At 42.9% G+C, this 72,089-nt stretch overlaps 1 protein-coding gene across 6 annotated transcripts; it reads right to left on the reverse strand.

Annotated features, from left to right (window-relative positions):
- Positions 1–660: 660 nt before the first annotated feature.
- On the reverse strand, positions 661–45,754 carry LOC133457547 (protein NLRC3-like). 6 transcript variants are annotated; one of them, XR_009783865.1, is made up of 9 exons: positions 40,657–41,960; positions 39,931–40,050; positions 39,474–39,547; positions 36,838–38,626; positions 35,327–35,503; positions 19,466–19,642; positions 19,143–19,319; positions 17,323–18,251; positions 661–671 (listed from the first exon to the last, which is right to left on the reverse strand). XR_009783865.1 is itself a non-coding variant. In XM_061736918.1 (9 exons), the coding sequence occupies exons 2-9, from the start codon at positions 40,803–40,805 to the stop codon at positions 18,245–18,247; spliced, it is 2,670 nt and encodes an 889-aa protein (XP_061592902.1). In that variant the 5' UTR covers positions 40,806–40,840; positions 45,721–45,754; the 3' UTR covers positions 17,136–18,244. The 6 variants fall into 6 exon arrangements, 5 of the variants coding, with proteins under 5 accessions (XP_061592902.1, XP_061592903.1, XP_061592901.1 ...); XM_061736918.1 differs by lacking the exon at positions 661–671 and adding an exon at positions 45,721–45,754 and having other exon boundaries at positions 17,136–18,251; positions 40,657–40,840; XM_061736919.1 differs by lacking the exon at positions 661–671 and having other exon boundaries at positions 17,136–18,251; positions 40,657–40,840; positions 41,338–41,960.
- Between the last annotated feature and the right edge of the window lie 26,335 nt (positions 45,755–72,089).

Consider the following 72,089-nt stretch of genomic DNA (forward strand, 5'->3'; position numbering starts at 1 on the left):
TATATGTTCATTTTCAGTCCAGAATGTATTATCCACCGCCACTCCCCCCTCACCATCCTCAACAGCACCGTCCCCACCACAGACTCCTTCAGGTTCCTGTCCCCACCACAGACTCCTTCAGGTTCCTGGATCCACCACCTTCAGGTTCCTGGATCCACCACCTTCAGGTTCCTGGATCCTCTACTTCCCGGGACCTGGACTAGACCTGGACCTGGACTAGACCTGGACCTGGACTAGACCTGAACTAGACCTGAACTAGACCTGAACTAGACCTGGACTAGACCTGGACTAGACCTGGACCTGGACCTGGACTAGACCTGGACCTGGACTAGACCTGGACTAGACCTGGACCTGGACCTGGACCTGGACCTGGACCTGGACCTGGACCTGGACTAGACCTGGACCTGGACCTGGACTAGACCTGGACCTGGACCTGGACTAGACCTGGACTAGACCTGGACTAGACCTAGACCTGGACCTGGACCTGGACCTGGACCTGGACTAGACCTGGACTAGACCTGGACCTGGACTAGACCTGGACTAGACCTGGACCTGGACTAGACCTGGACTAGACCTGGACTAGACCTGGACTAGACCTGGACCTGGACTAGACCTGGACCTGGACCTGGACTAGACCTGTACGCTAAAACCTCCAGACACAGAGACAGTTTCTTCCCACAAGCGGTTGCTCTGATGAACTCTCACAAATAAAAGTCTCAGAGTAACCAAACACGTGCAATATATATATAAATATATATATATATATATATATAAATATATATATATTTTTTTTTTTTTTTTTATTTTTATTTTTTTTTTACATGCCACATATTTATATGCCACAGCCAGGCTGGTGGAATTTGTTTCTCTGCATTTAACCCATCTCTAGAGACTAGAGAGCAGTGGTCTGCCATATGAACGGCCCCCGGGGAGCGGTTGGGGTTGAGGGCCTTGCTCAGGGGCCCAGGGTGGTTGACCTGGGTTGATCTGGGGGCTTGAACCTGGTCCTCCAGACTCCAGTCCACTTCTGCAACCACTAGGCTGCCACTCCCCAGCCTAGGGGATGATTTATATAAATAAATCATCAAAATATAAATAAATCATCCAGCACCCTCTTTAATATTCATGCTGCCTCACTCTGCTGCACCTCTCACTTTTTATTTCTTTGTACAATTTTAATTTTTGATCTAGTATTTTTGCATAATTCTTGTCTGTAGAAATTGTAAATAGGTCATACTTATTCTCACTACCTCAAACTGCTGCACCTTAAAATGTTTATACTGTACATAGAAATTCCACATTTGTCTATTGTTCATTGTTTATTGTTCACCTTTAATACCACAGAGCGAAACTACCGAGTCAAATTCCTTGTTGGACAATGTTCAAACCTGGAAACCAATAAAGATGATTCTGATTCTGATTCTGATTCTGATTCTGATTCTGATTCTACACTGGATTTGAAACACCAGAATGACTATTGGCTTAAATTGCAGACTTTGAGTTGCATGTAATAAAGTATTACATTATCGGTAAAAATGTTATTACAATATGCGTCAGGATATTTTATTACATTATTGGGTTTTATTACATTTTCAATTTTATTACATTATAGGAGTTACACTCCTTAACTGTAAATATTTAAAGAAATGGGACCATATTCATTTACAAGTTCCTCAAATGACATTAATTTGTTCTTGTGTCGGTCCAGGATTTTATAAATGTCCTTTGTTGTCCATATTTTAAAGCCTTGGTCTTTTTCACCAGGGAGAAGAATCATTCCCCATATTAGTGAATAAAACCTGAAGATTCACCCAAAAATGATTGTACATTATACACTAAAAAAACTCCGAATCTTACCAGGAATATTTGTCTTATTTCTAGTTAAAATGTCTCATTTTTAGTCAAAAAATCTCATTCCACTTAAAACAAGACTCATCACTGGAAAAAAACAAGGTAACACATTATTAATGCTTAACTGCCTCATAAGCATTACTTAACCATAATTAACCATTAGTAAATACTTTTCTGGACCCTTATTGTAAAGTGTAACACATTTATCCCTTAGGTAACACATTATTAATGCTTAACTGCCTCATAAGTATTACTTAACCATAATTAACCATTAGTAAATACTTTTCTGGACCTTTATTGTAAAGTGTAACACATTTATCCCTTAGATAACACATTATTAATGCTTAACCCTCCTGTTATGTTCCGGGTCAAATTGACCCGTTTTAAAGTTTGAAGATCTGGGAAAAATAGTTAAAAGTATTTTTTCAGTATGAAACTTCTTCTGCTTGCCTTAATTAGTGTAATCAACATATAATATGAAAATGGTTCATCTCACATATTTGCAACCCCCCCCTGCATTATTATATAACATAGATACTGTTCGGGTCAGTTTGACCCGGCAGTCAATCTGGAGGTAAAAGGGTGTCAGAAATGTCAGACTATTTCTTTATTTGCAACTGTGAGACATGTTTCACCTCAATCTCTCTCACTCACACACTCACACACACACACACACACACACACACACACACACACACACACACACACACACACACACACACACACACACACACACACACACACACACACACACACACACACACTCAACAGGGGAGGGGCAAAACATATAAAGGATTCTCTGCATGGGAATCCTACCAACATTACACCCTGTCAGGCAGACATTTACAAAATGAGCAGCAGAAGCAAAAGGTTGACAGTCCAGGAGGCTCTGGAAGTCATCATTGATCATGACAGTGAAATAGAGGAGGATGCTGAAGGTGAAGACTGTCTCGAGCTGAATTCTGATTCTAATGATTCTGATTTTGAACCAGATGAGGGAATTGCTGTTCCTATTCCTCCAAGCATGAAATTCATGTCAAAAAATGGTGAAATACAGTGGTCGTCATCCCCAAATGTGCGTCAGGCAAAACTGTCTGCAGAAAACATAATAAAGACAGTGCCAGGGCCCACTAGGATGGCAGTGACTCGTGTGACTGACATCAAGTGAGCTTTTGAGCTGGTCATGCCAGATTCAATAAAGAAAATAATTCTGGAAATGACCAATCTAAGAAGGGAGGCGTGTGTTGGGGGAGAAGTGGAAGGAGCTGGACAAAACACATTTCGATGCGTATTTGGGGGTCCTCATCCTGGTTGGGGTCTATAAGTCGAAGGATGAATCGACAGCCAGTCTTTGGGATGCTGAGACAGTCAGGGCTATATTTCGAGCGACAATGTCTCTGGAGACTTTTCACATTTTCTCCGGAGTAATCCGATTTGATAATCGAGAGACAAGGGCTGGTAGACGGGAGAGAGACAAGCTGGCAGCTATCAGGACAGTGTGGGACAAGTGGGTAGAGCAACTTCCACTACTCTATAACCCAGGCCCTAATATCACAGTGGATGAAAGGCTGGTGGCATTCAGAGGTCGCTGCCCATTTAGGCAATACATGCCTTCCAAACCAGCTAAATATGGCATCAAAATCTGGGCAGCATGTGATGCAAACTATTGTGTTTTATATGTTGGTCTTTCAAAAGTAATAAAGTGGTGAAACATTAAAAAAAAAGTTTAAACATGTATTTTTTATGAAAAACGAGTGAATCATATCATAATTGAACCATTACCTGTCAGAGGTAAGGAACACCATTGCACTAAATATTGATAGAATAGTTAGTAATGGAGTTAGTAATGACATTTTAACAATGTTTGTTTGGATTTTTTTGGTTTCTGACATCTTTTGGGTATTTAAACATGCACCGGGTCAAATTGACCCGGGAACAGCATTGATGTACCTGAGAAACGAACATAACAGGAGGGTTAACTGCCTCATAAGCATTACTTAACCATAATTAACCATTAGTAAATACTATTCTGGACCCTTATTGTAAAGTGTAACACATGTATCCCTTAGGTAACACATTATTAAAGGAGACCTATTATGGCATTTAATGTATATTTTAAACAGGCCTTGAATGTCTTAAAAACAATCTAAAGCTTGTTTTTTCTACATAAATCATAAATCCAGCCTGTGGGCCCTGTCACTATTTTTACCGCTTCTAACCTCTTTTTCTGCGCCTCATTTTTAGGGAAGGGGGGGGTATGATAATGAGGCTCTGTGCTGATTGGCTCCCTGAATGACGTGTAGCAGGGGAGGAGAATAAACCTGCTCCACCAGAGCAGCCCGAGCCTGTAAATTATCACAACACTGAATTTTCACAAATGGAAACTTTATTGTTAAAAAAATAAAATATGAGTTGTATATAAATAACATTTATGCACTATTTAAGCCGGATCTACCCGGCAGATGCTGAACGCTGGCCCTGGAGCCACGCCGGGCGCCCGGGAGCAGCGCTGCTAGAGCAGCGCGCATCACCGCGGCTTTAACGGGGGAATCTGACCGGTTCCCACCGGCCGGGACCGCAGGAACCGGCCTGGACTGGTAGCAGGGACTCCCGGGGACCGACCAGCGGAATCTCAGCCGGATCTGCCCGGCGGATTCTGCGCGACGGGCGCCGTAACCCCACGGCGGGCGCACAGATCGGCTCCGGAGCGCATCTGCGGCGCATCGCCCGTTACCGGGGATCAAACTGACAGATTTGACTGAAAATCTCGGAGGGTGAAGCTGGTCCAACCTGGGACAGACGCCCGAGGACCCAGCTCCCAAACCACCCGGGAACCTGGATGATTTAACCCGGATCCGCTCCGCCGCGGCGCCGCGTCCGACTGGCTGAAGGATGGACCGCTCCAGCAGCGTAGAGAGCTGGTTGTGGGCGTGGTTTCAGCAGCGGAGGCTGAACCTATGGAAATCTGCTCCCGTCGTGACGTAACGACGGGAGCAGATTCTAATCGGCTCAAAAAAAAACACGTGACACTGGGGGACTCTGTCCAGCGGGGGTCAGAGAGCTTGCAGAAATTCATGGTATTTTGTCTCCCCTATGCTGGCAGGGTGAGGGGAGACCACTTTATATATGTTAAAACAAGAAAAAACCTGTTTTTCATAATAGGTCCCCTTTAATGCTTAACTGCCTCATAAGCATTACTTAACCATAGTTAACCATTAGTAAATTAAGCAATCACATATAAAGAAGTTTACACTTTTTATTTAAAACAAAATAAAACAGATTTTAACAGATAACATTTGTTATATGTATACAACATACAAACAAACAAGATTATTAACCTTGTGTCAGATAAATTTATAATGTTAGCAGGAATAAAGTTGACAAATCTGATTAGACAAAGTAGAATGCAAGATTTCCATGGAATGGATGATTACTATAGCCAAATTTAAGAGTTTCTATAGGAATGATTCTGTCCCATTCTGTTTTTCATCACTATAAGCATGAACGTTATAAATGATGGGCTGCTGTTTCAACTTGGCTTTTGTCGATCGGCAATCCAATCGTTTCACTGCGATTGAGAAGACAATCAACAATGTTTTTTTTTCTTGCCGATGTTATAAAACATACACACATGCTGCTACAGCTGTGTAGCGCCACACCCATTGTGCTCTGGCTCAGCTGATCGACGCTCAGACAGCAGTTAGATCTTGCAGTTTTTAACTCTTTTTATACACACAAAGTACAGCCAAATACCAGGCTAAAAAATACAGTATAGGTCTCTACATGTGGATGGTGGACCAGAGCATGTGAGGGAAACAGAGCAGGTGAGAATTTTCTTGCTCCTTGCTCACAGACCTGTCCAAAAAAGCAGCGTTGTACACTTAAACCCAAACCTGGCATCGTCAGATTCCAGTATGAGTTCTGTGTCAGATGTCTTCCCTCCCACAGTTTGAATAATAATTTAATCAATTACATACTTTGCGATAACAAACAGATCCAGCTAGAAAACAAGCTGGTTGTGGGTCAGGTATGGGTGGCCCTGGAGCTAAATTGGAGCGGGATGGAGCAGGAGCGCTGGTACAACTTTTAAAATAAAAATCTGCACCCTGCTCCCTGCTGGAGGCCGCATATTTGCACTTCACCACCAACTTTTACTGTTGCGCTTGGTTTTGGTGCCTTTTTGCATCTTCAATTGGTAAATGTTTTTGACATAACATTTAAACTCTTCTTTCTAAACATATTTCTGATAATTGCACATGATTTTGTAATGTTTTACCTCAAAATTCTGATCAAATTTTACATATTGAATCTTTGAATATACTAATTAATTTTTCCACATTGGTGATGTGGTTATAACTAGTCTCGTTTCCAAACTCTAATATTTCAAAATGATTGTCTGGGGAAGTTCCACCTCAATTTTGTAAAAATAAGCGGGTGTCTGGGTGGAAACGTTTTGTGAGTTTTAAAAAAAACAGTGTTGCAAAACCAACCAACAGTGTTTTAGGGTGGGCCTTTTGTTGCTAACATTGCTGACGTTTCTGGTAAAGTGTGTGCAAAGCAGAGCTAACCAATCATTGGTTGAGGATGAAAGACTAACACAGATTTTCATTTAATTTCATTTACTTGTTCTGCCCATGGAAACATTCAAATTGTACCAAAGGAAATAGCAAACAGTTGCATCTTTATCCATGTTCAGAAAGGAGCAGGAAAAAGAAAACTCTTATTTAACCTGCCTATTTTACCTATTTTACCTTTTCAAGGAAGCTGGTTGCAACCAGCGGTAGCACTATTACAAAATCCTGCACTAACTTCCCCAGACATTCAAGTCTTGTCCAGTCTCGACCTGAACGTTGGGCATCACAAGACTAAGTCATAATTAGCAGCCTAACAATTTGTAGCAGTTAATATAAAAAGTTACCTTTCTTTTATGTCTGAAGTGACTCATCTATCACCACGAAATGCTCCTTCCCCCAATTCTCTGTCCTTCTCTATGACTACGTTTACATGCATCAATAACCCTTTTAAAACCCGAATATTGGCAATAACCCGAATTTGCACGGCCATGTAAACACTTTAAATAACCCGAATTTGCTCATATTCCGGTTTTTAAAAACCTGAATATTACCCCTGGGTTACTCCTTTTAAAACCCGAATATTCAGTCATATAAACGCCAAATGGAATATCCCGACCAAACGGAACAGGAATTTGTTTTCTGCGCATGCTCTGTTCGCAAGGAATCCTGGTCTTTTGAGTCCAGGACGTACTTCTAACCAGCCTTTCTCGACCGGGGTGTCGCGGCACCCTGGTGTGTCGTCAAAAAATTACCTATTCTGACATTTCATATATAAATACCGTATTTTCGCAACCATTCGGCGTGCTGTGTGGAAAGGCATACCCTCATTTTTGTGTGTCATTTGTATTTAAAACACACACACACACGGCGCGCCGTCTACACACTAACACACACGCTCCGCGGAACACACACACAAGCACGCAAGTGTGCGTTTTTAAAACTAGAGCCGGAGCAAAACTTAGTTTGATTTACTTTATTTCAGTTTTTACATTAATCAACCCCATCGAAGTCTCATCCTCTGTTTCGGCATTAAAGAGCTCTGCTCGCTGTCAGAGTGTCTTTCCGTGGCGGCGCCTCGAAATGCTGGCTTTTGCAAAAGCTCGCAAAATAGTCCCAGCAGACACGTTAGCCCACGCATCAACAATCTATCTGCAAACTGTGGCATAACTTGCCCCTGCACTGCTTTCCACTCCTGGAGAAACTGTTCCCCCTCAGTCATCCATCGCTCCCACGCCGCTGCAGCCTTAAGGCTGATTTATGGTCCCGCGTTAAACCGACGCAGAGCCTACGCCGGAGGTTACGTAACCTCCAGCGTAGGATCTGCGTCGATTTATCGCGGAACCATAAAGGCTTCACTTTGAACGGCCGGTTCACACCGACGTCCAGCGGTTGGAGTTCCTTTGTCAGACCTCCCGGAATAACAGCAAGCACAGCGTTCATATTTTTCACTTCTTTTTTTATACTGTCTGTGAGACGGGCGCATAGAGTCACAGATCAGCAGCGATGGTGATGTGTGGAAAAACCACCGGGTCCCCGCAAACATACACCTGCCTCAGCCACTCATCATCATCCCTTCATCCATCCAGCCCTTTTTGAACATTTCTGCATTTGTAGACGGTAGAAAGTCCCGGGATAGCGAGATTTACATGAAGTTGGGAGAAAAGTTGCGCGAAGCAGCATTTGTTTTGAATTTGGATACAGGAAGAAGAAGCAGAAATGACGGTAATTGCGTCATCACGTTCTCCGTGCGTCGCTGGTTTGATCGGGATATCCTGAATGATTAATTACCATGTATACAGGGATAACCCTGTTTGCTCACGCATGTAAACGGAATATTCCAAATGTTTCAGAAACCGGAATATTAGCAATAACCCGAATTTTGACTGCATGTAAACGTAGTGAATGATGCAGCCTCTCCATCGCTGTCACGCAGACCTCCCGTTGCTTTGCCATTCTTGAAAGGGTTCTTGAGGATGCAGCAATGTTGTCCATCATGAAATCAAGCTGGCGAATAATAATAATAATAATAATAATAATAATAATAATAATAATAATACTGACCAAAAAAGTTATCCCACAATGTTAGCCAAAGTTACCTACCATTCAAATCGGTCCACAGATCCACCATCTTTTTCTTCAGCTTCATTTTGTGATGACACCGGTTGCACTTGACTTTCCATCTCAGTATTTTTTTCTTTTGGAGCTATTCAATTAGTTTGAGGTGTTTGTGTTTTTTTTGCCTTCTGTCAGCTCACTCAACTTGTTTGCTAACTTTAACCCACGCATGCCGTGTGCTCCTAAAATGAAACGTGCAGCTTGGTAAATGGCTATCCTGTTAAAATTACTGTCCGTCCTGCCAGAACATTCTGCTCCTCCTACAAGGCAGTTCCACCCATAGACATATATACATGTATATATGTCTATGGTTACACCCAAGTTACACCGCGATAACTCCTGAGTTCTGGTGCGCGCTAATGCTGCGTTCATGACACCTCAGAACTCTGGGTTTCCCCATTGAAAACTCCCATTTCTGTCTTCAAAGCGTTCCAGACATTGACATTAGACATTGTTGTGTGATGTCAGAAAACTGATTCTCCAAGAAGACTCTGAATTTCCCGATTAGGAGCACCAATATTAGGCCTTAGTTAAAAGCCTTAGTTCCGAATTGGCCTGAACGCCGCACGCCGCACTTTTTTCTTTGCGCGCACTGACCGCGGCCCCAGCTACAGAAGAGTCTCCAGATGGATGAGCTCGGAGTCTCACCTGCAGGACCAGGATAACCACGCACAAGGAAAAAGCGGAAAAGGGAAATTCATCTGGAAAACATGGTAAGATTAATCTAACTACGTTAAACTGTTAGCTCTTAATGTTAACTTTATGACACTTTTTTTGAAAAGTTCACAATTCGAGTTGTCATAACAAATACATCATTCTGACAAAATGTAAACTTTTCAAAAAGATGCTGCATATTTGACTCAGTAACACTTGAATAATGGAGAAGAAGAAGTTTACGTCGGTAAATTTGAAAGACTGACTTCTCAGTCATGTAACTGAAAGGGTTAAGGGTTCTAAGAGGCTTAGATTTATTAGGAATTCGTCTGAAAAAAATTATAATAGGTAAGAATTACAGTACATAAAAAATATGTGGTTATAATGGGAGTCAATGGGGCAAATTTGGACATGAAGGTAAAGAGTGTAAGTTTTTTTAAATGAACAATCATTGTTCCAAAAATAATAATGCATCAAAATAAATGTTATCAATTATTGACATAGTCAATGCTGTAATATATTTCACTTTGAACCTAATTTTTGAAAATATTGCATATTTTGTGATTTTCCTAAAAAAATCACGCAAAAAAATCAGGAGTTGTAAAAATAATGTTTAAAGATTATAATTAACTTTATATCTATGGCTAGGTCTGAAGTTGTTGAAAAGATTTTATGTGGTGAAAGTGAAAATAAATATGTATTACATTTTTATTGCACTTTTATGAGATGGTAGTCAATGAGGCAAATTTGGACTATGGGTAAAAAGTGTATATTAATTTTAAGGGATGCTCGAGGTTAAAGAATGATGGGTGTGTACGCTGTGGGTGCGAAAGTTGTGTCATAGCTGTGTTTGTTGTTGTAGGTGTTTGTATACAATAAGCAATCAAACTGATGTAATCAACTATCAATCCTTGCATCCATAGCTTTGACATGTCTCAAGGAGGCTCAACAGTCCAGAAGAGAAGACAGTGATGATGAAGCGATGAGGGGATCTGAGATGCAGCATGACAGTGAAGACGACAGTGAGGATGACTCTGAATCCAGCTCTGAATCCAGCTCTGAATCCAGCTCTGACAGGATAAGGAGAAAAAGGCGAAGAAAAGCAAACATCGCTCTCGCCTGCGGGGTATGTGAAACGTATTTCTTGGCTGGCTTGAGCTGTATGTGTCTGTTGTCCCTACAAGTAGATCAATCTCTCATGACAAGCTGACAGGGCTTGAAATTAACTTTTTGACTTACTAGCCAAGTGGCTAGTAGATGAAAAAAGTTATTAGCCAACCAGATTTTTTACTAACCAAAACCAAAACGTTGCTTTACTTTTGTATTTCGACATCACTTGTATATAGCAGTCATCGTAGTACCATATTACATCAATCCTGTTTTTCTATACGCTACAATTATCATTCAGTGTACTACTATACTATTGGTGGAAAATGAGATTGCATGATGTGTTCTTGTATAATTTAATTTCAGTAGTTGACTACTTAATTGTAAATCTAACATTTATGGAGGAATATATAGCATTACACCTTCAAAGTAACACTTTGATCCTGTCCTGTCTGTATATTCTATAATGCAGCAGGTGTATTGTATAAATAATGTGTTTATTCTGGGCTGGATAAAAATGTCCAAATGAGAACGAACAAGTGAATTTAAAAACAAGCAGCCTTTTTATTATTAGCTCGAAAGTGTCTTATTAAGACTACAACAACCAACCTAGCCTGTCTTAAGACAACCACAAGACACCAGCTAAACCATTTAAGGAACTATACAGTGTGCCCCCTGCTGGTCAAAATGAGACATTGCATTGGTCCATTTTCTCCAGTTGTTCTTCAGATTGTTTACTATTCATTCTTCAGAGTCAGACTCAGACGGTTCACCCGGAGTTGACATCAAGAATAAAAAATAAAAAGGTGCAATGGTGTGCACAGTATTGGGAATCTCAATTTGATTTATAAATGGCACAAAAGTTGGGAATCTCGATTTTTCTAACTAGCCAAGAGGCAAGAAAATCTGTCTCGCCAGTTGAGGAATTTGGGTCGCAAATGGCAAGTGGCAAGTGCTAAATTCAAGCCCTGCACGCTGATAGAGGGATGTACCAGAAGGACCAGTACGGTCCAAATGAATGTTCATTTCCAAAAATGATTCACCCCAAATGTGTCCATTTTTATTTAGCATTTTCCCCTCTTTTTCTCCCAATTTAGCCTTGATAATTCCCTGTGTGTGTCATGGTGTTTCCATGTACCTTGGTGAAGTTGTGCCAGAAAATCCTTCTACACTGTGTTGAGGTGTCACATATGGGATTAGTGTGTCTCGCTAGGGGTGGGCGATATGACCTAAAATTAATATCACGGTATTTTTCATCTTTTGAACGGTGACGGTATAATATCACGGTATTTTTTGGTACGTTTTGGGAGGAGTAGCCTGTCCTGTCCCTTTATGTGAATAAGGTTAATATTTTTATAATATAATAAGTAAATCAGAATCAGAATCAGCTTTATTGGCCAGGTTCGAACATTGTCCAACAAGGAATTTGATTCGGTTATTTCGCTCTTTGGTAGTAAAAAAAATGGTAGTGTCCTAATCAAAAAGAGACATGGGAGAGTATTATGCTTTTTCGAGAGGGTTACGTTCCAAAAAGAACCCGTGATAAGTGATATTCACATAGTATCAACCCTTTTTTTTAATAATTATTATACAAAGCTTCAGATTGCGGAGATCCGCACCGCCTCGCACGTATTTCACTGCTCTTCTGAGTCGCTGCATCCCGACTCGCGCTGTAGCGTCTTTTTCTTCTAAAGCCGCGGTACAGGTGTGTTTTTTGAGAGAAGAACATGGTTATGGGTATTTTTTTGTCACTCTTTTTTTCTTCTGGGCAAAAAGATTCTTATAAACCGACATTCATTAATTTTTTCTCCATCTTGAAGTCTGTGATTGGTATTCCAGCAGGTTGAAACAGCGCTCTGCGCTCTGGTGCCGTCAAAGACCCGCCCAGCTCTACTTCTGATTGGCTAGTGTTAGTTTGGTTGAGCCAGAGCTGCTTTCCTCTCATTCCATTGGTAGACGAACTTGGTTGACTCAAACTTTTTTTTTCTCTCAAACCTTTTTTTTTTTTTTTTTTTAAAGCAGTCAAACTCGCACGCCGAGAAAAAAAACTCTGTACGCCGGAGATCCGGCACGGTGCCGGAATACTTTAAGCCCTGTCATTTCTAACTACTCTTGTCGTAAGGTGTAGCAGTAAACGATGCCTGCAGTGAAAGCTGTGTAGTCTTGGGACGTGCTCCGCTGGTGCTGCTCAGCAGCACCAGCGGAGCAGCGGTCCCAGCAGCAGCTGCTGGTCCCGCTTGCGCTCGTTTTGGCCCGGGTTGCCTCTTCATATTCACGGGCGTGCGTGTTTTTTAAGTGATGAAACAGGTTGCTTGTGTTTCCACCTCTTGCTGTCACAACACGGCAGCAAACCTTGCATATCACCGACGTTTTTAATGCCTTATTTAGGCTTATTATTTTATAATTGATTTATTACGGTATTGACGGTATTGCAAAATCCATGTCGTGCCGCAGTTTCACACCGGTGATGACTATGACACCGGTGTACCGCCCACCCCTATGTCTCGCGGCACATTGAACATTAACAGTAAAATACAATGATTTGTTTTTTTCTTCTCATCAATCTCATGATTCAAATGATACATTCCTTCTTGTTCTTGTGTGTTTATATTAGTTGGAGGACCAGGTGATGTGGTGAAGAGGTACAAGGAAGTCCTTGCCATTTTCCAGACGGGGAAGAATATGGCCAAATCCTTCGAGAAGTATGGAGTAGACAGACTTACTATTGTGAGGACTGCAGCGATTGCCGAGCTCGCAATAGCTGCTCCAGAAGAATATGATCAGGTGGAGAAGGGGGAGACGGTGGCAGACTTTGCTAAAAGATGCAACAAGGTTATAAAGGCCACTGAAGTCATTTCTGCTACAATACATAAAATGAAGGATGATGAAATTATGCCAGCCTATCATACTGTGTTATTGTATTATGTTACTAAATAATGTTTGTTCAAAGCTCTCCTCTGTGTGAATTGTTGTTACGTATCTGTTATCACAGATGTATATATATATATATATATATATATATATATATATATATATATATATATATATATATATATATATATATATATATATATATATATAAGATGTATACATATAACAAATGTTATCTGTTAAAATCTGTTTTATTTTGTTTTAAATAAAAAGTGTAAACTTCTTTATATGTGATTGCTTAATTTACTAATGGTTAATTATCGATAAGTAATGCTTATGAGGCAGTTAAGCATTAATAATGTGTTACCTAAGGGATAAATGTGTTACACTTTACAATAAGGGTCCAGCAAGCCTTTACTAATGGTTAATTATGGTTAAGTAATGCTTATGAGGCAGTTAAGCATTAATAATGTGTTACCTAAGGGATAAATGTGTTACACTTTACAATAAGGGTCCAGAATAGTATTTACTAATGGTTAATTATGGTTAAGTAATGCTTATGAGGCAGTTAAGCATTAATAATGTGTTACCTAAGGGATAAATGTGTTACACTTTACAATAAGGGTCCAGCAAGCCTTTACTAATGGTTAATTATGGTTAAGTAATGCTTATGAGGCAGTTAAGCATTAATAATGTGTTACCTAAGGGATACATGTGTTACACTTTACAATAAGGGTCCAGCAAGCCTTTACTAATGGTTAAGTAATGGTTATGAGCCACTCCTATACATTTATTAAGGTTTATGTCAGGTTACCGTTCATAAGGTCAGGTAAGCTACCTGATAACATACACAGCACCATTAGGAAATGATTACTTAAGACTCTAAATAGTTGTTTAATAATGCCCATCCAGTAAACATGTACACCATTAGTGAATGATTAGTAGATGTATTAGGTAGCTGTTACTTAATGCATATTCACTCCAAATAAACACCATTAGTAAATGATTACTAGGGACATTATTAACGTTTTACTTATGTATTAACTAATATATACATAAGGATAAATAATTACATCATGTAACGTTTATTAATGCTTACTAATGTATTAATTAACTCTGAGCAGTAGGCATTAATTAACTGTTTATTAATGCATTAACTAATATGCTAATTAATGTTAAGTAATACATAATAATGGTTATTTAACTATTATTAAACTGTTAATTAATGCTTAATAATGCATTAACTAACGTTAATTAAGGGACCCTTATTGTAAAGTGTTACCTTTTTTTTTCTTGAAAGTCGGGTCTTGGACCTGGAACAATACACCAGAATAAATGATATTGTCATAACTGGGCTAATTCAACCGCGGTCCTGTGCGAGGGCGGTGACGGCTGCAGCGAGGGGGAACCCGGGGAGAGCTGGAGGACAGCTCCACCGAGCAACAGGTGGCTGCATTTCTGCAGTCAGAAGGTCTTGCTATGGACTACAACCCGGTGGAAGCTTGCCACCCGCTACCCAGAAGAAACAACGACAAGCCGGCGGTAATACTGAGATCTGTTAACAGGAAGCACAAGGTTGCACTCCTAAAATAGGCAAGATGCTTAAAGGCACAGATGTTTACCAGGGGTCAGTCGTATGAAGGTCCGGCAGCCGCCACCTCGGCTTCAAGGGTTAAATGTAAATGTTTGTTTTTTAAATACATTTATGGAATTACTCTGTCTATTTTTATTGATTATTCTATTACTTAATACATATAGAATAACTACAAATGCAAATCAGAACATGATCGATTTCACTAGTTATTTTACACTGCAAAAACTCAAAATCTTAACAAGAATATTTGTCTTATTTCTAGTTAAAATGTCTCATTTTTAGTCAAAAAAATCTCATTACATTTAAGACAAGACTCAAAAACAACCATTTTCAAGTAGATTTTCACTTGAAATAAGTAGAAAAATCTGCCAGTGGAACAAGATTGTTTTGCTTGTAATAAGAAGATAAATCTTGTTCCACTGGCAGATTTTTCTACTTATTTCAAAAGAAAATTTACTTGAATCAGGTGAAAATGGTTAAATAAGTTATTTTTCTGGTGATGACTCTTGTTTTAAGTGTAATGAGATTTTTTGACTAAAAATGAGACATTTTAACTAGAAATAAGACAAATATTCCTGGTAAGATGTAGAGTTTTTGCAGTGAGAGAGACTGCATTGTAAAAAGTTCCAATTTTCTTGACCACACAGATCAGCTACCTAAACTTCTGTGATGAGTATTTGCTGGACGTGTTGGTTGATACTCTAGTTAATGTGACTCGTAACCTTGCCGTACCTTAGTAAGACTGAATTGACGCCACAGATGTTTAGATCCATGAACATCTGACTAAGACCAACGCTGACGTCGCTAAGAAAGCACGTTACCTGAGGAGGAGGAAAAACATCCAGAGCACATGGACTAGAAACTGCAAGATATTCATCAAGCTTAATGGATCACCAGAAGAGGCCGAGGTGCTGATGGTGAGGAGCAGAGAGGAAGTGGAAAAGCTGGAAGGAGTTTCCTCTGGAGAGGAAGAGACTGGACTTGGAACGGAATGGAAGTAACAGCACAAACACAAACACAAATGCTCAGTGATAAAGCTCAACCTACATTAAGCAACAATGGACACATAACACCATGGATACAGGAACATGAACAACTGGAACTAACAACATCTGAATACAGTGAAAGCAGCACATTGGACATAGAACAGGAACAACTTCTTCTCCACCGTAAACAACACATGCTATTACTACAACAAAGATCAGTATAATGGGGACATTATCCACCTTATTCCTACGCCCCATGAGGCTTTGCGTGAATTGTGGGAGCTACTTCCGGTGCTGCCAGAACCGCGTTTGTTTCCATGCTGAGTGAACGCGTTAACCCTCTTTCTCCGAGCGTTGGGGATATAAAACATGTGGAAACATCACCTGTCACAGCTCAAACGGGACAATATCATCTCACCTCTGCCTCCTGCTGTTGAGGGATGGGAGGACGACCTGAAGAAGTGAAGAAATGCTTAGAAGATGAGAAGTATCTCATTCTTCCCAATGGGCAAAGTGGATACTCCTCCAGGTGGGTAAATATTGTTACTTATAATCAGTACTGGAGATGAGGGGGGATGAGATCCCCCCTGAAATAAACACGGTCCAAATCATCCCCCTTTCCATCCCTTATGTCATTTCATTAATGAATGTGGTTTTACTGCTATTTCAACATTTAGAGTCATCACCAGAAAAATAACATTTGACAATTTTCACCTGAAATAAGTAGAAAAATCTGCCAGTGGGACAAGATTTATCTTCTCATTACAAGCAAATAAATCTTGTTCCATTGGCAGATTTTTCTACTTATTTCAAGTGAAAATCTACTGCAAACAGGTGAAAATTGTTGTTTTTTCCAGTGATGAGTCTTGTTTTAAGTGTAATGAGATTGTTTTACTAAAATGATACATTTTAACTAGAAATAAGACAAATATTCTTGTTAAGATTGTGAGTTTTTGCAGTGATCCATGTTACTTATCCTGTGAAGGACAGAGTCATATTGATAAGTTCAGAAAACTGTTTTTTATTGTTGTGTTTTGATGTATTTGATGTAAGCCCAGTGGATATTTAAAGCTTACAGAAGGCTGCATTTAACTGCTGCTATGTCATTCCTGCAGTATTTCTGCAGCTGTTTTGGTCAGTGCTATTATTTGTAATATATTATATTATTTGTAATCAGCACAGATTATCTGTCCCAATATGATAAAATCCACCATCCCCCCTGATTTTTTTTTACAACTCGAGTACTGCTTATAATCTATGAACTAATGTGACAGGTAGGCTACTTGTGAACCTTCATTAAGACAAACTGTAAGCTTCTTTTATATTTATTCTTTCAGGTCCAGCTGGCAGTGATGTGCCTGGGGCAGCAGAGCTGCAAGCTGGTTATCTGGACACCAACTGAGCACCTGGAGTTCCACATTTCATTTGACAAAGACTTCAGATACACACATGAAACACCTCCAGAACTTTTCACACATACTTCACACAAACATTTGTAGATGAATTTGGTACAAAGAAGATTCCGCTCTGCCCCTCTGTATAAAGCTAGGGGGAAAACAGTACAACAGACTTCATTTTTGTTTTCAGTTTTATTAAAAACAGAACCTGAAAGATCCCCTCCTGACATATTAGGACATACAATATAGGGACATGAATCAAAACATTTTAACACAAAAATGTTGTTTAACAAAAGCACATTACATTTGTGTCTTAAGTGAGAGAGATTCAGTTTACTGTCGGAGGACTTAAGAAACCAGAAAATATTCACACCTGACAAGCTGAAATCACACTATTTGGACTTTTAAGTAATGCGCATCTTCGCAGGATGGAGACGCACATTTTGATGTATAACACACCTGGGTGCACTTTACGGTTCGGGCCGTTTTAACTGCCGAAGGAATGGCATAAATTGTGCCAAAATGACATGATTAATTCAAAATGGCCGACTTCCTGTTGGGTTTGGGCCATGGCGCCAAGAGGCTTTTCTTTAAGTTGCAACATGATACAGGTGTGTACCGATTTTCGTGCATGTACGTCAAACCGTATCGTGGGGCTGAGGCACAAAGTTTTCTAGGCGGCGCTGTTGAGCCGTTAGGCCACGCCCACTAATGCAAACCATTAAATATCACAGTTTTCACCAGGCCTGGCTTGGTGCAAAATTTGGTGACTTTTGGGGCACGTTTAGGGGGAAAAAAGACCCTCATTTCATTTGAAAAATAATTAAAAAAAAAAAGGAAAATAATTCCTACCGATACAATAGGGCTTTCGCACTGCAAGTGCTCAGGCCCTAATAAAGGCTTTTTTACTTAACATGAAATACATGAATATATGAGAAGTTTGTAGAATGCTGGAATTCAGAAACTATGTACATCTTCATCTTCATCTTCATCTTCATCTTCATCACGGTCCAGTCAGAGACTTTCCACACAAACTGTTGCTGCTTCAACTCTGAGGACGATCAGGACACGACTCGTCCATCCTGGACACTCTCATCACAACCTGTAGAGGAAGAAAGAAGAGAGCAGATAAAGGAGTGTTTGCAGAGATCCCTCCATCAGCTGTAGAGGAAGAAGAAAGAAGAGAGCAGATAAAGGAGTGTTAGCAGAGATCCCTCCATCAGCTGTAGAGGAAGAAGAAAGAAGAGAACAGATAAAGGAGTGTTTGCAGAGATCCCTCCATCAGCTGTAGAGGAAGAAGAAAGAAGAGAACAGATAAAGGAGTGTTTGCAGAGATCCCTCCATCAGCTGTAGAGAAAAGAAGAAAGAAGAGAGCAGATAAAGGAGTGTTAGCAGAGATCCCTCCATCAGCTGTAGAGGAAGAAGAAAGAAGAGAGCAGATGAAGGAGTGTTAGCAGAGATCCCTCCATCAGCTGTAGAGGAAGAAGAAAGAAGAGAGCAGATAAAGGAGTGTTAGCAGAGATCCCTCCATCAGCTGTAGAGGAAGAAGAAAGAAGAGAGCAGATAAAGGAGTGTTTGCAGAGATCCCTCCATCAGCTGTAGAGGGAAGAAGAAAGAAGAGAGCAGATTAATGAGTGTTTGCAGAGATTCCTCCATCAGCACATCCAGGACTTCAGAGTTCAGAGCTGCAGTGGAGCAGCTGTGTGTCTGAACATCCTGGAAGGCCGTCAGCTGGAATACACCTTTATTTCTGGACACGTGAACACCAGCACAACACTGGTCTACAACAAACATCTGGACCCTCTGATTGGCCGACTGCTGTCTCTGTGTTTCTGTCCAATCCTGCAGCCTGTCATCATCCTCCTCTCACAGCTTCATGAGGAAAGCAGCTGCTGAGAAGCTGTAGCTTCACTGGAAACACTGATCTTTGATACCAACTGGTTTTAGTAGAAAACTGCTGGAAGCAGCAGAACCGAGTCCAACCTGCACTGACCTGAGAGTCTGCAGCTGGTAGTCTGGACTCTCCACCAGATCAGAAAGCTGCTTCACATCTGCAGCCTGCAGGTTGAAGTTCCCCCTCAGGTCCAGAAGTTTCAGATGGGAGGGGTTGGACTTCAGAGCTGAGACCAGAGACGAACAGCTGATCTCTGACAGACCGCACCACTTCAACCTGAACAAAGACACCAGAGAAGAAGAACTCAGAGCAGTCAGATGGTCAGTGTGGATCAGTAGAAGATCAGCCTGATGTCTGCAGGTTAGTGTCAACACAACTTTCACATCAGATTCATCTGAACACACAACTAAAACATGTCTGACCTCAGAGTGTCCAGTCTGCAGTCTGGACTCTCCAGAAATCCACTCAGACGTTCCACTCCGTAATCCTGCAGGTTCGTGTTCCCACTCAGGTCCAGAAGTTTCAGATGGGAGGGGTTGGACTTCAGAGCTGAGACCAGAGAAGAACAGCTGATCTCTGACAGACTGCAGCGCTGCAACCTGAACAGAAAGTAAAACATGTTCCAGTTTCATCAGAGAAGTGTTTCTTCAAATATAAACTTTGTCATCAGGTCCATGTGGGTCACCACCGTATCTGGACTTTATAAAACAGGTTTTACACTTTTGTTACATCCATGATGTGGGTTCCTGGTTGTTCCTCTGACATGTTCACCTTTACTGAACATCCTGAGCTTTTCTGGTCCAAGTCTGACACTAGATTAAGATGAAAACACCAACATACACACCAATCCTTTTGATTAGTGTTGATGTTCAAATATTGTTCAAAGCAGCAGTTTAGAGATCAGAAGCTGATCTAGCAACAATTATTAACACCAGAATGGATCTGTGGAGAACTGCTGGACTTTATATCATGTGTCCAGTTTTATATCATTTATGCAGGATTCCTGAGGTTTTTATCATAATGATCCTTGTATGTTATAAAGAGTTAAAATGATGTTTTCTGAGAGCAGAAGATATTAAAATACTTTACTTTTAGTAATGTGTCATTTATAATCTGAATTAACTTGCAAACACCTAATAATTCTGTTACAACTGAGTTTATCAGTTAATATCTTACTGTTAGTTAAAGATAAGAATGATTGAATTCTGTATATTTATCAGACTAATTCAACAGATTCTGAAGTCTGTGTGAAACTAAACATCAGGTTCTGTATCGCTTGCACTTGAAAAGTCTTTGCTTGAACAACTAATGATCTGCTTGATTAAAGGACATTTGTGAATTAAACCCACACGGGAGGATCTAAGACACTTCCTGTCAGGACGATCACTTTGACGCTCCACCTGTAGCCGTCAGTCCAACCTGTCCAGGTCTGAGGCCTCGTTTACACGCAGCAACAACGCTGCTGTTTTCATGAGTTTTAGCCGTTCGTTTACACCAAAACGAAGCTCAAAGTCTCCAAAAACCATCATTCCTGAAAACTCCGGCCAAAGTGGAGATTTTTAAAACCTCCGTCTTCACGTTTGCTTGTAAACGGAGAGAAACTGACATTTAGGCTTCAGAACGTCACATTATGGACAGAAACGTCACCAGCGTCATGAGTTTACGGTTTGTTTGGCCGCTGTGATCATGATGGATGCTGTTAAAGTAGTGCTGGTTTTTACGTTTGTGCAAACACTTTTCATCTGTTTCATTTGCATTCACAACTGCTGTATTATGTGGAGGAGCAGAGGAGCATTGTCAGACACTCCCCCTGACAATGCAGGGTCCAGGCCAGGATGCAGAGCTGTAGTTTAACAGGGCTGGAGGCGAGGCTTAGTCAGTTAGAGGTCCGGTTTGGCCAACCAGACCATAGTCCGATAGAATCCTCTGCGGACCGGCCCGTAGCAGCTGAGCGTAACCGCTCCCCTGCAGCTCCCCGGCAGCCGGCCAGGCAGGGCAGCTGGGTGACGGTTCGGAGGAAGGGTAGTCTTAAAGGGCTCAGCGACACATCTGTTGCTTCTCAAGGACCAACGCCTGCCAACAAAACTGTAGGATTGCATTATGTAATTAGCGACTCTAAAACTGTAGGATTACATGATATTGGCGACTCTGGCCAGGTGCCTAGCAAAATAGAAGTGGTAGCAGTTCCCCGCCCTCCAAAAGTTCACCAGGTGCAGCGTTATAGAGGCGTTAACCAAGATAACCTTGTAAAAATTAAAACCAATGCACATTTGGTACCAATTACAGACCGAAAAATTAGATGCGGACTACTAAATATACGATCATTAAGCTCTAAGTCTCTGTTAGTAAATGATATAATTACAGAGAGCAGGAGTGATATTTTCTGCTTAACAGAAACATGGTTACAGGAGGAAGAGTATGTTAGTTTGAATGAATCAACTCCGCCCGGCTACTTTAATCATCACATTCCTAGAAGCACGGGCCGAGGCGGAGGAGTCGCAGCAATTTATAACTCCGGTCTCCAAACAAAAATTGAACCCAAGTGCAACTATAATACATTTGAAAGCCTCATGCTTGGTCTGAAATTTCTGAGCCGGAAGGGTTCAGTGCTAGGGCCAATCTTGTTCAGTTTATACATGCAGCCGTTGGGAAGTATAATCCAGAATCACGGCATACACTTTCATTGTTATGCTGATGATACGCAGCTCTATTTGTCTATGAAGCCGGATGAAACAGAACCGTTAGTTAAACTTCAGGCATGTCTTAGGGACATCAAGGACTGGATGTCTAGAAATTTCCTGCTTCTAAATTCAGATAAAACAGAGGTTATCATTCTTGGTCCAGAGCATCTTAGGAAGGGATTAGATGGTGTTGCGATGGCTTCCAGTGCAACTGTGAGAAATCTTGGTGTTATTTTCGATCAGGATTTGTCGTTTAAACCATATGTCAATCAGGTTTGTAAAATAGCCTTTTTCCATCTCCGTAATATTGCAAAGATTAGGAAAATCCTCTCACAGAGTGATGCAGAAAAACTAGTTCATGCGTTTGTATCTTCTAGACTAGATTACTGTAATGTGTTGTTAGCAGGATGTCCAAGTAATTTGCTGAATATGCTCCAGCTGATCCAAAATGCAGCAGCACGAGTACTGACAGGAATTAGCAGGAGAGACCACGTCTCTCCAGTGTTAGCGTCGCTCCATTGGTTACCCGTAAAATTCAGAATCCAATTTAAAATTGTATTACTTGCGTATAAAGCCCAAAACGGCTTAGCTCCGCATTATTTGCAAGACCTGATAGTGCCTTATGTTCCTGTCAGAGCTCTCCGTTCTCAGAGTGCAGGTTTACTCGTAGTTCCTAGAGTATCTAAATGTAGATTTGGAGGGCGGGCGTTCTGCTATCAGGCGCCACTACTATGGAACCAACTTCCAATCTGGGTTAAGGGGGCTGACACCACCTCCACCTTTAAAACTAAACTTAAAACATTTCTGTTTAGTAAAGCCTATAGTTAGTGTTTAGTAAACCTCTAGCTGGTGTTGGTAAATCTCTAGGTAGTGTAAACTTTAGTGTGTCAGAGTCGCTCCTGTGGTTTCTTGTGCTGGCCCCCCCTTCTCCTCCCTTTTCTCTCTTTTGTCCATGTTGCAGCATCCTTTGCCGGACACCGGAACCTGCAGGTGGTCGTGGGTGGCTTGTAGCTTGCATTACGGAGCACAAGTCTTTCCCCGACCCTGCACCCCAACCTGGGACTTGCTGATTGGGCCGGAGCTTCGGGAGCTGCGTGCTGGCCTGCGGTCCCCACCCCTGGTCATCCCGTTGCTGCCCCCCCCTTCTCCTCCCTTTTCTCTCTTTTGTCCTGCAGGTGGCCATGGGTGGCTTGTAGCTTGCATTACGGAGCACAAGTCTTTTCCTGACCCTGCACCCCAACCTGGGACTTGCTGATTGGGCCGGAGCTTCGGGAACTGTGTGCTGGCCTGCGGTCCCCACCCCCGGTCATCCCGTTGCTGCTTCCACCTGCCTGCTGTGCTGTTGCCGTCCCTGACCCACCAGTCTGGCCCTCGGCAGGAGGGTCCCCCCTGATGAGCCTGGTCCTGCTCAAGGTTTCTTCCCTCCTAAAGGGGAGTTTTTCCTTGCCACTGTTTGGCTTAAGGTTTTTCTCCCACTAGGGGAGTTTTTACCTGCCATTGTTTATGTAATAACTGCTCGGGGGTCATGTTCTGGGTATGGGTCTCTGTAAAGCGTCTAGAGACAACTCTGTTGTATTAGACGCTATATAAATAAAATTGAATTGAATTGAATTGAATAGAAGGAATGCTCGGAGCTCTGCAACTTTACATCAACTTTATCTCCAACCAAGACAAAGGGTTGCCTGGCAACGGCGTCGGCGTCATCTTTGGATCCGACCAGGGTGAACCGCTCGCTGGTGAGAAAACTCTGAAAACGAAGGAGTTGTCCCGGAGGAATGCCGTGAGAACTTCAGGATGTCGCGGTCATCGCTACTGTCCCTTTAGGAGTTACTGCGCCCCCACATAGAAGGTCAGACGACTGTCATGCTCGGACAGTGTCATGAAAAAAGTATCTGCACCCTCTACTAAACTATTACTAGGTTGGGTCTGTTGGTGACCTGTTTCCTGTTTTATTTTGAAAGAACATCCTTGTTTGTTTAGTTCTTTCTTTGACTCCCCTTGGACCCGTCCATCCTGATTGTTTGCACCTGTGTCTCCTCAGTCCTTGAGAGGACATGTGTCTCTTCCTGGCTGTTGGTCCGTCTGTCTTCATTCCTGCTCTCTTTCAGTCCTGGCTGGTTGTCAGTCTGACGCCTCCCACTCATCTTCACCATTCTCTCATTTCTGTTAGAGGACTTTCTCTGGGTTTTGATGTTTTGTTAAATAAAGGACTTTGCTGCCATCTGTCACCTTTGGGTTTCCTGCATTTGGGTTCTGGAATATCAACTCATGACAAAACCTGCAGCTGCAAACACAAGAAAGTACAAAGTACAAACATGTACTTTGGCCTGGGGTCCGTTTCACAAAGCAGGTTCAACAAACACTGAGTTTAATCCTGAACTCTTTGTTGATCTACTCTGAGATCGGAAACTCTGAGTTTTCGGTTCCAGAACAGCGGATTTGAGGTAATTTACTCAACTCTAAGTAGTTTCACCGGGAGTTAAGCGCGAGCGTGAGGGAAATAAAAAGCCATCATCAGTAGATCGCTGATACAAGGATTCACCATGGCAACCGGCGACACAAAAGAGCGACATACATTTTCTTTTTTTTCTTTTTAACTTTATTTATCTTTTCAATTTACAAAATCCCTTTGAGGAAACGTTAGTTTGCATCTGAAGATCCACATACTTCACGCCACTGGAGTTAGAAGCGTTAATACGTGCATATGGCGAGTATGAGAGCAGATTTTGAAAAACAAAAATGAAATTTTATTGTCAATTAGATCAGGGTACGGCAGCTGCCACACCTCGGCTTCAGGGGAGAATGTAAATGGTTTTTTTTAAATACATTTATGGAATTACTCTATCTATTTGTATTGATGTATTCTATTACTTCATACATATAAAATAACTACAAATGCATATCAGAACAACATGATGGATTTCAGTAGGTATTATCTATCCCAACACTTGTACCCCCCCCCCTCATATCTTGAAATGTCCCAGCGTCCCTGACGACAGTGGTCGCTATCAATCTCGTTTTTAGTGCGCTCTGCAGATATAATATATGTCCTGCCATTTTCTTTCTTTTTATTTAAATTGATTTATTTTATTATATTTATGTTACTTATGTAATGACTTATGCACTTCATCCACTTTATGTCTCATACTGTATTTGTTTATTTAATTCCTTGATGCCTGACTGTCCACGGTCAATGTTCTGACTGTAATTGGAACTTTTAAATAAAGTTTTAAATAAAGTTAAAAAAAAAGTGCGCTCTGCAGTGTTACTGTTCCGGTTTTTTGAAAATCCCCCCGGACAGGGTGTAGGGAGAGTGGACGAGGAATAACTCAGCTTTTCTTTGTTTTTATTTTCTTGAAATTAATGTACTGCTTCTCTGGCAGTACAACGTACATTTGGGTTGTAGCAGCAGGTTATAAACCTGTGAAAAAGAAATGAAATCCAAGTACAATAGTTAATTACCTCAAACGGAATCATATAATCAATAACAACAAAAAGCAATAACCATCGTCATCATCATTGTCATCATTTGTCATAATTAAATACAATTAAATGGGGATTTACAAATACAAAATAAACTGCTTTGCACTTTTGCAAGTAAAGACAAAAAGTTAATCTTGTCTTAAGTTTTGAGCCGCGATGTTCATTCATAACTTAAAACGGCGTGCTCCGCCACACCCACAAACAAACGCACACACATCTCCAGGTGCCGACAGCGCGACAGCAACCATGTCACACACAAGTGATCGCAGCCGCGAGATGCGGATCCAGCACAGCAAGTATAAACAAAACCCGTCACATTAATAAACGGAGCTCTTACCAGTACCGCATCACTCTCCCGACAATTTTACGTCACCGCACGGATCGCTTCCGCTTATGGCGCAACCGGCGGCACACAGCTGATTAATAATGACATCACACCGTGGACCACCCACCTTACACCCCGCTCCTCCCACTGTGATTTATTGGAAGTGATTTCTAACTTAACACCTCCCACTTGACCGACTGATCATGAGATTCAAGAGGTCACACGTTTACACATAGCAAGTTACAAGTTACATTCTTTTTTTTTTTTTTTTTTTTTTTTTCAAAGTACATATGCAGGTTAGTGTTGATCGCGAAGAAGGGGTGCAACTGTCACTGTTCAGGCACCTCCCCGACAGATGTGTTGTGTTCTGTCGGGATTGGTTGGGGTGTGTATTCATCTTCTTTCTTCGTGTAATGGTGCAAGTGGTGGCGGAGGCAGCACAGACACATACCAACCAGCCTGAGAGAGAGAGAGTAGGAGGGGGCCTCCTGAGGCAGTGCCTGCAGGATCAGGGGGGTTGGGTGATGGCAGCCAATGATGTCTTGGAGTTACTGGTCTTCCGCCGGGATCAGGAGCACCAATCTCCTCACATCTCTTCGCAGGATGATGGTTACCAGAGACTGAGAGTTTTTTCTCGGTTGTCCACCTGCCAGCGAGGCAGGGAGGCCTGCACATGTCTTCACGTCTGCATCCCTGACGAGTCCCCTTCTATCTGGGTATACAGTCTGGATCCGTCCGAGGCGGAACTGTCCCCGTAGGGCATTTTGGTCCGCTATCCAAACGATATCGCCGACCTTGATATTTCTGTTAGTCCGGTGCCATTTTGGACGAATGAACAGGTTTGGTCCAGCGAGCTCACTCCACTTCTTCCAAAACATGTCCACTCCAATCTGGATGGTCCTAAGTCGGCGCCAGGGGTGGGTGCCCATGGTAAGCCCACCTGTGTCTCCTCCAAGTCCTGTTCGTCCAAGAAGCAGGGTGTTGGGGGTCAGGTACTCAACTGCGTCTTCTTGTACCTGCGCCCTAGCGTCGATTGGCCTTTCATTTGTGAGGTTAGCTGCCTGGTAGAATAGGGTCTGGAGTTCCCCCCAGGTGAGTGATCCCGTTGTTCCTCCAAGGCTTATGAGAGCTCTCTTCAGGAGCTTTACAGCGGCTTCTGCGGCTCCGTTTCGATGGGGTGCATCGGCTGGATGGAAATTCCATGCCCAATCAGTTCCGTTCCGGGCTGCTTTATTCTCGATGGACGCTTCTCGCAAGGTGTCCAGATATTTGTGCAACTCACGTAAGGCAGGTTTGGCTCCAATGAAGTTAGTCCCCCTGTCCGACCAAAGCCGTCGTGGGTGGCCTCTCAAGGCTACAAAGCGGGAGTAGGCCTGGAGGAAACTGTCAGATGACTGGTCATCAACCAAATCAGCGTGAACTGCCCTTGACGCCATGCAACAGAAAATTATGCCCCACACTTTCTTTCCAGTCCTCTTCTTCACAGCGTCTTTCACCTCGAAGGGACCAAAGAGATCGAGTGTGGTGTTTTCGAAAGGGGAAGAACGCTGTGAACGCTGCGGAGGGAGGTCACTCATCATCTGCTGGCACATCTTTCCCTTTTGCTTACGGCACATGACACAGCTGTTTACGGTCTTCTTTACCGTTCTCCGGCCTTGTAGAATCCACGCCCTTTTTCTTGTGCGCAACAATGTGGCAGCGACACCTTCGTGGTTCGATTCATGGGCTTCTCTTGCTAGCAGGGTGGCTAGCCAAGAGTGGAACGGTATCAAGGGAACAGCTGTTCCATCCTCGTTCCAGGACTGGACTCTGCCTCCACAAAGAAGAAGTCCTGTGTTTACATCCGTGTGAACAACCAGGCGGTTCAGTGTCGAGTCTTGGAATTCTACTCCATCTTGTGCTGCAAGGGCAAGGTCTCGGAAGGCTTCCGCTCGTTCCTTTGCAGAGAGTGTTGAGCCACTTGCCTCCCACTTTGGCGAGTCCAGGGGGGGCCGCCTTCTCAGCCATGTCTCCGCTGCTCGTCGAACCCAGGCTACAGCTCCACACAGCTTTCCCAGTGCGCTGAAGCGTTGTGGCTCCACAAGGCTGACCAGCCCAATGCTCCAGCGTCTTTTCCTCCTCGCCGGCACAGATGTTGGATTTTCGCCAGTCTGAGTCTCTCGTTGGACCTCGTCACCTTCGACGTCTGCCTTGGAGTCAGATGTTCCAGCGCCATTTTTCTGTCTTGACTAGGCTCTGGTGACGGCTGCCGAGAACGCCTTCCGCTGAAGTTTTTTGACGTCTTCAGCAGCAGAGGATGTTATCTCACTGGCCGTTTTTGTAGGCCAATCACTTTCTGGCCATTTCAGGAACTCTGGGCCTTTCTGCCACCGTGACTCCTCATTGAGTTCTTCAGAAGTGGCTCCCCTGGTGACGATATCAGCTATGTTGCATTTGCCTTCGACCCACCTCCAGTCTTCCACTTGTCCGTTCTTTTGTATTTCACCAATGCGGTTGGCAAAAAAGGTCTGGTAGCCATAACTGTCCTTTTGAATGGCCGCCAGGATGGTTTGACTGTCCACAAAGTGAAACCAGCGCTCTACCTTTATGTGACAGTGTCTTTCAAAGTATTTTTTCTACCGGCTGGCGAAGACTGCCCCGCAGAGTTCTGCTTTGATGGCATCTCCTTTTTGGTCGAGTGGGGTCAGTTTGGCCTTAGACTCCACCAGCTTTACAACAACGTTGTTTAGCGTCGTCCACCGGAGGTAAAGCACAGCTCCATAAGAAGATTCGCTCCCGTCCGAGAAGGTGATGCCAGTTGGCGGACCCATGGTTTCAGGAGGGGTGAGGCTTCTGTCAAACCTGACTTGACCAAGTTTCACATATTCCTCAAAGAGTGTGATTGCGGCCTCCCGGAGCCTTGGTGAGAGGGGGATGTCCCACGTGTCTGTGGGTGGATTGTCTCTGCTGGCTTCTTGGAAAGCTTCCCTGATTAGCATCGCACCCTTCTGTTTGGCTGGTGAGGCGAGACCAATTGGGTCATAAAATGCAGCAATCTGGCTTAACAACATGCGTCGCGTGAGTGGTTCTGGTGTTCCTCTCCTGACCTCCTCCACCCGCAGGTCGAGACCCGTTCTCATTTTTCCACGTTTCTTTGAGAAGTTTATCGAGGTCATCAAACGCAGTTTGTCAGTCTCAGGCTCATATCCGACCCCCAGTGCTTTGTTGTCTTCCTCATGCAACTGATTAGGCAGCACTAGCGTCTTCCGTGATTGGGATTTTGGACTGGAGTCAGCCGGGATCTCACTCCTCCCACTTTGGCATGATAGGACCCATGGCTTGAGGGCGAAACCTCCGGCATTCAAGATTTCCTCTACCCCTTTGGTTATTCTTTCCAGGGTTTCAGGGTCGTTGTGTGACGTGAGGATGTCATCCACATAGCTGTCCTCCATGAGAGCTCTACGTTCCTCTACCATTTCGGTGAACTGGGGAAGGTTGGCTGTCTCCCTCATCGCAACCTGAGCGATACATCCTGCCGGTTTGTCCCCGATATTCACTCTAACAACAGCGAAGACCTCGATGTTATCCTCAGGATGGTCTCTCCAAAGAAATCGGTGGAGGTGGACCTCCTTGTCTTTCAACCACACCGAATTGTACATTTTTTTAATGTCGCCCAGTGCGGCATGCAGTCCACTCCTAAATCTCAGGAGGACTCCTCTGATTGGATTGAGGACATCGGGACCCTTGTGAAGGAGGTCATTCAGGCTTACCCCACGGAACTCCTGGCTGCTGTTCCACACGATCCTCACAGGAGTTGAAGTAGAGTGAGGGTTTGGCGCAACCAGGTGACTAATATACCACTTTGGCCCTTTCCAGCATTCCAGTTCCTCCTTGGTGAGTTTGACGGCAGCTCCTCTCGAGACCATGTCGTGGATTTGCTCTGTGTAAGCATTTTTCCATGCAGGTTCCCTCTCCAGACGCCTCTCCATGTTTATGAATGTTGCCTCCACAGCATATCGGTTGTCCGGCAATGTTGAGGGGTTTGCTCTCCAAGGATATGCTGCGTCCCAATGGGGGGAACTGCTGTGTTTGTCTGCTAACACATAAGTGAGACACTCCTTTATTTTCTCTAGGTCTCTCTCATCCTTGAGGGTCATTTCCTTCCCTCCAGGAGGACACTTTCCACACTTGCAGCTGCCACACAGGGGAGTGCAGGCCGCGCCAATGCTGTCCCATTTAAACCATTCAAGCACCTCCTTGTTGGTGGTTGTTGTGGTTCGCGCTATTTTGTCTCCCTCTGCTGGGGCTATAATTGTCTCCTTGTACGCCATAGAGGCTGCTCTCATGGTTCTTGCAAGATGAGTCTCAGATCGGTGCACAGCCAGGTCGACGGTTTCAATGAGGTTAGGATGAGTTCCACCAACGGTCTTTCCCAACGGTCCGTCCCAGAGGACGAGGTCACCTATGATCTTAGTCGGCTGGGGAACAAGACGACCTTCACGGTGACTAATGAGGAGGTCAATTGTTGTTGGCCGAGCCAGCTCGTCTCTAGTGACATTGGGGAAGAATTTCTGCAATTGTTTGGGGGAAACGGGTTGAGTCACCTCAGCAATGTTTTCTAGCCCATAGCAGAGGATTTTGTGTTCGGCCACCTTTCCTTTGGGTGTCTTGACCTTTAGCCGCAGAAAGTACCGTTTGGTCACAACCGTTTTTTTCATCCCACCGATGCCGTGAACGATGAGCTTGATTGTCTCGCCGTGCAATCCAAGGCGATCGGCTGCTTTGTTGGTTATGTAATTCGTATCAGAGGCGAGGTCTATTAAAGTTCCAATCAGAGAGCCGGAATTTGTTGTCACCTTCATCAGCATCATCACGACTGGATGTTCCCTCAGTGTATCACCAGACTTGGTGCACACCGTTGAGGATATTTTGTTAGAAAATGCCTCTTTATATTTTTCCCTTTGCTCTGGGGTGAGTTCAGCCAGGAACCCCTCCTGCTTTTCAGTGAGACCAAGCTTCTTTCCTCCTGGTTTTACGGTGCGGTGATCCTGACTGTCGGTGTCTTTCTTCGGAAAAGAGGGCTTCGGACACAGAAGGTAATTATGGTCTGACATTCCTCCTTTCCTGCAGTCTTGTTTTGGGCAGAGGAATCTTGTAGTGCACCCTTTGCCATCCTTATCATGTGACCGTAGGCACTTTGAACACAACCCCAGCCTTTTTAAGTGAGCTCGCTTGCTGGAGAGGTCTTGGTCCCTGAAGGTCTTGCATGCAAAGAGCTTGCCAGTATGTGAGCTATCGCCGCAGACAGCACAGTTGGGACAGTCCATCAAGCCTGCAGTAGATTTACTGAACGATTTTTTCAGCCTTTTCTCCGAAGTGTCTGACGGGCCCTTTTCCACAGTGCTTTTCTCCGCGGGGTTTGGCTCCAGCTGATCCAACTCCTCAAGGATTTCCTCCTGTTTCTTCAGAAATTTTAGCAGGCAGTCGAAATGGTTCAGCGTGGAGAACTGGTTTGCAGGGTCGGCCTTGTGCATAATCCACTCCCTCTTTAATGAACTGGGAAGTTTGCTCTCTAGGGACTGGGCGACAATGCGGTTCTTCATTGCGTCTTCTTCTCCAAGGATCTGGAGGTTACAAAGTGCTCTCTCCACAGCCTGAATTAATTCAATCGTCCTCCTGGAATGATTTCCTTTGACAGGAGGAAGAGACTGAACCTCGTTGCAGATCATCAGCACAATTTTGGACTTGTTTCCATATTTGTTGTCCAGCAATTTGAAGACGTCGTCTGCGGATCCACAACTGGACAAGACAAGGTCCTTTTTCACGTTCTCACTGAGGCTCCCAAGCAGGTGGAACTTCCTCACGCAGTCTGCCCCTTGTGGATTTCCAAGTTGTTGCAGGTTCTCCCATTCTGCTTTCCAGCGGTAGTAGTCCCTCATGTCACCAGTGAATGTGGGCAGCCGTGCTCTCTCAAGGCTGATTTGGGGCCTTAAGTCGAATGATCCCTGGTACATGTTGGGGCTGCTTCGCTGGAGGAGGGGCTGGATTCTTGTGCTTGCGCTGGCCTCCAGCTTGAGGTTGGAGGGCCCTTTAGAGGGCGATGAGGGTGCTGGGTTTTCCCCTGACGTCAGTAAGCCATCAGCCTCGCTGTCCTGTCTTGAGTCCCTCCCTGCAACGTCCACAGGATCCTCTCCCTCCATTGCAAGCTTGTCAGACAAAGCCAAGACCCTTTTCTTTAATGTCCTGTAGCGGGTTTGGAGATCCACAGCTCTAAGACCAGGAATGAGGTCTTGCCATTCCAGCAGCATTTCTTCAAGCTCTGTGACTTCTCTGTCCAAGCCTTTAATTCTAAGTCGGTGGTCCTTTAATGATCGGTGCGGACTAATTTCTTCTTCCTCCGCCTGAACAATGGCCGACTCAGCCGTCTTGGCTTGAATGAAGAACGTGGGTTCAGCATAGCCATTCCAGAAGGTTTCCTGGGTGGCCTTCTTTACCTCGAGGAACCTGTCGGCGCACTCAGCGGATTTCTCATCAATTTGAGTTGCTGATTCTCTGACTTCTTCGTCATTTGATTCCCTTAGGGCTTCTGCATATTCGTATCCTGCGTCTGATACTTTGCAGAAGTCTGCTTTAAAGTGTTTCCATTCAGTCAGGATTTCACTTGGTTCCAAGAGTTCAAATCTTGTGAGGGTGTGACTCCTTTTTGTAAATGAAGCTTGTGCCCTCGATCGCACACTCTTGAGTTTCTCCAGGTCTGCCATTTTTTTTCTTTGCCGTTGACTGGGAGCTGGTTGTCACTAACAGTGGGTTCCTCTACAGGGGACTTTGTTCCACTCTTTGTGTGTAGTGCAGACTCTTTTGTTCAGTGCAGCTTTAATGGCAGTTGGAACGTGTTTTGTTTTGTTTTATTTTTATTTATTTATTTATTTTTTATTTATCCACTGCACAGATCCGGTGCAGCAGCAGGAATTGGTTTATAACTGTTCCGGTTTTTTGAAAATCCCCCCGGACAGGGTGTAGGGAGAGTGGACGAGGAATAACTCAGCTTTTCTTTGTTTTTATTTTCTTGAAATTAATGTACTGCTTCTCTGGCAGTACAACGTACATTTGGGTTGTAGCAGCAGGTTATAAACCTGTGAAAAAGAAATGAAATCCAAGTACAATAGTTAATTACCTCAAACGGAATCATATAATCAATAACAACAAAAAGCAATAACCATCGTCATCATCATTGTCATCATTTGTCATAATTAAATACAATTAAATGGGGATTTACAAATACAAAATAAACTGGTTTGCACTTTTGCAAGTAAAGACAAAAAGTTAATCTTGTCTTAAGTTTTGAGCCGCGATGTTCATTCATAACTTAAACGGCGTGCTCCGCCACACCCACAAACAAACGCACACACATCTCCAGGTGCCGACAGCGCGACAGCAACCATGTCACACACAAGTGATCGCAGCCGCGAGATGCGGATCCAGCACAGCAAGTATAAACAAAACCCGTCACATTAATAAACGGAGCTCTTACCAGTACCGCATCACTCTCCCGACAATTTTACGTCACCGCACGGATCGCTTCCGCTTATGGCGCAACCGGCGGCACACAGCTGATTAATAATGACATCACACCGTGGACCACCCACCTTACACCCCGCTCCTCCCACTGTGATTTATTGGAAGTGATTTCTAACTTAACAGTTACTAACTTACAAAAATTAAAATGAAGCAGACAACCACGCAATAAAAAAAAAGAAAGAAGGCAAGTGATGGGTCCAGAATATATTAACGAGGCTGTTAGCCACTGATGGATTAATTATGCAAGTTCATCTCAAAGTAAGATATAAATCCTCTTATACATCTGTTTAAGGGAAATATTTGACTTTTTTTTACTCTCCCTCTACTTTTTGCATTTGGACTTTAACTGTTTGAAGTTAAACTGGGATGTCCCTGTGTTGCACTGACATAGTGAATAAAATACGTTGCGTTTGTCAGATACGCCTTTTCTGCTCTCTAACTCTGCTCTTACTGTCCGTGGTGCAGAAAACGGATGTGTATTTCCTAAAGACCCATTGGCTGAATTGACGCCACTGAGGGAGGAGACAGAGAGAAACTCCAGGTTCGCTGAAATAAACCTGGTCCCGACCAGGTTAGATTCAGAGAGTCTGTTACTACGGTAACCAGGTTAGATTCAGAGCGTCTGTTACTACGGTAACTGACCAGGTTCAGAGAGTCTGTTACTACGGTAACTGACCAGGTTCAGAGAGTCTGTTACTACGGTAACTGACCAGGTTCAGAGAGTCTGTTACTACGGTAACTGACCAGGTTCAGAGAGTCTGTTACTACGGTAACTGACCAGGTTAGATTCAGAGAGTCTGTTACTACGGTAACTGACCAGGTTCAGAGAGTCTGTTACTACGGTAACTGACCAGGTTCAGAGAGTCTGTTACTACGGTAACCAGGTTAGATTCAGAGCGTCTGTTACTACGGTAACTGACCAGGTTCAGAGAGTCTGTTACTACGGTAACTGACCAGGTTAGATTCAGAGAGTCTGTTACTACGGTAACTGACCAGGTTAGGTTCAGAGAGTCTGTTACTACGGTAACTGACCAGGTTAGGTTCAGAGAGTCTGTTACTACGGTAACTGACCAGGTTAGGTTCAGAGAGTCTGTTACTACGGTAACTGACCAGGTTCAGAGAGTCTGTTACTACGGTAACTGACCAGGTTCAGAGAGTCTGTTACTACGGTAACTGACCAGGTTCAGAGAGTCTGTTACTACGGTAACTGACCAGGTTCAGAGAGTCTGTTACTACGGTAACTGACCAGGTTCAGAGAGTCTGTTACTACGGTAACTGACCAGGTTCAGAGAGTCTGTTACTACGGTAACTGACCAGGTTAGGTTCAGAGAGTCTGTTACTACGGTAACTGACCAGGTTAGGTTCAGAGAGTCTGTTACTACGGTAACTGACCAGGTTAGGTTCAGAGAGTCTGTTACTACGGTAACTGACCAGGTTAGGTTCAGAGAGTCTGTTACTACGGTAACTGACCAGGTTAGGTTCAGAGAGTCTGTTACTACGGTAACTGACCAGGTTAGGTTCAGAGAGTCTGTTACTACGGTAACTGACCAGGTTAGATTCAGAGAGTCTGTTACTACGGTAACTGACCAGGTTCAGAGAGTCTGTTACTACGGTAACTGACCAGGTTCAGAGAGTCTGTTACTACGGTAACTGACCGAGAGCTTAAGTTACCTCTCTTTGTGAAACAGGCTAGAGTTACCTCTCTTTCTCTGGTTTGAGTTACCTCCCTTTGTGAAACGGAAAACTCAGAGTTTCCCTCATTTCAGGGTTAACAGACTCAGAGTTTTCACTAAACCTGCTTTGTGAAACGGACCCCTGCTGTGCTGGGCTAATGTTAAGTAAACTTTTCAAGGTTAAACTTTCTCTTAAACAGTTTTTTCTCCTGTTTACATCTAATATATATATATATATATATATATATATATATATATATATATATATATATATATATATGTATATGTATATATATATATATATATACATATATATATATATATATATATATATATATATATATATATATATATATATATATATATATATATATATATATATATATATATATATTCTTATATAACAATCTTCAGACTTTTATAGACACAGAACCTTCCTAAAAAAAACACAAACATTTCTTCATCTCAAATATATTTCCTGAATATGTTTTGAATTAAAGTAGTTTTGTCACATGTTTGGAGGATGATAAGTGGATAAATGTGTAAACGTCTCCATGAACTGACCTCAGAGTCTCCAGTCTACAGTTTGGACTCTCCAGTCCACCAGACAGAACCTTCACTCCTGAATCCCCCAGGGACCAGTTGTTACTCAGGTCCAGTTCTGTCAGATGGGAGGGGTTGGACTTCAGAGCGGACGCAATAACTTCACAGTGAGTCTCTGAGAGATCACAACCACTAAATCTGTGATGAGAGAAAACATGATGTCAGTTGTAATAAAGTGTGAGTTAAAGCCAGACTGAACATCTGTTAACATCTGCAGACTTTGTCTGGATCTGCAGATGAAGGAGGGAACCGGCTTCGTTAACGTCTACGTCTGTCAGAGTCATCTGAAAACATCGGATTTAGGACATAAACTCATTTATTCTTGGACATTTTTCACTCTGAACATCTTGAATGAAAGTGAACCAGTGTGGAGCTGAACTTTTATCAAGTATCCAGATAAAAGATGTTCAAGCTTTTAAGCTGTATTTAGTGTTTTTCTGACTCCTGGATTAGTTTTCTTGTATTTTGTGTTCAGGTCTGTTAAAGGAGACTTTGCTCTCACAGAGACTTCAGCATTGATCAGAGATTGATGAAGGAGACTGAATTGTGCTGTTCTGCTCTGATATCCAGACGTCAGTTCTCGTATGAAGCTGTAAACGTCTTCATGCTGCTCTCCTCTACAGCAACAACACAAACACCTGTCCCCTTCTGTCTCAGACAAACTTTCATTCATAATCAATGAAGCTGCACTCGTCACATTCAGAGCTTTTCCATCTAGAGTCTCGGTCTGGTACGACCAGCAGTTTATGGAGGATCATGGGATTTCAAGCCTTCATATCTGTGTCCACTCTTGGATGAGGGAGAAAAGTCTTCAGGAACCAATAACAAGTCCAACTGCTCTCCTCTTAAAGTGTGAGGAAAGTAACCCCCACCGGAGTTACAGGACGGTGCAGGAGATCACAGAACCAGAGTTACTAGAACTAAGGTCTCTGACCAAGTACATGTGTCCACAAAACCCCCCAGTGGTTCTGATGTTTCATCTTTCTCCGTTACACAGATTCATCTCTGAGCAGCAGAAACATCAACACATCTCAATTCAGTTTTCATTTGAAGATCAAAACAAGATTTAAAGAACTAATGTCACAAGGCGTGGTGTTGAGGACCCAAACGCAAGGAGAGAGAGGGAGGCTGGAGGCAGGAGTTCTCAAAAAACAGAAGGATTTATTCCACAAAAAAGCCAAACTAAAATGCTGCAGAGCAGGGTCAAAAACAACTCACGTATACAGGGATCGAAAACCAGGAGTACATGGAGGGAACAAACAGTGCGGACCGACAGGCAACAAAGGAATGACAAGACCAGATATACACAGGGGATAACGAGACACGACGAGACACAGGTGCAGACACAATCAGGGCAAAGGGGAAACAGGAGGGACAGAACTGAAACTCAAACTGGGGGGAAGTGTCAAACCCTGACAACTAAACTGCTAATTTACACTAAGTGATGGTGTTATTGATCCATCTGGACTCACCGAGCCTTTCTGCAGTTCCTCACAGCTGCAATCAGTCTCCGTCGACCCCCTGGTGTTGTTGTCTTGTACTTGCTCAGGTCCAACTCATCCAGAACCTCCTCCGACATCTGCAGCATGTAGGCCAGAGCTGAACACTGGATCTCAGAGAGTTCCTGCTCTGATCTGTTCTCTGACTTCAGGAACTCTTGGATCTGCTGATGAACTGAGAGGTCGTTCATCTCCATCAGACACTGGAAGATGTTGATGCTTCTGTCAGGAGAGATACTGCCAGTGTTCATCTCCTTCAGGTTGTTGATGACTCTCTGGATGGTTTCTGGATCGTTCTCCGTCTGGTTCAGCAGAACTCCTAACAGTCTCTGGTTGGACTCCACAGAAAGACCATGAAGGAAGCGGACAAACAGGTCCAGGTGGCCATTTTTACTCTCCAGGGATTTCAGCATGACTCTCTTCAGGAAGTCATCCAGAGATGAGTATATGTAGTATCCCAGGAAGTTCTCCAGCACATCTGTGTTCCTGGTGGACCAACAGTGGAACACGTAGACTGCAGCCAGGAACTCCTGGATGCTCAGATGAACAAAGCAGTAGACGGGTTTCTGGAAGACCTCACACTCTCTCCTGAAGATCTGGGTACAAACTCCTGAGTACACCGAGGCCTCTGGGACATCCAGACCACACTGCTCCAGGTCTTCTTGGTAGAACATGATGTTTCCTTTCTCCAGATGTTCCAACGCCAGCCTCCCCAGCTTCAGGAGAAGGTCCCTGTCAGCCTCCGTCAGCTCCTGTGGACTCGTCTCATGTCCCTCCTGGTACTTGTTCCTCTTCCTCTTGGTCTGGACCAGCAGGAAGTGGGAGAACATGTCAGTCAGGGTCTTGGGCAGCTCTCCTCTCTGCTCTGTGGTCAACATGTGGTCCAGAACTGTAGCAGTGATCCAGCAGAAGACCGGGAGTTGACACATGATGTGGAGGGTTCTGGATGTCTTCATGTGGGAGACGATGCTGCTGGACCGCTCTTCATCCCTGAACCTCCTCCTGAAGTATTCCTCCTTCTGGCCGTCGGTGAAGCCTCGTACTTCTGTCAGCCTGTCCACGTGTTTGTGAGGGATCTGATTGGCTGCTGCAGGTCTGGAAGTGATCCAGATGAGAGCTGAGGGAAGCAGGTTCCCCTGGATGAGGTTGGTCAGCAGCACGTTGACCGATGAGCTCTGTGTGACGTCAGACACCACCGGACCGTTGTTGAAGTCCAGGGAACGTCTGCTTTCATCCAGGCCGTCAAAGATGAACAACGGTTTCCCGGCAGCCAGCTGCTCTGCTGTGAGCTTCTGGAACGATGGATGGAAAACCTGGATCAGCCTGAGAAGACTGAGCTGCTCATCTCCGATCAGGTGCAGCTCCCTGAACGAGAGCAGAATCACCACGGTGACGTCTTGGTTCTCCCAGCCCTCGGCCCAGTCCAGAGAGAACTTCTGAACCGAGAAGGTTTTCCCAGCGCCAGCGACGCCGTTGGTCAGAACCACTCTGATGGCTCTACGTTGGCCAGGTAAGGCTTTAAAGATGTCCTGGCACCTGATTGGAGCGTCATGGTGTCTCTTCATCCTGGGAGCTGTCTCCAGCTGCATCACCTCATGTTGGGTATCAACCTCTTCACTCAGTCCCTCTGTGATGAAGAGCTCTGTGTAGATCCTGTTGAGGAGGGTTCTACTTCCTGTTTCAGTTCCTTCAGTCACATGTTCACATCTGCTCCTCAGACTGGTCTTATGTTCATCTAGGACCTGCTGCAGACCAGCATCTGCTGAAAAACAGAATGGAGAGGAGGTCAGAGAGATACAAACTCCTACTGCAGTCAGTGATGGGGGCCTCCAGGAGCTAAACCAACCCGGGTTAGGAACCGGTTTGACCGCTCAGTCCACCGATGCCGGTGAAGGGTCAAGACCACCTCAGCTTCATCGCCCTGCAGACTGCAGGTACCGTTCAAGTACGTGGAAAATGTAAACACTGGTCACTGCCGGGACAACCATCTGAAACCCCCAAGACGAAGGTCACCACGGTTGTATCGGGTAACAGACATCGAACGGTGGAAAACATCGGCCGTTGATGAGAGGAACATTGTGAGAATCTTCAGGTTAAACCCTAAAACAACCGTCAGTGACTTCAGAAACCCCCTCCAGAGGGCAGGAGTGAAGGCATCACCATCTACAGCTCACCGGAGAAGACTTCATGAACTAAAGTAGACGACCCATCAGTAACAAGAATAGGAACACGACTGTTAGGATTTCATGAAAGTGTTAAGAGTTTGAAGGGTTTCTTACACTGGTGGTTTTCTCTATATGCAAAGTTATATCCTATTCAGCAGTTCAGCTACAGGTCAGCTGTTTTTATCTAGTCACAGAGTCAGCCTCTGTTTAAAGCTCCACTGTTTTCTTTAGATGCAGGGTTTAGATAGTTCAAATACGTAGCATTTGATAAGAGAAGACGATGGGGAGAAACAGATGTTTGGCATTGGGGGGTCTGATCTGTGATCTGGGTTTACACCCCAGGTGCGATGCATCAAAGGTTTTAAAAACCTGTGATGCATCAGAGGTTTTAAAAACCTGTGATGCATCACCATGACGACTCTTCAGACGGATGGACGGTCTCACCTTGTGGAGATCTTGCTCTGGATCTTATTCCATGTCCCAGATATTCCGGTGAAGTCGACTGGTCTGAGCTCCGTCTGCAGAACCAGAGTCCACACAGGGTTTATTGGCAAAACATCTCACATTTAATATCCACGATGAATACGATCAATAATCCACAAGGTGTACTGACGATAAAGGACTATTCTATTCTGTTATTGTCTATTCTAGGTGTGTCCTTACAATTAAAGTAAAAGGAAATCAGCATTAAAAATGCTGACCATAATTCTTATATCTGGATACATTTCACACATTTTTAAGGTTTCCCCAAAACCAGAGAGAGCAGGAGGAAGTGGGAACTTTCCCTACGAAGGAAGAGGTTTCTGCCTCTGGCAGGAAATTGCAGTGAGATTTCTACTTGGTGGTTTCAACAAGTTCCATGTCTTGATGGAGATTTATCAAGGGAAATAAATGTACTTACTTTGTGTCTGAAGGTCCAGGTTCTTTACTGAACCATAGAGGAAGATCTTTAGACCGGTCACTCCTCAGAGACAGACAGGTGGATCCTGGAGACTCTGGTCTCTGACTGCAGTACCGACCTCTGCAAACACAAATTCACTCAGTCACTCGTGATATTGATGAAGACCACTGAAGAAGATCTACACCAGGTTCTCCAACCCTGGTCCCCGAGAGCCAGAGTCCTGCATGTTTTAATGTTTCCCTGGTTCAGCAGAGACTCATACAAATGACTGATACACATGACTGATACAAATGACTGATACACATGACTGATACACATGACTGATACAAATGACTGATACACATGACTGATACACATGACTGATACACATGACTGGTACACATGACTGGTACAAATGACTGGTACACATGACTGGTACAAATGACTGGTACAAATGACTGATACAAATGACTGATACACATGACTGGTACACATGACTGATACAAATGACTGGTACAAATGACTGGTACAAATGACTGGTACACATGACTGATACACATGACTGGTACACATGACTGATACACATGACTGATACACATGACTGGTACACATGACTGGTACACATGACTGATACACATGACTGATCTAGATATTGATTTATTATGTATATCTATTAAATAAACCACCACATACAGAAAATATTCAGTCATGATGAGTCATATAATCAGTTAACAACAGTTTTCTTACTTTGTGTCTGAAGGTCCAGGTTCTTTACTGAAGTCTGGAGGTTTATCATTAGACCAGTCACTCTTCATAGAGACACTGATGGATCCTGGAGACTCTGGTCTCTCCTCCTCTTTCTCCACACAATCCTCCATCTTCTGGACTTCAGTCATTCAGAGACATGAACCAGAAACACCGACCTTTGAATCTGTAGACAGAAACTTTATTAAAACACCACTAATCATGAAATACATTCTTTCACCCACTTTTCCTGAATGACTTTATCAAAACTCCTGAGGTTGAAGAAAGAGGTTTTACTGATACTGACGATAAGAGAGAATTGAAACTGAGAGTCGTCTCTAATTTGATTCCAATCTGTGAAGCCGAGTATTCACCTGGAGAAGAAATGTTGTGTTTCATTAAAAAGTCAAAGAAGGACTGGTGAAGTCATCCAGGAAACCACTTCTTCACTCATTCCCACTAAAGACCAGCCTGAACGTTACCTGCTCGTGTTCAGTTTTCTACACAAGAACATCAGAGTTTATTCTGGATCCAGTCATGAAGGTGAGTCTGAGATCAGGGGTGCGTTTCCCAAAACCACCGTTGATGACGATGTTCACCACTAACATAGTTGGACCCACGCAGGAACGATACGAGTGTTTCCTGAATCCACAGCTGGAATGATGGAGGGAAGGACGTTGTTACCTACATAGAACCATCACGGTTCAGAGACTCAGCTGTTTCCAAAAACACCGTTCAGACCAACGTTCACAAACACGGTTGTTAAGTTGTTTGGTTGTACCGACAGATCTGGACCTGCGGGGAGAAGATTAGTTCCTGGTTGTTACTTTATCAATGATGGAAGTCGTAGTGGACGGCAGGTGGAACCCACCGATGGAAGTTCACCTTTAACATCCAGTCCATCATCCGGTTCACCTGGAAGAACATCAGCTGCTGTTGTGAACCTTTATGAGGTTCCATTTGGACCAGGAATGTTCTTAAACTCATTGTTTGTCTACTGATCATCCAGCTAAGACATTAGTTTGTGTTTCTTTCACTTTTAACTGTGTTTTATTCGTAACAAAGCTCTTTAAACCTCAGTGTAATAGTGGATGTGTGATGTAGGGTGTTGGGAGGAAACGTAGACCAACCTGTGAGTGTGTCATGTGATCAGAGCCAGAATACTCGTTAAACTTCCCAGACAGAATTCAAATATGTGATCATAAAAATGAACAACCTTGTGTCATGGTGAGCTACAGTCAGAATCAGAATCAGAATCAGAATACTTTATTAATCCCAAAGGGCAATTCATTTATACAGTCGGCCTGTCCATAGCAACAACACACAATACACAAAACGGGCAACATCCACGACCACATCAGCAACAACAACCACAACCAGTGACAGCACAGCAGAGCAGAATGCAAATACTTGCTGGTACATGCTGGTACGTTAGGAGACTGGAAGCTAACAGAAATGTTCGGTAACCCTTTCTTTTACAGTACAGTAATAACCAGGTAATACCATTGTAATTACACTGTAATTACCTAGTAGTACCTTGTATTTACAAGGTAATTACATGGTAACTACCGGGTAATTTACCCAGTAAGTACTAGGTAATTATGTATTTTCTTGTACCATGTAATTATGTGTATTTACCGTGTAATAACATGGTAAATACCTGGTTGTTTAAACTAAACATTACTAGGTAATTACAAAGACATTAGATGGGAACTATGAGGGAAATTACAGGTATTTACTAGGTTAATATTGGTAACTACCAGTCAATTTACCATGTAATTACTCTGAAATTACATGAATTATTTCTAAGTAAGTACCAGGTAATTACTAAGTATTATTCTGCAAACTACCAGGAAATGATAACCTATATTTGAGGTAGTTACCAGCTAATTACACTTCAATGACCATGTAGTTACCTGGTATTTACTATACATTTCATGGATAACTACCGGGTATTTACCCATTCATTATTGATTTATGTATTATCAATGGATTGGTGCATGTACCCCCGAGGGGTGTAAATGACTCTATTGACCTTGTAATTAACCTGATAGTTACCATGTTTTACCTGGTAATCCAGGTACTTACCTTGTAGTTACTTGCCCAGTAATTCTATTTCCTAAGTATTTACCCAATAAGTACAGACATTTTTACCTGGTTTTTACTCAGTAATTAAAGTGAAACTGGACTGTAAAAGAAAGCGTGTGTTGTTTCCATAATATTACCTGGTACTTCCTCATTAAGTACTGAAATAATTACCTGTTATTTACCCATTACCGGATTTTATTTATAACAACGAAATAGGCCTCATAGGCAAACCTATAACAATACATAACAAACCTCCTGTGCCTACTGAGCATTAATAACATGTCATAATTGAAGGAGAACTAATTAAAACGGATGTCCTTAACATGAACCTATTGTATTATTGAATTATCAAGGACATTTTTGTGTTTTTCTGTTTAGAAATGTTAAAGATATTAAAAGAAAACCATAACACAATGAGGAAAATACTGTGGCGAACAAGTCGTGCCCAGAGCGTGTCTCGAACCACAGTCTCCCAGACCACAGTCAACTGCACTAACCAGTCTCCCAGACCACAGTCAACTGCACTAACCAGTCTCCCAGACCACAGTCAACTGCACTAACCAGTCTCCCAGACCACAGTCAACTGCACTAACCAGTCTCCCAGACCACAGTCAACTGCACTAACCAGTCTCCCAGACCACAGTCAACTGCACTAACCAGTCTCCCAGACCACAGTCAACTGCAATAACCAGTCTCCCAGACCACAGTCAACTGCACTAACCAGTCTCCCAGACCACAGTCAACTGCACTAACCAGTCTCTCAGACCACAGTCAACTGCACTAACCAGTCTCCCAGACCACAGTCAACTGCACTAACCAGTCTCCCAGACCACAGTCAACTGCACTAACCAGTCTCCCAGACCACAGTCAACTGCACTAACCAGTCTCCCAGACCACAGTCAACTGCACTAACCAGTCTCCCAGACCACAGTCAACTGCACTAACCAGTCTCCCAGACCACAGTCAACTGCACTAACCAGTCGGCCAAATGCTGATGTGTTGCCCAGGCGGGCAAGGCCTTATCTTATCTGTGGTCGTTGCACTATGTTCCAAAAAGTATTGTTTTTAATGGACAAGATCCGGCATTTTACGTTGAATTCTATTGTTCAGGTTTTAAAATTCTAGCTAAAGGTGAGGTGTGAGCTTCATAACAAAACTTCTGTGCCTACTGAGCATTAATAACATGGGGTTAGCCATAGAAAGGGGCGATAATGAGGTGTGAGCTCCATAGGAAGCATTAATAACATGGGGTTAGCCATAGAAAGGGGCGATAATGAGGTGTGAGCTCCATAGCGAGCATTAATAACATGGGGTAAGCCATAGAAAGGGGCGATAATGAGGTGTGAGCTCCATAGCAAGCATTAATAACATGGGGTAAGCCATAGAAAGGGGTGATAATGAGGTGTGAGCTCCATAACAAGCATTAATAACATGGGGTAAGCCATAGAAAGGGGTGATAATGAGGTGTGAGCTCCATAGCAAGCATTAATAACATGGGGTTAGCCATAGAAAGGGGCGATAATGAGGTGTGAGCTCCATAGCAAGCATTAATAACATGGGGTTAGCCAACATGGGAAATGTAGTTCTTTCTGGTAAAGCACTAATAATAATAATAATAATAAAGCACTACCGCTTTGGTCCAAAGGAGCCGCCAAACTCAACAAAAGATGAAAGTTACAGTTGCTGCTTTAAAAGATAATAAAACAAAACGTCTGATACCTAAACTACAGATAAACAACTAACTAAACATTAAACACAAACTTGTACATAAACTTATATATGTGTGTGTGTGTGTGTGTGTGTGTGTGTGTGTGTGTGTGTGTGTGTGTGTGTGTGTGTGTGTGTGTGTGTGTGTGTGTGTGTGTGTGTGTGTGTGAGTGTGTGTGTGTGTGTGTGGGGGGGGGGGGTCATGATGGATGTTAATACACGTGGAACTCGGCTTTATGACCAAGATAAGAGTGTGCGAGTGTGTGTGTGTGTGTGTGTGTGTGTGTGTGTGTGTGTGTGTGTGTGTGTGTGTGTGTGTGTGTGTGTGTGTGTGTGTGTGTGTGTGTGTGTGTGTGTGTGTGTGTGTGTGTGTGTGGCCCAACAACACGTAACGTTGGACATTTGAAAGCTTGAGTGAATTTTCTGCTGAAGTAAAATCAAACACATCTGGAAACATCGTTGTTCCAACGTTGGAGCTTCAAATAACATCGTTCAAACTTCCATAAAACAACAGTTTCAGGAAACAGTCACACTTCAGATGACTCAGAGAGAAGAGTCTAAAGTCTAAAGTACACACACACACACACACACACACACACACACACACACACACACACAGGTTTATGGTGGGGAGTGTTTTCTCTGTGACGACGGAGAAACTCTTGCTTCAATTCAAATATCAACCAGTAACAATCATCACCCCCCCCAGACCTGCTGGAGGACGGTTCCCCCAGTTATAGTTCTAATCCCCCCCATTTAACTGAATGTTCAAAATAAACCATCAAAGTTTTGCAAACTAATTAAAAGCACACACACGTCTGTCCTTACGAGGACTTTTTATACTTCTGTGTTTCCATCTGAACCCAAACCTCAGATCTCACTCACACCTCAGCAGGATCCAACCAGAACCACAGAAATGACATTTAAACAGCAGAAGAAGAAAGAACCAACACTAACCTGAATGACATTTAAACAGCAGAAGAAGAAAGAACCAACACTAACCTGAATGACATTTAAACAGCAGAAGAAGAAAGAACCAACACTAACCTGAATGACATTTAAACAGCAGAAGAAGAAAGAACCAACACTAACCTGAATGACATTTAAACAGCAGAAGAAGAAAGAACCAACACTAACCTGAATGACATTTAAACAGCAGAAGAAGAAAGAACCAACACTAACCTGAATGACATTTAAACAGCAGAAGAAGAAAGAACCAACAGTAACCTGAATGACATTTAAACAGCAGAAGAAGAAAGAACCAACACTAACCTGGTCTCTGCTGCTCCGTCCACCAACATGGAGTCTGAACTGAATACTTTTATCAGTTAAACTCAGATCAGAGAGACTCCTCCTCTACAGGTGCAATAAAACAGGTAAGGTGACTTTCAAGAAGTGTGTATTTGTATGTGTGTGTGTATGTGTGTGTGTGTGTGTGTGTGTGTGTGTGTGTGTGTGTGTGTGTGTGTGTGTGTGTGTGTGTGTGTGTGTGTGTGTGTGTGTGTGTGTGTGTGTGTGTGTGTGTGAGAGAGTGTGAGTGTGAGTGTGGGTGTGTGTGTGTGTGTGAGGTAGAGAGAGAGAGAGAGAGAGAGAGAGAGAGAGAGATTTTGATTTTTAAAAACCCTTTATTTTCTATTCAATCATGACATTTTAAAACACTTCAGAATATCAAAAACAGAACTCATTGTAATAACACATAGTTAAAAACCAACTGTCCCTCCACAACAGAGCACAGAGCCTCATTGAAACACCCCTGTAAGATAAAAAACTCATCATCATTCATGAGTGAGTAGAACCCAAAGTCCACTCTGATTCTGGCTTTTACCAATGCCTTAAACATGGGCAAAAGCCCCTCCCCTGATTCATTCAACACCTGATTCTTCCTGCTTTTGTAAACGGACAGTTTGGCCTGTCCCACAACAAAGTTCAATAACTGCCACTTCTTTGCATTTTCTTTTTTGTACCCAGCACCAAGAACAAAAGCCATTTTACACCACTCCTCACCACAGCTTAAAAAAATAATTTTCAAAATTTCAAACAGTTCTTCTAATCTGTAACATTCCATAAAACAATGGAAAATAGTTTCCGGCTCGTCACAGAAAGGGCACTTAGTGGACACTGAGGGATTCAACCTAGAAACAAAGCTGTTAACACCCAAATCTCCCTTCAATATCCTCCACTGTAGATCCCCTGATCTTTTGTTTAAGGGTGGCTTATATAGCACCCTCCACACTGGTTTGCAATCGTCCTCCATCTTTAATGTCTCTCTCCATACAGTGTCGGTTTTCCCACTCAACTGTTTTTTGTTCAGAGCTTTAACACAGTGTTTGTACATAGCTTTCCCCCTCAGCATGTACAAATCTGTAGATGGTTCATTTCCACTTCTCAAAGAAAACTCCATCACCCCAGTTTGATCCACATGAAGACCCAATTCAGGGAACGGATCTCCCTCATCTGGATGCTCCGTACCACTGAAGTAGTCCTGTAGCATCTCCAGTTCCTCGTTGCTCAGTCTCCTCATCCATTCGTTCAGAATGTCTCTGGTGTGTCGCCTCCACCTCAGACCCAGCAAAGCGGCCACTGCCTCTGTGTTGTAGAATCCTGGACCCGCTACATCCGCAACATGTCTCAGTTTTACTGTCCCAGCTGACACCAACCTCTGAGTGAGCTCAGGTCTGCTTCCACTCTGCACATCCAGTCGGGCCCATGTGTTAGAGTCTCCTCAAGGAGCCAGTGCAACGAAGCTGCAGGTTCCAGCCTGTTCCATTTAAAAAGAGTCCATGCCCTAAACAGTCCCTGATAAAAAGGAAACATCTCACACAATCTTATAAAATTACAGTCTGTTAAAAACAAGGAAAGCATCTAGCCCCAAACCTGCTATTCTCCTTAAAATGAAGCCCATTACTGGCTTCCAAACAACATCATCATCTCCTGTGAGGTGCCTTTGTATATGTTGTAATCTGAGAGCCGCTGTTCTGCTTTCCAAGTGAATTAACCCCTGACCCCCTTCCTCTTTTGACAGATAAAGTACACTTTGTGGAACCCAATGCAACTTGTCCCAGAAGAAATTGACCATCACTGCTTGTATTTTTTTTAACAGACCAGCAGGAGGCTCCATACATTTTAGCCTGTGCCAAAGAGTTGATGCCACTATTCAATTCAATTCAATTCAATTCAATTTTATTTATATAGCGTCTAATACAACAGATGTTGTCTCTAGACGCTTTCCAGAGATCCAGAACATGAACATAAACATAAACATAAACATAAACATAAACATAAACATAAACATAAACATAAACCCCCGAGCAATTATTATATAAACAATGGCAGGTAAAAACTCCCTTAGTGGGAGAAAAGCCTTAAGCCAAACAGTGGCAAGGAAAAACTCCCCTTTAGGAGGGAAGAAACCTTGAGCAGGACCAGGCTCATAAGGGGGGACCCTCCTGCCGAAGGCCAGACTGGGGGAGTCAGGGACGTCGACAGCACACAGCAGGCAGGTGGAAGCAGCAGCGGGATGACCAGAGGTGGGGGGGGGGGGGGGCGTCAGCAGCACACAACAGTCATGTGGAAGCAGCAGCGGGATGACCAGAGGGGGGGGGGGGCGTCAGCAGCACACAACAGTCATGTGGAAGCAGCAGCGGGATGACCAGAGGGGGGGGGGGGGTGCAGGCAGGCGGAAGCAGCAACAGCAGACATCCACGTAGGCAGGTGGAAGAAGCAATGGGATGACCAGAGGGGGGGGAGGGCCGGGAACACAGGCCAGAACGCAGCTCCTGAGGCTCCGGCCTGCAAACATACACAAAAGAGAAAAAAGGGGGGCCGGCACAAGAAACTACAGGAACAATGGACAAAAATGATAGCTATGAGATATTTATAATAAATAAAAATGGTAATGGAGAAGAGAGGCAGGGAAAAGGAGAGGAGAAGAAGGGTGAGAGGCACCGCCCAGCGGATCATGTCGGTGCCCCCCTGCAGCATAAGCCTATAGCAGCATATCTACCGCGAAGCTATATTTGAGACTAACTATTATAGTTTTGTTCTATAGCTGCGACTATGACTACTGACTCTAACACACTAAAGTTTACACTACCTAGAGATTTACCAACACCAGCTAGAGGTTTACTAAACACTAACTATAAGCTTTACTAAACAGAAAGGTTTTAAGTTTAGTTTTAAAGGTGGAGGTGGTGTCAGCCTCCTTAACCCAGATTGGAAGTTGGTTCCATAGTAGTGGTGCCTGATACCAGAACGCCCGCCCTCCAAATCTACATTTAGATACTCTAGGAACTACGAGTAAACCTGCACCCTGGGAGCGGAGAGCTCGGCCAGGAACATAAGGCACTATCAAATCTTGTAAATACTGCGGAGCTAAGCCGTTTTGGGCTTTATATGCAAGTAATAAAATTTTAAATTGAATTCTGAATTTTACAGGTAGCCAATGGAGCGACGCTAACACTGGAGAGACGTGGTCTCTCCTGCTGATTCCTGTCAGCACTCGTGCTGCTGCATTCTGGATCAGCTGGAGCCTATTCAGCAAATTACTTGGACATCCTGCTAACAACACATTACAGTAATCCAGTCTAGAAGATACAAACGCATGAACTAGTTTCTCTGCATCCCTCTGCGAGAGGATTTTCCTAATTTTTGCAATATTACGGAGATGGAAAAACGCTATTTTACAAACCTGATTAACATATGGTTTAAACGACAAATCCTGATCGAAAACAACACCAAGGTTTCTCACAGTTGCACTGGAAGCCATCGCAACACCATCTAATCCCTTCCTAAGATGCTCTGGACCAAGAATGATAACCTCTGTTTTATCTGAATTTAGAAGCAAGAAATTTCTGGACATCCAGTCCTTGATGTCCCTAAGACATGCCTGAAGTTTAACTAACGGTTCTGTTTCATCCGGCTTCATAGACAAGTAGAGCTGCGTATCATCAGCATAACAATGAAAGTGTATGCCGTGATTCTGGATTATACTTCCCAACGGCTGCATGTATAAACTGAACAAGACTGGCCCTAGCACTGAACCCTGCGGAACACCATAACAGACCCTCGACTGTTCTGAAGAAACCTCATGTACATGAACAAACTGGAACCTGTCAGATAGATATGATTTAAACCAACGTAGAGCTGTCCCTTTAATCCCAACAACATGCTCTAACCTGTGCAGTAAAATGCCATGATCAACAGTGTCAAAAGCAGCACTGAGGTCCAGTAAAACCAATATGGACACTAATCCCTTATCTGAGGCCATAAGAAGGTCATTCGTAACTCGAACCAGTGCTGTCTCTGTGCTATGATGCATTCTGAACCCTGACTGAAAGACTTCAAACAGATCATTTCTATACAAATAGTCACATAACTGGCTTGAAACTGCCTTTTCCAGAATTTTAGATACAAATGGAAGGTTAGAAATTGGCCTATAATTAGCTAAGGTGTCTGGGTCAAGGGAAGGTTTTTTAAGTAAAGGTTTAATTACTGCCACTTTGAAAACCTGTGGTACATATCCTAAGCTTAGGGATAGGTTGATTTGGTCCAGTATTGTCACACCAATAAGAGAAAAAATATGTTTGAATAGTCGAGTCGGGATGGGGTCTAACATACATGTGGTAGACTTAGCTCTATTAACGAGTGAGGTCAGCTCAGGGAGGTCTATAGGATCAAAACAGTCTAGAGACAAGTCAGAGCCTAGGGAAGTCGCTTAAGCCGAAGAAACGCCCACAACCGGCTGGTTGATTTCTTCTCTAATTCTCGTGATTTTACTGTTAAAGAAGCCCATAAAGTCCTCACTACTGAGAGCTGCAGGAATGCACGGCTCAACAGAGTTGTGACTCTTTGTCAGCCTGGCTACAGTGCTGAACAGAAAACGTGGGTTACTTTTGTTATCCTCTATCAACGTTGAATAATAAGCTGTTCTTGCTTTGCGAATGGCTTTTTTATATACTATTAGAATATCTTTCCATTCACGATAAGAGTCTACAGACCTACAAGAGTACCACTTCCTTTCCATTTTACGCACGCTTTGTTTCAACATGCGGATATCTGAATTATACCAGGGAGTTAAGCTCCTGTGGCTAGAAACCCTCCTTTTCAAAGGAGCAACTTCATCTAAAGCTGAGTGCAACAGATCAGCAGTGTTACTAACAAGAAAATCAACATCAGAGGTAGAACCCAGGTCACTGGCCTCTATTGCTTCAGTAGAGGCTTCACTATTTTCCACTGTCGCAAGACGAGCAACGGTCTCCTTAAATTTAGCAATAGCTTCATCAGACAAACATCTGCTAAAATAATACCTCCTGCCCTGCACTTCAACATCAACAACATTCAATTCCAACGTTATTAAATAATGGTCGGATAAAAGGGAGTTAACAGGTGACACCAACAGACCATCAGTTTCAACACCGTAGGTGAGAACGAGATCGAGAGTATGACCAAAACAATGCGTCGGCCCGTCCACTTTTTGTGAGATACCCATTGATTCTAAAAGAGAATTGAAAGCTAATTTAAGATTATCGCTTTCAACATCCATATGAATATTAAAATCACCCACTATGATGAATTTATCTGTACTGATCAATAATCCAGAAAGGAAATCTGAAAATTCAGACAAAAACTCTAGATAAGCGCCAGCAGGGGGCCGATACACTACCACTAACACAACTGGCTTCTCTGATTTCCAGCTCGGAAATTTCAGACCAAGCATGAGGCTTTCAAATGTATTATAGTTGCACTTAGGTTCAATTTTTGTTTGGAGACTGGAGTTATAAATTGCTGCGACTCCTCCGCCCCGGCCCGTGTTTCTAGGAATGTGATGATTAAAGTAGCCGGGCGGAGTTGATTCATTCAAACTAACATACTCTTCATCCTGTAACCATGTTTCTGTTAAGCAGAAAACATCACTCCTGCTCTCTGTAATTATATCGTTTACTAACAGAGACTTGGAGCTTAATGATCGTATATTTAGTAGTCCGCATCTAATTTTTCGGTCTCTTATTGGTACCAAATGTGCATTGGTTTTAATTTTTACAAGATTATTTTGGTTAACGCCTCTATAACGCCGCACCTGGTGAACTAGTGGAGGGCGGGGAACTGCAACTACTTCTATTTTGCTAGGCACCTGGTTAGAGTTACCAGTTACATCATGTAATCTTATAGTTTTGTTGGCAGGCGTTGGTCCTCGAGAAGCAGCAGAGAAGTGTGTTAAACTACAGCTCTGCATCCTGGCCTGGACCCTGCGATGTCAGGGAGAGGGTCTAATGAAACAGGCCAGAAATTAATTATTAATGATCAGTACTCTTCCTCTGTAAGACATTTGTGGTAGCAGCCACCTCCATTTAGCCAGCTTTCCCTCCACCTTTTCCACCACTCCTTCCCAATTCTTTTCTTCAAACTGCTTATCCCCCAAGTACACCCTCAGGTACTTTAAACCGCCCCTCTTCCACATTAACCCTCCTGGCAACTTAGGTAGACATGCAGACCATGTCCCAACTGCTAAGGCCTCACTTTTGGTCCAATTTACCTTTGCAGATGAAATTTTCCCAAAAGTTTTAACTATGTTTTCTAATCTTGTAACATCTTCTTGATTTTTTATAATGGCAATAATGTCATCTGCATAAGCAGACACAATAAAACGTGTATTAAAATCAGATAAACTCAAACCATCAATCTTGGATCGAATATTATGCAACATATGTTCAACTGACAAAGAGTAGAGCATACCTGACATTGCACACCCTTGTCTAATTACCCTTGTTGCCTTAAATGGTTTACACAAACCCCCATTAAATTTCAGTACACTTTCAATGTTTTCATACATCACCTTAATCCTGGCAATAAAACCATCACTGAGGCCGAACCTCTGCAGAACTTTCCAGAGGTAACGGTGCTCAGTGCGGTCAAACGCCTTCTCCTGGTCCAAAGAAACCAGATCAGCACCTCCTGGTCCAGAAACCAGACCAGCACCTCCTGGTCCAGAAACCAGACCAGCACCTCCTGGTCCAGAAACCAGACCAGCATCTCCTGGTCCAGAAACCAGACCAGCACCTCCTGGTCCAATGAAACCAGACCAGCACCTCCTGGTCCAGAAACCAGACCAGCACCTCCTGGTCCAATGAAACCAGACCAGCACCTCCTGGTCCAATGAAACCAGACCAGCACCTCCTGGTCCAGAAACCAGACCAGCACCTCCTGGTCCAATGAAACCAGACCAGCATCCAAGCCCAAAGAACTGGAGACCTGGGCCCTCATTTATCAATCGTGCGTACGCACAGATCTGTGCGTAAAGCGTGCGTACGAGCATTCCCACGCAAAGTATGGTATTTATCAACATGTAACTGTGCGCAGAAACACGTGTAAATATACGCACAGCTCCGACCATGCGTACACACAAAACCTAGTGGTAGAACGGTGAAACTACAAATAGAACCCATTAATAGGGTCTCAAACTTTACATGTGAAGTTTGAGATCGCTGAACTGTGACTGAACGGGGAACATGTGCACCGGGCCCCGTTTCCTCCAATTAATAAAAATTCTCCATAAGTATTTCAGACATTTTGAATAATTGGTGTGACAAGCTATAAAAGACAGCTTTGGCAGGACGACCTGAAAAGAAAATACAAGTACCATGGCTTATCTTGCAGTGTTGGAGGATTTGCGCTCCGAGGGAGCGTGTTTTCAAAGAGCTGATCTGTTCAGTGAGAGCACGGAGCGGCTGCTCAGCAGGTACCGCTTCCCCAAAAACATTCTGATGGATCTATGCCGTGATTTACAACCTATAATGGAGCGAGAGACAAAACGCAAGCCATCCCAGTCACATTCAGCTCCTGTCCACCCTGGGATTTTTTGCCACCTGAACATTTTGACATATGCGGCATTTCGCAGCCGACACTAAGCAAAATCATGCCGGCAGTGTTGGATGCAATAATTTCTCTGGCCATAATTTACACCCAGTTTCCATACACACATCACCAAATCGAAATTAAACGAGGATTTCATGCCATCGCCGGATTCCCAAACATAATTGGAGCTATAGATTGCACCCAAATCACAATAAAAGCACCATCACATAATAAATTCAGTTACGTGGACATGAAAGGATTTCATTCAATCAATGCACAAATAATCTGCGATATGTCTCTGTTGCCCGTCGTTGCCCGGTGGCCTGAACGCACGACTCATTTATTCTGCAGAACAGCTCGGTTGGTGTTTGAACCTCCAAGCAGGAGCTGTTGACTCCAACCAAATCTTAATTTATGGATAATCTTCCAAGAAATATATCAAACATGGTCAACATAATTATTTTACAAGCTAAATATCACATACATAAATGCAAATGGAATAACAGCAAACCCTCCATTGTACATCTGAAGAATGAATGTAAACTGTACTTAGCGTCTCTGAAACTGATCCGTGAAAAAAACGATATTGCCAAAAGCTTATATGAAACGATGTCTTTGTTTATTAATTTTCATAAATATACTTCCCGTGCTGGGCAGCACGGTGGCTTAGTGGTTAGCACTGTTGCCTCACAGCAAGAAGGTCCCCGGTTCGACTCCCAGGCCCGGCAGGGGCCTTTCTGTGTGGAGTTTGCATGTTCTCCCTGTGCTTGCGTGGGTTTTCTCCGGGTACTCCGGCTTCCTCCCACAGTCCAAAAACATGCATGCTAGGTTAATTGATGATTCTAAAATTGCCCGTAGGTGTGAGTGTGATTGTGAGCATGGTTTGTGTGTTTATATGTGGCCCTGTGATGGACTGGTGACCTGTCCAGGGTGTAACTCCTGCCTCTCACCTGAAATGAGCTGGGATAGGCTCCGGCAGACCCCCGTGACCCCGCAAGGGATAAAGCGGGTAAGATAATGAATGAATGAACACTTCCCATAGCTTGTCAGTAAATGTATCTTTTTTTTTTTTTGCTCTCAACCCCCCCAAATGTTGAATGTCTGTAGATAATTGATTATCTTTGTTTCATTTGCCTTTTGTTATCAACATAATTTTGTTCAATAAAGTTTGTAAACCTCCAAGCGGGAACTGTTGTTGCTCCATATATGGTCAATTGGAGGCGTTTCTGTATGCAAATGACGGTAACCATGCACGAGCACAGCAGTTTAGAACAGGTGGGATTTATCATCACTGATGTGCGTACGACCGGTGTCCGCACGTTTGATTAATCCGGATTTTTTTGTACTTACACACATTCTAAATTTCATTCCTACGACAGAATTTAGGACCTTTTCTACGCATGATTGATAAATGAGGGCCCTGGAGTCCAAAAGGTCTCGAATCAGTGAAACGTTGTCAACGATGGACCTGCCGGGCACACAGTATGTCTGAGTCCGGTGGATGACCTGGTCCATCACCTTCTTCAGCCTATCGGCCAGGACTTTTGACAGCATCTTGTACTCCGTGCACAACAGAGAGACCGGCCGCCAGTTCTTTATTTCCTGAAGGTCACCCTTTTTTGGCAACAGTGTCAGAACTGCCCTCCTGCAGCTCTGAGGCAAAAGGGAGTCATTAAAACATTCATTACAAACAGCCAGAACATCTTCCTTCAGCACATCCCAAAAAACTTTATAGAAGTCAGGTGGTAGCCCATCAATACCAGGAGCCTTCTGCAGCGCCGCATATAGCTCCTCTGTAGTCAACTGACCCTCCAGTTCTTTGTTGGTCTCCTCAGAGACTTTGGGTAGACCACTGCAGAACATGTCAAAAGCCTCCTCATCCTCACTGTACTCACTGTTGTACAAGTGAGAATAAAAATCCACGGCTCTCTGCCGGATGTCACTGGCTTCAGTGAGCAGTTTCCTCCATCAGAACGCAGCGCATGGATGAATCTGCTCCACAGGGAGACCGTCAATGCCAGGAGTTCTCCCGCTCTGTAGGCTCATCAGGGCTTTATGCAGTTCTTGAAGAGACAACTTAGCCCCCAGTTTTTCATTGGCTTCAGCATCCACCTGAGGGAGACCATTAAAGAAACCGCTGCATTGGATGGAAGCAGACAGCTTCCATCCACCATGGCTGATAGATAACATACCTTTTGGTCAGTTCCATAGACTTAAACACATCTGTGACTCAGAAGATGATTTTGAAAGAAATGCTCTAGATATGAGTCAAAGATTTAAGAAAAGAGAATATAAACACAAAACCATAAATACAGCATACAACAAAGTTAAAAGTGGCTTCATAGACAAGTAGAGCTGCGTATCATCAGCATAACAATGAAAGTGTATGCCGTGATTCTGGATTATACTTCCCAACGGCTGCATGTATAAACTGAACAAGATTGGCCCTAGCACTGAACCCTGCGGAACACCATAACAGACCCTTGACTGTTCTGAAGAAACCTCATGTACATGAACAAACTGGAACCTGTCAGATAGATATGATTTAAACCAACTGCACAGGAACTTTGTACAAGTTAAGGACTACTTGGGACAATTTAACAGGTTCAGTGTTATTGCTGTATCTGAACCGTGGCTGTCACATGAGAAGGAAGCTGATGTAGAACTAGAAGATTCTGAATTATTCACTACTAATAGAACAAACAGACAGGGTGGACGGGCTGTGCTGTATGTGCATAAAACTTTCAAAACGGGAAAAAGTTGAATCCATGTCAATAAGTGTAGAAAATATCATGGAAATGGTTACAGTTGAAATTAGTATTAATAGATATAAAAGTATAATCATCAGTTGTGTGTATAGAACTCCGGGGTCTTGTCCAGATATATTTAACGATAATATAGGACATCTATTTGATAAGAAAGTGGGGAATAAGATATTTGTTTGTGGCGACTTTAACTTAGATTTGTTGAATGCAAATGAGTACAAAAAGACAAAGAGATTTTCTGGATACAATGTATTGTTTAAGTTTATTTCCTACTATCCTCAAACCTACTAGAATATCAACACATAGTGCTACACTGATTGATAATATTTGTTTCAATGATATTGGGAGTAAAGTTACGAGTGGTATACTTGTGAATGATATAACGGACCATCTTCCGGTATTTTTAATTGTACAGAATGGAACAACTCAAACTACAAGTACTAAATGGTAATGGTAAATACTAAATTCGTAAAAAAATCTTTTGTAACCTTAGGGGCCCTAGAAAGGGATTTATCCAGACATAATTGGTATCAGGTGTATTCCCTTCAAGATCCAAATAAGGCATATGATGAATTCATGAATATCTTTATGTTGTTATTTGACAAACATTGGCCCGGTTTCCCAGATCAGTTAAGTAGCTCTTAACAGCGAAAGACTTCTTTCAAACCTTCTTAAGGAGCCTGTGAAAGAAGTCTTTCACTGTTAAGAGCTACTTAACTGATCTGGGAAACCGGGCCATTGTCCTTTACAACGACAGAGAATTTATAAATATGATGAGAAGCCCTGGATCACCAAAGGGTTAGACAATGCCTGTAAAAAGAAAAATGCATTGTACAAGCAATTTTTAAAACATAGAATTAAGGATGCAGAAAACAGATATAAAAAATACAAAAACAAATTAACCACAATCATGCTAGCTAGTAAGAAGAATTATTATAATAAACTGTTAGAATTACATAAAAGCAACAGGCAAAGGACATGGAAAGTATTAAGTAATATCAAAAATAAAAGCAAAAACAAGTATGACTATCCAAATTATTTTGTTGATAACAATAAACAAAATGTAAATACACTTAAGGATATTGTTAATGAATTTAATGATTATTTTATAAATGTTGGTCACAATTTTGCGATGCAAATTTCTAACCCAAAAATGAAAGATGATGTCAGTGAAAAGAATATTGATATTAATCCAAATACTATATTTTTGACTAAAGTGGACGAGAATGAATTGATTGAAGTAAATAATTTAAAAAATAAAAAGTCAACAGATCATAATGACATCAATATGAACTTAATAAAAAATATAATTCCATCCATAGCAAAACCATTAACATGTATATATTTGTCACTTCAAAATGGCATATTTCCCAAAAAAATTAAAATTGCAAAGGTCATCCCTATCTTTAAAAATGGTAATAGGCACAACTTTTCTAACTATCAACCAATTTATCAACTCACTCAATTTTCTAAAATACTTTATTTGCACACAGACTGGAGGATTTCATAGAAAAACATCACCTTCTGATTGATCAGCAATATGGTTTTAGAACAAATCGCTCTACCACAATGGCAGTTATGGAACTGATTGACAATATTTCGACAAATACTGATAATAATGAATATACAGTCAGGGTTTTCATTGATTTAAAGAAGGCTTTTGACACCCTTGATCACACAATATTATTAAATAAGCTTGAAAGATGTGGGTTTAGGGAGGTCGTAAAGGCATGGATCAAAACTTATTTAGAAGACCGTTATCAATATGTCCAGATAAATAATGAAAAGTCTGAACAAAGGATGGTGACATGCGGGGTATCACAAGGCTCAGTATTACGCCCAAAGCTCTTCTCACTGTACATTCATGATATTTGCTGATGATACAAACCTTTTTTGTTCAGGTAAACACTTAGAAAAGCTTCTAAATACAGTAGAAACTGAACTTAAGAAAATAAAAAGGTGGTTTGAAGTGAATAGGTTACCATTAAATATAAGTAAAACTAAATGTATTATTTTTGGAAATCGACCTATTAATCAAAGTGTACAAATCACTATCGATAATGTGGAAGTGGAAAGAGTTTTTGTTAATAAGTTTCTTGGAGTGGTTATTGACCATAAGCTGTGCTGGAAGCCTCACGTTAACTTATTAAATAATAAAATATCAAAAACCATTGCAATTCTATATAAATGTAAAAATGTTCTAACATTAAACTCACTAAAACTCCTGTATCAATCTTTAATAAAACCATATATAACATACTGTATAGAAGTATGGGGACACACATTTAAGACAATCATGAAACCAATATTCTTACTCCAAAAAAAAGCAATGTGACCCATAAAAAAGTTGGATTCAAGCAACAACAAACAAATTATTTACACATTCAAATGAGCTTGCATTCAATGAACTGGTGGACTTGAGGACCTAACCCTAACCCTAACCCTAACCCTAACCCTAACCCTATCCAAAATATGTTCAATTTAAGACAAAGCCATTACAACCTCAGAGATCAGGAAATCAACAATCAGAACCAACACCAAACTGAGATGCTACAACAATCAGAACCAACACCAAACTGAGATGCTACAGTGGCAGCGGTGGATGTATGGAATAAATTAAATAGGGATTTGAAATTATGTAGAACCTTAACCTTATTTACAAAAACATTGGAAAGAAGGATGATTTCCTTATATTAAATTAATGAGTAGTGATGCTGCTATGTTGATTTGGGTATTTATTTAATTGGTGATTTGCTTTTATTTTTTAAGGATGAAGGAAACATGTAGACTGCACCTTTATTTTAAAAATCTTTTTTATTTCATGAGGAATTTTTGTTATCCCCATGGAGGCAATTTGTTTTACTGGCAGTCTTTCTCTTACTTCTTACTTTTATTTCATTAATTGAATTAAACTTTTTGAGGGTAGCCAAATAATAAGCTTTGCTTCAGCCTACACCTTTTTCGGTCTAGACGTTATTTGTTCATTTGTATATTGTCTGTGGAGATTCATTTATCCAGGTAGAAAGTTCTTCTAAAAAGGATTTTATTTTTAAAAATACTGGACTTAAAACATACTTAAAAACACAAGACGTTTCGGTGTTCATCCAAACACCTTCATCAGTTGTTTGGTCCACAGGAAGTAGCTCTGGCAGTTATAGACTCAAAGGAGTCACATGACTAAGGTCACATGACTGCCAAATGAGTGAGCCAGAGAAGATGGTGTCCCAGGAGCCTGTATTGTATATTGGAAACTTTTTTGTAATGTTTTCTTTGAACAGTATATTCGTTTTCTTGTTGTCATTTTTATTCTTTGTTTTGTTTTTTTTTTTGTGTCATGACCGAAAATAAACTAAACTAAACTAAACTAGACAAAGTGCTTGATGAACAATGTTGAACGAAACTCAAGTTCAAATTAAAGGTTAAATTTTGATGTACTGGTTTTTAACAATAATATAATAACAATAAAGACGTTTTGACTTAACATGAAATAAATGAATACATGAGAAGTTTGTAAAACTCTGGAATCCAGAAACTATGTACATCTTCATCTTCATAATCTTCATCTTCATCATCTGCATCTTCATCACGGTCCATTCAGAGTTTGTCCACATGAACTGGTGCTGCTTCAACTCTGAGGACGATCAAGACACGACTCGTCCGTCCTGGAAACTCTCATCATCTCTCCATCTGTAGAGGGAAGAAGAAAGAAGAGAGCAGATAAAGGAGTGTTTGTAGAGATCCCTCCATCAGCTGTAGATGAAGAAGAAAGAAGAGAGCAGATAAAGGAGTGTTTGCAGAGATCCTTCCATCAGCTGTAGAGGAAGAAGAAAGAAGAGAGCAGATAAAGGAGTGTTAGCAGATATCCCTCCATCAGCTGTAGAGGAAGAATAAAGAAGAGAGGAGATAAAGGAGTGTTAGCAGAGATCCCTCCATCAGCTGTAGAGGAAGAAGAGAGGAGATAAAGGAATGTTAGCAGAGATCCCTCCATCAGCTGTAGAGGGAAGAATAGAGCAGATAAAGGAGTGTTTGCAGAGATCCCTCCATCAGCTGTAGTGGGAAGAAGAAAGAATAGAGCAGATAAAGGAGAGTTTGCAGAGATCCCTCCATCAGCTGTAGAGGAAGAAGAAAGAAGACAGCAGATAAAGGAGTATTTGCAGAGATCCCTCCATCAGCTGTAGAGGAAGGAGAAAGAAGAGAGCAGATAAAGGAGTGTTTGCAGATATCCCTCCATCAGCTGTAGAGGAAGAAGAAAGAAGAGAGCAGATAAAGGAGTGTATTCAGATATCACTCCATCAGCTGTAGATGAAGAAGAAAGAAGAGAGCAGATGAAGGAGTGTTTGCAGAGATCCCTCCATCAGCTGTAGAGGAAGAAGAAAGAAGAGAGCAGGTAAAGGAGTGTTTGCAGAGATCCCTCCATCAGCTGTAGAGGAAGAAGAAAGAATAGAGCAGATAAAGGAGTGTTTGCAGAGATCCCTCCATCAGCTGTAGAGGGAAGAAAGAAGAGAGCAGATAAAATAGTGTTTGCAGAGATCCCTCCATCAGCTGTAGAGGAAGAAGAAAGAAGAGAGCAGGTAAAGGAGTGTTTGCAGAGATCCCTCCATCAGCTGTAGAGGAAGAAGAAAGAAGAGAGCAGGTAAAGGAGTGTTTGCAGAGATCCCTCCATCAGCTGTAGAGGAAGGAGAAAGAAGAGAGCAGATAAAGGAGTGTTTGCAGTGATCCCTCATCAGCTGTTGAGGAAGAAGAAAGAAGAGAGCAGATAAAGGAGTGTTTGCAGAGATCCCTCCATCAGCTGTAGACGAAGAAGATAGAAGAGAGCAGATTAAGGAGTGTTAGCAGAGATCCCTTGATCAGCTGTAGAAGAAAGAAGAGAGCAGATAAAGGAGTGTTTTAAGATATCCCTCCATCAGCTGTAGAGGGAAGAAGAAAGAAGAGAGGAGATAAAGGAGTGTTTGCAGAGATCCCTCCATCAGCTTTAGAGGAAGAAGAAAGAAGAGAGCAGATAAAGGAGTGTTAGCAGAGATCCCTCCATCAGCTAAAGAGGAAGAAGAAAGAATAGAGCAGATAAAGGAGTGTTTGCAAAGATCCCTCCATCAGCTGTAGAGGAAGAAGAGAGCAGATAAAGGAGTGTTTTCAGATATCCCTCCATCAGCTGTAGATGAAGAAGAAAGAAGAGAGCAGATAAAGGAGTGTTAGCAGAGATCCCTCCATCAGCTGTAGATGAAGAAGAAAGAAGAGAGCAGATAAAGGAGTGTTAGCAGAGATCCCTCCATCAGCTGTAGAGGAAGAAGAAAGAAGAGAGCAGATAAAGGAGTGTTTGCAGAGATCCCTCCATCAGCTGTAGAGGAAGAAGAAAGAAGAGAGGAGATAAAGGAGTGTTTGCTGATATCCCTCCATCAGCTGTTGAGGAAGAAGAAAGAAGAGAGCAGATAAAGGAGTATTTGCAAAGATCCCACCATCAGCTGTAGAGGAAGAAGAGAGCAGATAAAGGAGTGTTTGCAGAGACCCCTCCATCAGCTGTAGAGGAAGAAGAGAGCAGATAAAGGAGTGCGGGCAGGTGGAAGCTGCAGCGGGATGACCAGGGGTGGGGGACCGCAGGCCAGCATGCAGCTCCCGAAGCTCCGGCCCAATCGTCAAGTCCCAGGTTGGGGTGCAGGGTTGGGGAAAGGTTGAGAAGGGGCAGGGCCAGGGAGAGGAGTCTTTTTTTTTATATTTTTATTTTCCCCCATTTTATCACCCAGTGCTCCTACCTAATTAACGGTCCTGTGCATTGCTCCCTCTACCAACCCCGGGAGGGCCCTGCACTGAGCTCAGGTCTCCTCCTTAACGTGAAGAGTGAGCAGGCCACATCTTTTCACCAGACAGGATGGGGTTTCTCCGGCCAGACGTAGCGCGTGGAAGGATCACGTTATTCCGGCCGGATCCTCTCCACCCCATCTGGCGCCCCGGTTGGCCAGAGAGGGCAGTAGAGCCCAGGACTGCTGTATGTTTTTGTGAGAGTAGCTCACATTGCTACCCAAGGGAACACGGGGAGAACACGCAAACTAACACGCACTTTAGCGCCCACAGCGTCCCCGGCGGGAATCGAACCCAGGACCTTCTTGCTGTGAGACGGCTGCACTACCAGCTGAGCCACCGTGCCCCGGGGAGAGGAGTCTTGATGGACAAACCTCTCCCCCGCCTGCCTGGGCCGTTACCCTGCCCCCCTCACTCCCACACTGCAGGTTCCGGTGTCCGGCAAAGGATGCTGCAACATGTAAAAAAGAGAAAAAAGGGAGGAGAAGGGGGGGGGCAGCACAAGAAACTACAGGAGCGACTCTGACACACTAAGGTTTACACTACCTAGAGATTTACCAACACCAGCTAGAGGTTTACTAAACACTAACTATAGGCTTTACTAAACAGAAAGGTTTTAAGTTTAGTTTTAAAGGTGGAGGTGGTGTCAGCCTCCTTAACCCAGATTGGAAGTTGGTTCCATAGTAATGGTGCCTGATAGCAGAACGCCCGCCTTCCAAATCTACATTTACAAGGGAGAAAGAAAAAAGGAGAGTGTCCATGCATGTGAACGAGAAGGTGAAATGAGTGCAGGTGAAATTATAAAGGAAAAAAAAAGGTTAGAAGAGACGATAAAGAGTGCGGGAGGGAGTGCTGCATGGTGCAGCATTGCTGAAAGAAATCAATTAAATTGACAGAACTCCGACTGTTTTTTTGAGACCCCCTTCTATTATATGAGAGAAGAGCCAGACCCACGGACGATGGCGAGCCAGACCCACGGACGATGGCGAGCCAGACCCACGGACGATGGTGAGTCAGACCCACGGACGATGGTGAGTCAGACCCACGGACGATGGTGAGTCAGACCCACGGACGATGGTGAGTCAGACCCACGGACGATGGCGAGCCAGACCCACGGACGATGGCGAGCCAGACCCACGGACGATGCGTTGGAGGTTCCTGCCAGTAGACTGGCCAGCTGCTGCAGGGATTGACAAGATCAGCTGGAACTCAGGATTTCCCAGCTAAGGAAATACCGTAACACCTACACTTATACCTACCCGGGTAGTGTACAAAAGAGACACGGAAAAGAACAACCAGGTTCTAACGTTCCTACTGACTCTAGAACCAGCAGGTTCTAACTGACTCTAGAACCACCAGGTTCATACTGACTCTAGAACCACCAGGTTCTAACTGACTCTAGAACCACCAGGTTCTAACTGACTCTAGAACCACCAGGTTCTAACTGACTCTAGAACCACCAGGTTCTAATGTTCCTGTTGACTCTAGAACCACCAGGTTCTAACTGACTCTAGAACCACCAGGTTCTAACTGACTCTAGAACCACACCATAATCAAGCTAAGGATTTAAGGTCTCCAAAGCAAAATTACAATGCGCTAGAAAACAGATTTAATTCCTGGGGAGATTGGTATGCCAAAAGGGGATGCACATCTCTCCAGAACACCGCTCCTCCATCCTCCACCCCCCCACACCCCTGACTGTAGAGGACATGTTGTCCTTTTTAGGACTAACGACGTAATACCTGACTACACCTCCACCACCCAACCGTGGCAGGACATGGTAAAACAACTAGGCGTGAGGAACCAAACGGCACAATTAGATTGGCCGGAGGCCGGAAAATTGTTTATTCTACTGACACAATCGCTATCGTCGGCAGCAGTCCTCTCCACCCCAGATTACTCGTCTCCGTTTTATTTACATGTTTCTGTAACAGGATCATCAGCGAACGATTTCCTGTTCCAGAAAAAAAGGGGGAGTACGGTTGGTAATCATGTATGACATGGAAACACGACACCCTACATATACACAGCATGTAGCAGCTACGGCGAAATTGATTGAGAAATCGGTCCACACAGTGAAGGGGACACACACTGATAGTTCTAACAACACACAGTGTGGTGGCGTATGTAACATCAGCTTCGTTCACAATGACTCCATTAAGACAAAGAAGGTTGTGTAAAGTGCTGGAAGCACCAAATATTTCGTACACACACGAAGGAATCAACATGGGAGATCATATCACAGAGGGAGAACCACACAAGTACATGGAAAGAATCGTTCGAGACGACAAAGTCAGGGAAGACTTAGCGGTGACACCGTTTGACGAAGCGATCAAGTTGTTTGTCGCCACAGGATTTGAGAGCCTACCCTTAATCTCTGCCGTGTTTCCCATTGTACCAAATAAAAATGCGGACCGAATTAATTACATCCATTATAATGTACAACGCCTAGGAAACTATACCGCGGATGGGTTTAAGGCCGTGCATGAACAGTTGTCCACAACATCATTAATGTCGTTTCAGAATCGAATAGCAGTGGACATGCTGCTGGCAGAAAAAGGCGGAGTGTGCACTCTGTTCGATGAACAATGCTGCATTTTCATCCTGAATAATACTGCCTCGGACGGAAGCCTGACTAAGACCATTCAAGGACTTCGAGCATTAAACGCTAAAATGAAGGAACATTCAGGGGTAAATACCTCCATGGAGAGGATTGGCTGAACGTGTTCGGACTCTACAAAACCTTGGTAGCCTCGGCGCTCACATCCATAGCGGTGTTTGCGGCTATCCTCACACTGTGTGGCTGCTGTCGCATTCCATGTCTCCGAGCTCTCCTCAACAGGTTGATCGTGACGGCCCTTGGGCCTCAACCGCCAGAATCACTACAGGAGACATACCCCCTGCTAGCCACGGATTCCTCGACGACGGACAACAAAGATGACAACGAAGGAGAAAAGGATGACGAGATCAACGACTACCTGCATCTGGCGGACCTTTTCCCTGATCCTGGCACTTATGGAGAAGATGAACATTGTTGATCTCTGAGTGTAAATGTGTGACTACAACAGAAATGAACTCCTAGTTGAAAATATTTTGAAGACTGGGTTGTGATGCGAAGTATGAGGTGTTGTATAGCATGCATGATAAACAGGAGGGAAATGTTGGAATTATTGTAGTAAGTTATCATGCCCGCTATTAACAGAACGTATGATAACTTATGCCTGTGACACACTGATACAAAAATGCTGTGTTAAGTGATTAAAAAGTGCTGCACAAGAAGGTTCCTGATTATCAGCATAAAGCAGATATCTGCAGAGAAAAGGAAACTTCTTGTTGCTAAACAAGAACAATCTATACCTGTCCACTGACTGCGACCACTCCCCTTCCCCCTCCCTTTAGGGGCGCAGTCAGCTGTGTAACCTAGGGCACACCCAGAGTGAATAAAAGCAAGGAAGCAGCAGAGACGGGTTGGAGTAAGTTGGGATCGTAACGTCTCAGCTGCTCTCCTTGCGCAAGTCAAAAGATACTTACTGTGTCTCTTTTTGTCTCCAGAAAGTGTGATGTTACAAATGTTAAGTGTTAGAACCTAACACATACACACACACACACACACACACACACACACACACACACACACACACACACACACACACGCACACACGCGCGCGCACGCACGCACGCACACACACGCACACGCACACGCACACGCACACGCACACACACACACACAGACATACACACTGGCTTGTTCACCTGCATGCTTGCTCTGTAGTTTTTGGGGTTAGTTAGCGGTAGCTTAGCCTAGCCTAGCTTAGCTCAGACTGTGATCAGATCTCCAGATTTGGGTCGATTGCTGCTTGTGTTTTGGTCGGCTCCGTGTCGGTTTAGCAGTGGATGTCACCACCCCCCCCCACCCACCCCCTGAGTTTGTATGTGTATATATATATATATATATATATATATATATATATATATATATATATATATATATATATATATATGTATGTGTATGCGTATATATATGTATATATATATTAAATATAGTAGTAACAATGCACATATATATGCCTCAGGTTTTTACCAGCATGGTATCAACCATTAATATGTGTGTAGACAAGGTAAAAAAAAAAATGTTAAACTTTAACTTTTCTAAGTTGCTTTCGATTTCAGCAGACGAAGCTGTGGTGCCGTTGGAGCAGCTGGTGAGTAAAACCTCCCTGATTAACTGCAGGAACGAGAAACTCCTGTTCCTATTTTTGTTAAAAAGTTGTTTAAGAACCACTTAATGATACGTTTTGAAGTTTGTTCTGTCATCAAAACGTCTTGGTTTAGTTTTGGAAAGTATTTCCTCGTTCCTGGAAACACCAAAGTAGTGAGAGAAACATTAGATGACAGAACAAGAAGGTTTGTGGGAATAATGTCATGATAATGAGTCTGGGTGTGCAGACGTCTGCAGCAGCGCTGGTACAGGTACCAGTACCAGTACCAGTACCAGTACCAGTACCAGTACAGGTACCGACACCGTTGTGGCACCAGGTTCCAGCCGTCATTCGTATCTACGGTCAAATCAGCCGCTCCTAAATTTCATGCACGCTCCTGTTTCAGCCTTTACGGCAAATGAATGAAAGCGGCTCAAAAACAGAAAGATATGAAGTTAGGTAATGCAGATATTTTTTATTTCATATATTTCTTTCATTACCTTGATTACACCCGAACTTCCACCATAATATTTACACACTTTTACTATAAAAGAAAAGGATGAAACACTTTTTTCTTTTTCTTTTACTTCAGGTTCAGTGTTGCAGAAACTATAAAAACTAATTCTTCCATAATTTCACCTGATACCTCACATACCTCTCTACAGGAACCACTACAAGCACACTGAATTTCAAATAATTTAACTTTACAAATATTGAAATATTTAGATCTAAAATTCAAGAACGGAACCAGACCGAAACACGAATATTTATTTAATTACTTTATTTAACTATGACAAAGTCAGATGTAAACACAAGTACATCAGATTGAGAGAACAATCAAACCTCCTATTACACTGATATTACATAAAGGAAAAGGAATAAAATGAATTAAAGCTGCCACCGCCCCCCATAAGCATATCAGAAATGACACCACCCACGACTTCCTATGTCAAACAGGCCCCCAGTCTCGCGCTCAGCAGGCACGCCGATTTTTTCCAGTGGCCAGCTGCGGTACTGCAACAAAAAATCCCATGGGGCCCAGAAAGCTTTTTTCCCATAGACCGCAATAGTAAAAGAGAAGCCTCTAAAACTGTTCACAGGAACCTCCAGCTGTAATCCCCGGCAATTACTAATCTTTGTATTCTATATTTTTAAGTCATGGACTTTATATCCGTCAAAAATGTTTTATAACGGCCAGAAAAGTCAAAGAAAAGTCTCTTTCTGGGCGTGACATCACGGCTTTGTCCGTGCACTCGCAAAGCGCGGTCGTGTGTGTCTCGGGAACGAGCATGGCTGAATCTAAGCCGTTCGGCGGAATAATCACTCAGAAAAGTGGAAAACACGGCTCAAAGGTGTGTTTTTGTGGTCTCTTAATTTTTTTTTCCATGACAAAAGACATTGGGTTTATAATAAAACCTCAGTAAACGAGGGGGAGCTGCTCTGATCAGTGTTGAGCAGCAGCTGAGCAGGAGACCCTCTGTCATTCATTGAGCTGGAGCTGCGCGCTATGGCACAGAGCTCAGGTGGGACGCTCAGGTCACACTCGGTCTAAACGCCCTGACCAGGGGGATCACAGACGGAAATGTTTAATAGCAAGAATAATAATGGTTTGTCATTCTTGTACTTAAACATTTCCGTTGTAGCCAACGGTGTATGGTTTGTGAAAATAAGATATCAGGCAGGAATAACACTTAATGTGAGCCCAGAAGCTGTAAAAGAATCAGAGAAAATGCAAAGTTAATTACGCCTAACATTCGGACTGCACGATCATTAATAGACAAAAAGATTTACCCAAAGGTATATAGATAAATAGCATATGACAGCTTGTGTTATTGTGGGGAATCCCATGTGTTTTTTTGTTTGTTTGTTTTTATAAAGATGACTCGTTTTATCCTTACTCAAAAAAATTAAACTCCACAAATTAACCACATTTAAACATAATATTTGACATATTTAAACATAATACTTGACAAAACTTGTAATACAAAAAATATTTGTCTTAATGTAAGTAATAAACTTGGGAAGTTTCATGGTGATACCTGCTATTTACATTTTTACCCTATTTTAGCCTATTAACCTGGGGTGTCTCATCTTAAATAAAAATGACTCGTTTTATCTTTAATTAAAAAAAACACACAAATGAACCATGTATAGTCTATAACCATGACTTTGAGAACAGCATCGGTTGATTTGCCCTATAAATCCCTAATTTCATTGTGTACATCTATCATTACCGGTCTGAAGGACTCATGAGCGCGCAGCGCTTGTCCAGAGCGCGCAGCGCTCGTTCACATTGCCCCGGGGCATGATGGGAGGCCCCAGAGCATCATGGGAGGTGACTCAACTGCGCATGCTCTATGGGCCCGTGTACCAGGAAGTAAACCAGGAAGTCAGAAATTTTTTCGGCGGATGCGCTGGGTGAGCAAACTCCATTGAAATGAATGGGCGGCCATTTTCGATCCTGTATCCAGTTATATAATACATCCATGATGTCAAACCATCCAAGTTATAGCAGAAAAAAGGGACACCCAATCAGAAGAAGGGGCGGGGCTAATTCAGGCCAATGAAGGTCAAGGACTCAATACCGAGTCCCATGACACCACCCACGACTCTTTGTCAAACCTTTCAAAAGTTATGGCAGAGAAAAGTATTCTAGTTGAGCCATTTTGCCACGCCCATTAATACAAACCATGAAATATCAAATTTATCACCAGGCCTGGCTTGCATGCAAAATTTGGTGACTTTTGGAGACTATCAAATATGGACCAATCAGATGAAGGGGAGGCGCGCTTTTTGGCGTCTAGCGTCGCCACGGTAACACTTTTGAAAGAGAAAAGTAATGCGCATAGTCCCAAGATGGAGACGCACATTTTGATGTATAACACACCTGGGTGCACGTTACGTTTCGGGCCGTATAAATTGCCGAAGGAATGGCATAAATTTTTGCCAAAATTAATTAAAAATGGCTGACTGTCTATTCGGTTTCGGCTATGGCGCCAAGAGACTTTTCTTTAAGTTGCGACATTGTACAGGTGTGTACCGATTTTCGTGCATGTACATCAAACCGTATTGTGGGGCTTGAGGCACAAAGTTTTCCGGGGGGCGCTGTTGAGCCATTTTGCCACGCCCATTAATGCAAACCATGAAATATCAAATTTATCGCCAGGCCTGGCTTGCATGCAAAATTTGTTGACTTTTGGAGAACTATCAAATATGGACCAATCACATGAAGGGGGGGCGCGCTTTTTGGCGTCTAGCGTCGCCACGGTAACACTTTTGAAAGAGAAAAGTAATGCGCATAGTCGCAAGATGGAGACGCACATTTTGATGTATAACACATCTGGGTTCACGATACGGTTCGGGCTGAATTAATTCTCGAAGGAATGGCATAAATTGCTCCAAAATTACGCGATTAATTCAGAATGTTCAAAATGGCCGACTTCCTGGTTTCGGCCATGGTGCCAAGAGACTTTTCTTTAAGTTGCGACATGATATAGGTGTGAACCGATTTTCGTTCATGTACGTCAAACCGTGTTATGGGGCTTGAGGCACAACGTTTTTTCTGTCTGAACCAATCAGATGAAGGGTGGGCGCGCTTTTTGGGGTCTAGCGTCGCCACGGTAACGCTTTTGAAAGAGAAAAGTAATGCGTGTTGTCGCAGGATGGAGACGCACATTTTGATGTATAACACACCTGGGTGCACGTTACGGTTCGGGACGCATTAATTGCCGAAGGAATGGCATAAATTGCGCCAAAATTACACAATTAATTCAAAATAGCAGACTTCCTGTTCAGTTTTGGCCATGGCGCCAAGAGACTTTTCTTTAAGTTGTGGCATGATACAGGTGTGTACCGATTTTCGTGCATGTACGTCAAACCGTATTGTGGGGCTTGAGGCACAAAGTTTTCCGGGGGGCGCTGTTGAGCCATTTTGCCACGCCCATTAATGCCAACCATTAAATATCAAATTTTTCGCCAGGCCTGACTTGCATGCAAAATTTGGTGACTTTTTGGGCACGTTTAGGGGGGCAAAAAGGCCTTCCTTTTGTCAGAAAAATAATAATACGAAGAATTCCTACAGATACAATAGGGCCTTCGCACTGTAAGTGCTCGGGCCCTAATAAATGAATATAAAAATAAATACATAAAAAGAATTAGGAAAAAATAAATAAAGGAATGAATGAAAAATGAGTAGGGAAGGTGAGGTAATGTGAGAAACCCCCTGTATCTTGGCAATGGTACACATTTGTGGTCAAGTGACCATCATGTTTTCAAGCCCCTCCCATTTCCCACTGGCTATGAAGAATAGAACCTCATGGTGATTTGGTAAGCATGCTTTTTTGATAAAAATATGTTTTTTGCATGTAAATGTAAAATTTCTTCCTGTCAACTTAATCAACGATTGTGTCAAAACAATTTGAGTCAGTTAGAAAAACGTATATGATCCATGTTCATGAACTACAGTTATATAACACTGTGTGATTGATGCTCGTTGAAGATTAGCCTGAAATGCTACAGAGGGTGTTTCTTCTAAAAAGGTGGCTGTGGGGTAAAATGAGACAAATGGTTTGAGGTAAAGTGAGACATGTGTCACTTACCGCATCATGAAGTTAAGAAGTTCAGTTCAGTCTGAAAGCTATTTTAAAGTAATATTACATTACATTTGTTTTATTATTTATGTTATAAACATTGTAGAGAAGCCATAATGCCAAGAAAGTACACCAGAAAGAAAACCTGGGGCAAAGCACCATTTGAGGAGATGGAAAAGTAGCCACTGAGGTCGAGGCAGGAAAGCAGTCCTTAAGGGACTTCAAGGATAGGAATATAGACAACTAGCTGACCAGGAATATAGACAACTAGCTGACCAGGAATATAGACAACTAGCTGACCAGGAATATAGACCACTAGCTGACCAGGAATATAGACAACTAGCTGACCAGTTTCATGGCCTCAATCCACTCAAGTGCCGCCAACTGGCAGTTGAATATGCAAATAAAAACAATATCCCTGTCCCTGACATTTGGACAACAAACCAGTGTGTAGGTTGGCTAGGGTATACAAGAGATCACATGATTGTGTAGGTTAACGAACTGATATTGTCACAAATCTTATAATAATTTATTATCTAATGTTTTAGGTGAATCTTGGTTTTTTTTGGCTTCCTAGCACGTCACCATCTCCCTGTCCGAACTCCGGAGGCGACATCTTTGGATAGAGCTAGAGCCATTAACATCCTTGAATAGATCTAGTTTTAAGTTTAGTTTTAAAGGTGGAGGTGGTGTCAGCCTCCTTAACCCAGATTGGAAGTTGGTTCCATAGTAATGGTGCCTGATAGCAGAACGCCCGCCCTCCAAATCTACATTTAGATACTCTAGGAACTACGAGTAAACCTGCACTCTGAGAGCGGAGAGCTCTGCCAGGAACATAAGGCTCTATCAGGTCTTGTAAATACTGCAGAGCTGAGCCGTTTTGGACTTTATACGCAAGTAATACAATTTTAAATTGGATTCTGAATTTTACAGGTAGCCAATGGAGCGACATTAACATCCTTGGATAGAACTAGAGCCTTTAACATCCTTGGATAGAGCTAGAACCTTTAGCATCCTTGGACAGAACCTTTAACATTCTTGGATAGAACTAGAACCTTTAACAGAACGACAGTGGGGAGTTCTTTGATAATCTGGCTGTAGTGATGGACATGTGACCGAAATAATTCTTTAGTTGCTAATGTTTTATGGAGGATTTACCTGTATAATTTGTTTTTGTTTTTGAGTCTGATATGTTTCTACCCTTGCCTCTCCTTTAACCGGCAAACATTTCTTCAACACATGATTCACAACGTTGACGAAACCGGCGTCTTGTCCTGTGTTAGTTAGTTAGTTAATCTTTAATATTTATGTTCTACCCCAGACTGAGTAATAGCTGGTCACGTGTTCTGAGCCCAAGACTGTTCTAATCTAACTGGTTATGTCATTTGAATGTTGACAGCAAACAGAACTGTTGTACTGAGAATTTTCCAACATTAAAGTTGTTC

The sequence above is a fragment of the Cololabis saira genome, chromosome 12 (genome assembly GCF_033807715.1).
Source record: "Cololabis saira isolate AMF1-May2022 chromosome 12, fColSai1.1, whole genome shotgun sequence".
Taxonomy (NCBI): Eukaryota; Metazoa; Chordata; class Actinopteri; order Beloniformes; family Belonidae; genus Cololabis; species Cololabis saira.

Bases quoted from the DNA above. Each gene is read 5' to 3' on its own strand.
- LOC133457547 (XM_061736918.1), bottom strand. From the start codon at position 40,805: ATGACTGAAGTCCAGAAGATGGAGGATTGTGTGGAGAAAGAGGAGGAG. The intron at 40,051-40,656 runs GTAAGAAAACTG...TTGTGTTTGCAG, and splicing joins CCTGGACCTTCAGACACAAA to AGGTCGGTACTGCAGTCAGA. The intron at 38,627-39,473 runs GTGAGACCGTCC...TCTGTTTTTCAG, and splicing joins CAGAGCAAGATCTCCACAAG to CAGATGCTGGTCTGCAGCAG.